Source organism: Cibotium barometz, chromosome 45, assembly GCF_041138505.1.
Source record: "Cibotium barometz isolate CiBa-2024 chromosome 45, ASM4113850v1, whole genome shotgun sequence".
Lineage (NCBI taxonomy): Eukaryota > Viridiplantae > Streptophyta > Polypodiopsida > Cyatheales > Cibotiaceae > Cibotium > Cibotium barometz.
In genome coordinates, this window is record NC_141090.1 from 29086021 (window position 1) to 29158109 (window position 72089).

At 39.9% G+C, this 72089-nt stretch overlaps 1 pseudogene; it reads right to left on the reverse strand.

Annotated features, from left to right (window-relative positions):
- Window positions 1–21396: 21396 nt before the first annotated feature.
- On the reverse strand, window positions 21397–32631 carry LOC147612615 (bifunctional pinoresinol-lariciresinol reductase 2-like; annotated as a pseudogene).
- Window positions 32632–72089: the final 39458 nt, after the last annotated feature.

A 72089-nucleotide genomic window follows, 5' to 3' on the forward strand; every position in this document is an offset into this window, starting at 1 on the left:
TGATGCCAATACCAAGAGGTAGCACATCCCAATAATAGGACTAATGGCCAAATAAACAAGAAAACAACAAGAATTAATGAAGAATAGAACCTAATCAAGCTACGCATAGGCATTGCTATGCATAGACATGGCTATGAGTAATCCATGGACATGCATAGGCCATTTTTACTCATGGACATGCATAGGCCATTGTAAAGGCCTATTGCATGGCCATGGATTATGCATAGCCATGTCTATGCATAGTTATGCCTATGTGTAGCCTACATGCATGCACCAACATGGCTTATAAATTTGGATGCCGTGGCATCCATCATGGCATACCCCCCCTGTGGTTCATTTTTGTTCTGTTGTAATCAAAACCTCCTCAATGCCATGATCCTCCCCCATCCTCCTCCACACACCCCCTCTTCTAATCCATGCCATCCTTCTCTCCATCCCATTTTCTCACATCAGGAGAAGGTAAGCTCTCTCCTCTCTTGTTAGGGATTCATGAAATCTTTCACATGCTCTTTCTTTCCCTCTCTTTTTCTCCCTCTTATTTTATCCATTTGTATTAATTTTTAGTAGCCCTAATGCATAGATTCTTAATGCTTAAAGTTAGGGTTTCTTGAGTATGAAGAGGGAATTAAAATTTTATTAGAGAGTATTTATGGCATAGATTTGCAGGCATAGATTTGCATAGCCCTCACAACATGAGTAGAAGCACTTTGTATGCGTAGACATACAAAGAATGGGTTTATGCATAGCTTCTTGTAGCAAAATACATCACATCATCTCATAGCTCTCTAGCATAGAATTATAGGCCAATCACTATATAGGCCCAATCAACAAGCATAACTTACTCTCTAATTTAGTGTAAAGTGTTTATATCTTGATACATGCTAGTCAACTAGCATCTATGCAAGTTATGTATACTTTACTCAATTGAAGAACACAACTGCATGTTGATTAGGCATAAAGTGCCATGGATGCTTTTTCATGAATAGAATTCTACCTTTGCACACCTATAAGCTGGCTTCTTTAAACTCTTAGCATTGGTTTTATAACATGCCCATGCTACCTACTTATAAATAATAGATCAAATAATAATGTCATGTAAACCATCAAGGAAAGCATGTTTTGGGTCTAGAAATAGACTCAAGAATGCATGTAGGATTTTGCATAAATTATGGAGCTTATAATGTTATATATATATATATATATATATATATTCTAATATTTGTTGAGTACTTATCAAATAATGTACATATTTATACATAGTGGTAGAATTTCTTCCAAGAAAGTCCATTAATAAAAGTGTCTTTTATTTATGAAATTTTTAAAATAAAATTAAATTTAAAAAATAGTGATATTTCTTTAAGTTATGTGGGGCCCATCTATGCCATTTGTAAGTTAAGTTTATTTTTATATCACAAAAAATACCAGTTTATAAACCTATAGAGGTCACATGCGTTATTACTCTTGAAAAAAGTGTCAAAATTCGTGTAGTTTGTAAATGTATAGATAGAATTCTAGATGTGCTTTCAAAAAACTAAGTTTCAAGCCATTTTTAAACTTTCATGCATTGTGTGAGGGAATATTTTTAGAGGTAACCCTTGTTAGTTACCTATTTTCCCTACAAAACAGTGTTCATGGATCACCATAATTCCTTACTTTAATGGGGGAAGTATCAGAGACATGATATGACACTTGCATTCAAACAATGTTCAAGCAAATTATATTGAAGTTGCAACGTGGATGTGAGTGAGCAGGGGTGGGTATACTCGACGTTGGTGGTGTAGGCTCACACAGCCATAATGTGATAGCCCTACACCACTTAGACTTGCACCACTCAGACTCCTCAATCAAGATTTCTTGCTCATGAAAAAATGTATTCCACCATCCAAGTGAGCAAGCTGGAAAATACACATGTGCTGATTGTATGGTCTCTTTAATTTCTATCAAACATTGTTGAAAATTGATGGCTCACTTTTCTTTTTGAGATTTTGCTACTTCAATGCTTGATGCCATAAGAATTTTTGCTGCCTGAAGAATTTATCGTTCTAGGACACTGAGTAAAAACAAGGAGATAGCAATAGATTAGGGCAGAGGCAGTGTATTGCGATTAAATTCAAGCCAAGCTATTGGACTATTGATGTGTCAATGTATCTCCAGGATTTTTTTACTATTGATGTGTCAATGTATCTCTTCAAACTGCACAGACTAGATGGTTTTAAGGCCAGAGGACTAGGTGCACCAAATTGTGGAAAATGCCTAGGGGCAAGTGTATAAAATGTACTCCAAGAGAGGCAAATTGGTGCATTTGATTAGCACCTCTACATAATGACCTGTGGCAAGTAGAACCCTCTAGGGAACTGTGGGCTCTACTGTGTGCATGTAAGAAGGAAAAATGTGTGTGTAGTTCATGCTACACAGGTTGGCTACATGGATACTCATCATGCCATCACCCGTGATTTCATGGAAACTAAAGCTCAGATCAGGTTTAGATATTCTGTTTTGGATCTTTGTGTGTTACTTGGTATCAGAGTCTACGGCGATACACTAGAATCCTTTGAACAGCTGAGATCTAGAACAATGATGATCAGATCAGATCAGATACATGTTGGGTTCATTCGTGCGTGAATTCTAGATCAAATTTACAAGGGCATTATACGAGTGTGAGAACCAGAAATTTACAAGAGCTGTGAGAAAGTTCATTTTCATAATATCTTGTGAAAGTTCATTTACATAGCTCACTAATTACAAGATTGACACCCCACCTTCATCTATGAGCACACCATTATTGCAGGATGTTGTAGAGATGTCTTCTTCTCTCATTTCTCCATCTTTTGAGGAAGGAACTCTTTACACATCCATGGATACCACATCAACACATTTGGAGATCTCAGCTCCATCTTTGGATCATCATTATACCTCATCAATCGACACCCTTCCACTTTTGAGCACCTCTACATTGGTTGATATTGGCAAGTCAATATCAACCAATGTAGAGGTGCTCAAAAGTCAAAGATTAAGTTATTAACAAGATTAGGATCACTTTAATAGTGCATCTCTCTTATTGCACATGACACGGCTGATTTAGACTATTTGATCTTCACATGAGCCCTCACTTGAATCTGCCTATACCACCACTAACAGAGTTGCTTCATGGGATTACTTTTCTTCACTCCTCCTCCATGTTGAGTGGCCCTTTGATAGGCACAATGTGCTTGCCCAATGAGATCTTTCCATGCCTTAGGTAGGCCAAATTCCAAGGCTTCCACACTCTTCTACAGTCCATGTGCATGCAAAATGTGCTACAAATGCTCAACAACAAGACATTTAGTATTGTACAATATATTTTGAACAACAATAAAAACTCAAAGCTGTAGGTAGTCAAGTAATAACCATGTATTGTGTCAAGTTTGTCGCACCCCATGCCTTTTCATTGCTAGCATAGAACTCTGTCATAACTGCCTCGAATTTCTTAACATCCCCATCTTCAAACCCTGCTTTTTGCAACAAAGGTGCTAGACGATCAAGTGCCAACCACACTTTGGCCTTTGCCACCCTTGCTTGTCCTAAAGAGCCTCGATCAGGTACAACTACATGAAGCTTTCTCCACACCTCAAAATCTGTACCCAGGTGACCTCTCTGGGTATGATTAGATAAGAACTTTTTGGCTTTTGCACCTCCAAATCATTGTTTGCTAGGAACATTTCCTGTCTTCCCTAATCTTTTTAAGTCCTTATCAATCTTCACTTGACCACAATGTAAACCTGCATCTAAAAAGCACTTTGCTCTATTTTTTAAATAGTTCTTTCACTCTTTGATGTTGGTTTTATAATCCATGCAAATTCGATGTACATGTAGACTAGTTTCTCAATTATTCTAACGAGCGCATGCAAAACACAAATATGAACTATGATCAAAGGGATAGCAAGAATTGGATCCCAATTAGGATCCACTCCTGGAGCAACACAATTTGGGGCTTGATGCCTATTATTGTTTGCATTTAAACATTTCCATTCTCTCTCTTTTCCTCCTTTGGAGACACCTCGTTCGGCCGTGCAATACAGACAAGGATACTTGGCCATTGCTCCTTGGGAAATACCAAACATGCATTTCAAGGTTTTAAGATCTGTAGCTAGGTGCCATTCAACCTCATATTCACCATATCCTTCTATATAAAGCTTTTCGCATTCGACTACTATTGGATAGTGGAATGAAGCTCAGTTTGGTTAAAGTACCACTTTAGAATTTCATGAGTCTTTGTTGGAACCTGTTCAAGAGGCCAGTTAAGTTGTCTATAACATGTACTGGATAGCAACATAATATACTTTTTTTTAAAAATGGATAGCATCTCACCTCAAATGCAGCCAACCACCAAATCTCATTTTTTGATTGTACACTAAAGTGTCTCTCATCACCATTACTAATACTTGCATCCAAAGCTCTATTCATTAAAGTCAAGCTAACCCTTTCCAGCTTCTATCCTTTGATCACCTCACTCTCATCAAGTTTTAAAACAAATTTCACCCTTCCATTGCACTCATGAACACTGATGTCATAAAATTTAACCATAGCCATTTGTAATTTCCAAACATTCATAATGAAATTGTTGAACTCTGTAAGCTCTTATATGATTTTCTATTCCCCACTCTTTTTAGTCACTGTCAATGTACTAGACACGTGACAAGGCTCTCTAACAAGTTAGACCATTCCTAAATTGAGAATATTTCGAGCTTTGTTCACGTGAAATGGTTTTGGAATGGAATTACTATTTTTTTTCCAAGCTTAGAATTCAAACCTTCTTTAACTTTATTAAACAACATCCTGTAAGACTTTGTGCTTATGCCAGCCATGTCACATATATTCAGGGCGCTGTATTAACTAGTCAATGCATCGGGTGTTGAAAACTCATCTCAAGAGAAGTGGTATACATGCACAAATGTGTTCAGTTAAGCATGTAGAAGAACACTCATAACTGTGTGGCATCACAATAGGCCACAAGTATATCAATATATGGCATGCTGCAATAACAGGTTAATGCATCAACCTATGTCAAAGTGGTCAAGTGAAGGACCAAGTATGGATTTTGAAGTAAGGGTCAAGGTCCAAAGAAGAGTAATTGACCACTGATCACTTGACACCATCAACAGGAAGCATTTTTTGGGGGGAGCTACAATAACAGGTTAATGCAACGTGCTGCATTAATTCTATATAAGCCAAAACAACCAGGCGCTACAGTATTAGTTTCAACTATATGCTGCTAAAAATTCTACTGAACACCAAACACCCTAAGAGAACCCCAGCTTACACAACCACCTAAAAACCAACTCTCCAACCATGTCTTCTGACACGGAAGACTCATCCGTCGACATTTCAACTCTCTTCGCGACGAGGAGACTGAATTCACTAGTGGCCAATCAGAGACACAATCGCACCTTCTTGGTCAGTCCGCTGATGAGGAGGCACTCAGAATCTCGGCCCAGGAGGCAATGGAGGCACATAAAAGAAAAGGTAAAGCCACGTAGAAAGTACCCCAGGAAATCGGAGAGCCTTCAACAGCAAGCGCGGTCCCACATAAGCACAAGGCAAGCTCAAATACTAGCGCTTCAAGCGCGATAATGGAAAGAGGTATCACTATCACCACACATTTGCCACTGGGGCAAGAATGGGTGGAGCAACTAGGAGGGATGGTGGTGCATTCCACCTATATGCTCAAGACCACTACGTGCTTCAAAGTTTCTTATCATACCTCGGAGTGTTATCAGGCTCTGCAGGACCCTGAAGTCATTCCACATCTTGATGCGGGCCTCAGCAAGATGAGATATAAGCTTCCATGCAACCTTAATACGGGCTATGCAGTGCAATTCGTAAAGAACTACAACAGAAACACCAAGCAGACAAAGATCATCTCAAACGATGGGCAGGAAAAAATTTTGACAATCAATCTCAACGCGGTGAGGAAGGCCTTCGGCCTTGAAGTGGTCGCCGAACCGTATGTGGACCTGAGAAAGCTAGGAAACAAACTGGAAGGTGCAACCAGATATGAAAGCCACAAACAAAGGGGCGTTGTGGATATAACACAACATTTGCAAAAGGAGGCAAGAGTCTTAACGTTACTCACAAGGGTTGAGCTGTCGGATCATCACAATATAATCCCGGCCAATCACTTGTTGAGATTGCACAAGCCACAACAACACAACACCAACTGGGCGGATTATTTCTACCAGAAACTGGACAAGGTGTGTGCACAGCACAACAATCAGATCCAACACCCCATGTTGCTAATGCCACTGTTGTGCCACTTAGCAGCTTGGAGGCTAGATGGGAAGAACTTTGGGTTTGTAGAAAGGAACAAAACGGAGCTCTAGGAGCTTGTACCGCAACCAGAGCCGAAGAAACAAAAGGTGGATCCTGCTGCTCGAATGACAACAAGAAGTCAGGGAAAGAAACCGCGAAAGAGGAAGATACGAGAAAACAAGAGGAGGAAGCCGCGGCAGAGAAATGGAGGGAGATTGCCGAGCAACACCGATGCGAGAAGACAGCAGAACAAAAGAGAAAGGAGAGGGAACAGGAAAAGGGCAAGGCCAAAGTATAAGAAGAAGAAATGTTGCAGGAACAACCAGATTTCAAAATTCCACAATCCCTGCTAACAGAACAGGAGCTGGATATGGCTAGATTGAATAGCCTATTGCTGGCATCAACATTGATGCAGACCATGAAAGCCAGAGCAGAAGAACTAAATCAAGAAGATAATGCCTTCAAGGCATTAGAGGCAGTCGCAACCACTTCATCAGAGAACTACAAAGATGGTGCGACGTACGAGCACTACAAAAATACGCACACTGATGTGCCAGAACGGGAAAGGAACTTCCTAAGGGCTCTCATCCACTTCCAGATGGTTGGACTACAAATCTTTGAAAGGAATCAAAGTCAGCTGAAGAAATTGGAAACCCAAATCAAGAACCAGAAGGAAGTGGAGAAGGCCTTGGAAGTATCCTTAGCCAACAAGAAGGTGCTGCAACAACAAGTACGAGACCTAGAGAGACAATTACAGGAGACCAGGGAGGCACACCAAACAGAAAAAGAAGCACACGAGGCAGCCACGCAAAAGTTACTGCAAGAAAAAGAAGATCTAATCAAGGAGAAAGATAGAATCGTGCAGCAGCACATCTAGGAGGCGTATCAAACAAACCTGCAGCAACATCGCAGAACCACGCAATTGGAGAGTGCATGCCAAAATGCAAAACGGTTGCTTCGAGAGCGAGAATAGCAAATCCGCGAGCTGGAAGAGATCCCAAAGATTCCAATCTCACCGGACGATCAGTTGTAAACCGAGCACCGGCTCATCATGGTGGCGTCTTCGAATATAGTTGGTTTAGCTCTGGAACACCGTACGGTGGACCAAATGCTATCCTACTACTTCAATTCCATCACAACATCTTCTGTACAATACTCTGTAGACTAAACCCAACCTCTCCCACCTCTCCAACTAACCACCCTCCTCGAGAAGTATACATATTTCACTCATCCAATTTTGGCAATGTCTTTTTTCTGAGGTGATTTATGCCTCGAGGACCAAACCAAAATATATCAGCTACCTCTTCACCCTATCGCCCTTTACTTCCGTTCATGGTGCCGGTGTATACAGGAGTCAACCGATTTTGCACCCTCTGAACCCCTAATGGAGATATCCAAGCCAACTGACTTGCCGGATTATCCCTATCCGCAAGCTCAGATTTTTGAGAGCCAATTTTGGATGCAGACGCAAGGTTGGATTGAAGCCCGGTCCTGTTATCAGTTTTTGGTAGACCGCGGAGTCACACTATATAATCCGATGGGCCTTATCATTTTGTATAATCGGGTATGAGTGCCTAAGCACCATGTATACTGAATATAGCAATACATATGACACATCGCATGTCACTTATCTCGAAGGCCAAACCTTCGAGGAGAAACAGGCGGAGTGGGCGATTTTTGCGGCTTTACAGCCACCACCGGAAGATATCACCGGTGCCGCCACCCGCAGACATTCTTCCACCTTAGCAGATCTACACACCTATCCTGTAAAATATATCCCTCACCTCCATACATACTCCCCTAAGTTCAAAAACTTGCATCCCCTACAATTTTGGATCAATGAAGCCACCCACGAAACGAACAGCTGATCCCACGGGAAACTCATGGCGAAGAGGATACTCATGATTTTGTACAACAAATGCTTAACCCTCTCGTCAGCAACAAGGATGCTGCTCCGGCCCCGACAACACTGTTTCCTGACATACAACGCGATATACCAAATGAGGCAGAAACAGATGATGCGCCACCAAAGCCACCCCCAGCGCTCCCAAGAGAATGGACTGAAGCTGTTTACACCTTCCAAGATGTGCAAACACAAGCAAATCTTTGCACCTGGACAGGCGAAATGAAGAAACAGGGGTTGAGAATGATAGATATTATGGATGTCCGAACTCTCACGAAGTTCATAAGCAATTCCATGTGGTGTTGGGCGGACGATCATCTTTGGAAGTCGCGCGGTGGATACGTACAAATACAGGCCAGTCATTTCCCGCCGACACAAGAGCAAATGGGGATTTAGCCCAAATGGAGAATCAGATTTTTGCAACGACATCTTCTCGCATGGAGCTTTTATTGTCATGCTCATAGTAGGGACAGGTGCATCGACCCAACATTCATGCCCAACATTCATGCCCATGACAAGAAGGTGGAGTTGGACCACCTTTAGGGACTTGCGAAAGCAAGATCCCAATGTTGTTTATAATTTTCCGAAGTTCAATTTTGCACCTACGGCCACATCAAGGGGATTGGCACAGCAATTACGAGATTGGAATTAGCAATATCAAGATGTACCCGACCTGGCCTTCGTCGCGGTGAGCCATTTTAATAGGCTCGCTGTATTACTACTTCATACTATGCCTCAGTAGTCGCCAATTTTGGAAGAACAATAGATGGCCTACATCACGAGATAAACTTCAATCCGGACATTGGACCAAATTTGAAGCAAATATGCCGCCTATATATTAGAGTCAGAAACTTGTATGCCTGCCATATCCGCACATTTGAGGATATGGTAGACACCCTTTTTTGGCCACCGCATCCATACTTCTCAGGACTGTCTAAAATATTGTTTACCAGACATGCCTTAATTAAACCATGTATGACAACCAACATTTTGAAGCCATCCTAATTTTGAAAATTCCAAGGATGGAATTCAATCCAGGAAGGGGCATGTTACACAAGCAACATCCTCCATTTTGGTAATCCATTGTATTCCATTCATTATAGGCCGTGGGCCAAGAAGGTTGAATAGGGCTAGAAGGCTAAGGCCAGTTAGGGTTAAACCTCCCTTCAAAAGGTCCATGTATAAAAGCCAAGGGATTTGACTTGGTCTTCATTCTTCCATTGTTGAGAGTTTGGAATAGAGAGCAGCCTTCTTTCCTCTTGTGTTGATGTCTTGCTTCCTTTCCATTTACTCTTGTTTTGTTGCTACGCTTACGATCGATTCCCCATTCACCATGCTCATGCTTCTCTCTACTCATTCTTTTCCCCCTTACGATCGCGTAGTAACTTGGATTGAATCCAAGGAGGGTATTCGTGACAACATTGTGCAACCGCACACGGATCAGCTCCCACAAGGAAGTTGCTTGGAGGACGAGCTCTCCGAAGCGGCTTGGCTGAAGATCCCCACAACACGTTAGTCTCCGTCGAAGGCTTAACAGCTTGCTACCTGAGCTCCTCACCACAAACCAAGCTCTGATACCATGTAAAGAAGGAGGGAGAGAGGTAGGAGACTCGAATGCAACTTTCTTCACAACTCACAGAAGAGAGAGGACACACGGTTGGAGGCTAAAACCTATCTTCACTTTAGCACAAAATAACAAATACAATGAAAGATGGGTATACACTGTATGTATAACCCTAGAATACACGGTTCATATGTGAATCCAATCCAAACATACGTGGCTATCTAACTACACTACAAGTATACCTAACACAAGACATGACAAATGATAGTCACCTAGGATATACATCAGGGGTGGAACTTGATATCTCAACATTAGCATGCCAGAATCATTGTTCCAAAAGTGACTTCGATTTGCCAATTCAGGCTCAACTTGCTTGACGTTAGTGGACTCGCATGATATTATTGGGCAATTTAGGAAGATGGCAAGGATAGAAGAGAATGCATTAAGGCTAAATGAACTTTGAGTTTTCCTCTCCAAGCCTAGAGAATGCTATGCATTTTTCCTAGGGCTTCAGCCACTCAACTAAAGGATGAGAGTAAACCAAAAGATATATAATCTTTTATTCCCTGAGAGAAGCTAGATGAGCAACCACCAATAAAGCTGAAGGTTAGTATCTAAGTCAGCTTTCAGCCATTCCTTTCCAATGAACCTTTCATGTACGTGCTTTGTGCCTCTTCTTCTTTTGAACCCTTGTTTGAAACGAACAAAGCTCAAAATGAACCCGCATAGCATTTTCTCTTGCAAACCTTTGTTCTAAAGCTTTGATCTCCTTCACTTTGTAGAGCCAATGAAGTGCTACACCCTCTTTATTGGCTCTACAAACAATTTCCCAATGCCCGAAGTGATGAATTTGGGCTCAAATGTTTGAAGTAGTACATAACTTAGCGCCTAAGTGAGGAGCGTAACTTGGGAAGCAATATGCACTACCACGTTCCAAGGATAAGGAAGCCCATGAGGGGGCCTTCACCCTTGATTTTTGGTTTCAAATATGACATGGTAGTAAGGATTTACCACCAACTTTGAATCATGGTATAGATGTCCCAAATGATTCTAGTAATTAGCTCTCAAGCATACTTCTCAAAGTCAAATTGCCGCAACCAAACCAAACCTCCTAACCCCTCAGCCCTAGCCATTGACTCAGGAGAGAAGAAACCATATGATTACTCACTAGTAGAGGCCCTAGTGATGGCATAACTTCAACATTCCAACCGCTATGGATAGAGGGACTCAAACCCCCACGATTATGTTATAGTCACTAGAACCTTAATCTGGCATGTCTACTGATTCCATCATATCTGTCAACAAAGTTGATTTGATTAGTTGTTCAACCACCACTGACCCCTTGTAGTTCAATTAAAAGGCTTCCTTGTCGACATGCTCTATTATCTGGGGCATGGAAAATGCTTTGCATCTCCTGTTGAACTCTCTTCAAGTGAATTCGATCTATTACATACAGAAATTCACATAGAATTTTTATGTAGCTTTGAGAGAGCGAACTGAAGATGGTTGTTCACTTGCTGCTTTGGCTGTGGGGTCACAACTGGTATCTCATCTCTAGGTGGGCAATAAATTTCTATTGGTCTTGGGTCAAATCGAAACAAACTTGATAAACCATAAATCAAGTTTGTGTTCATAAAATTGTCATAGTTGGACGATGCAATCTATTTTAACTCTTTGGTATGGTTGGAGCATTGTGCTTCCCAGTTGGTAAACAAATGAGTTTTAGCATACCACAAAATAAGTCACCCTTTCCATTTGAACTTGAATGATAGGGAAGGGATGCACTCCCTAGCTAGTGACGACGAGAAGTGGGCAATGAGGGGAAGACATATTGGTGAAACAGAAACTTTGTCAAATGCAACAAGGCATTTCAACTCAATTCCAAAAGCAGGAGTCAAGCGAAAAGTACCCACAAGGAAAGGTAAGGATAAAACTAAGAGAAGGTGGTAGGGCCAGAGAGCCACCTTTCTCACTTTCAATTGTGTTGCTTGAAAGTAGGCAAATGATTTGAAATCAATTCAAATCGATGATCTGAGAAAGAGCTATAATTCTAACCTTGCATCAAGATTGTAGGGCCAAGGGATAGTCTCAGATAGACAGTTTCTATGGGGCATAGGCTAGGATGGAGAAACAAAATAAACTAGGATCGAAACCTTCAGCAGTCAACATATCCCACTTGTCATCCTGTGGAGACTGGAAAAAAGATTAGAATAAAACAACCCATAAATTGATCTCTTCCAAGTACTCCCAAAGTTTTCGTGTTTTGCCTTACAAAGCTCCATCATCTGTGGTCCAAATCATTGATTTCAAACTCGGGAATACAATGATGTAGCGGGTCTAGTGGTACTGGCAAGAAGTCATAACAAAAGCTTGGGATGGCTATAGAAAAAGCCAAATTGAATGAAACATAGCACTTTGAATTCGTGCCAAACCCATAAGCAAGGGGCACATTTATAATGCTTCTTTCGAGTGGGGAGGGAGGGCGTTCATTGAATGCTTTATTCATCCTTAGGTACGTAGACAATGGATTTTCCAAAATCAAATTTTACCACAATAAAACCTCAAAGAATTAAATTGAATTGAGTTTTAATTCTAGAGCAGGTGGACTTGATGTTAATTGATTCTTACCCTACATTCCTTCTTCACTTTGGTGGACCCATTAACCTTTATCTACCTTTGTAGGTAGCTCGGTCTATTAGCTTTTTTTTGCTTGCCAGGTGGTCATTAGCCAAAGTCCCTCCAACCCCATCCTTGGCCACTAGCGCATTGTCCCACCTGGCAAGTAAGCCATTCCATGAATAAAATTTCCAAAAAGTAAGCAAATGTTTTGGTGTCTAGCTAAAGGTAACATAATGGCGATGTATCAGACTACAAATCTTGGAATGATGGTTTGACTCCATCTTAGTTGCCTATTGAAGTTTCTTCACAAGGTTCATTAGGGAAAATTTGAACTCAAAAAGGGGCCTTGGAACAGATCCCTTGGAGGGTAGATGCATTATTTTTGAGTTCTTTATTCCATTTATTACTGACATGTGGGGTGCTTTTAAATTCAAAACAATGCCTCTTACATATAGTTTTTTATTCCCACTATGGTGCCTTATTTTATTGAAAAAAGTCACCACTCTCTTTCTTCATTACACTTTTGAATGGAACCAAGCCAACTTTGCTTACCAAAATTCGTCCCTAGAACCCATCATCTTGCATTCTCTCACTCGTTGTCTTCCTAACTCCACAACCACTCCAAATCTGAATTGTTTTGAGCGGGAAGTTTTTGATTTTCTCTTCTTCTCATCCACATTCCTTCCATTTTGGAAGCTCATAGCCTCCCACATCTTTCTCACACCACAATCTTCCTCTCCATCTCATGAGTGCTTGCCTACCTCCAAGTTCATGGCATATTCAATGGAATAATGATTCATCATACATCAAGGTTAAGGAGAGACTCAAGTGGCAAGTTTTGAAAAAGGATGGAAAAGAATTTGTTCTTCATGCACCATACCTGCTTGTGCATGAATAACAATCCTATTTCTACCCTCTTTCAAGTGAGGGTTGTGCTTACAAGTATTGTGTACATTTTGGTGCATCCAGGATACCAACAAGTTTGTTTGATGGACACGGAGGTATTATTTAGTGATGTTGTCTTTTGGTTTTAATGAAGCAATGTTCTTCACGGGAGATGAGCGTATTATCTTTGGTTTCTTTTAGTAAAAGTGTGAGTTCATGATGCTTTTTGGTATTGTTAAAGCACAGAACAATGCAATGGAACCTATGAAACAAAAGAAGAAAAAGGTGGACATCCACTTTCAAGTAGAAGTCGACTATGCTCCCTGCTTTAAGAGAAATTGGTCTAGGCCAGCATGCAAAGCCCGCATTATTGAGCTTCCAAATGAAGGAAAGAAAAATATGGACCTACGGCTAGATGGTAGTATTTACCCACCAGATCCAACCTCCTCTCAATCTCCATCATTCGTTGGGTTGACAAGTTTCTTCAAGTTTTTGTGTGAGGGTGAAAATGGATTGCTTGGATATTGCAAAAGATTGTTTGGCCAACGTCAAAGTATCATTCAATGTAACTTTGAAAGACATTTGAGTGATAGAGATGCTAGAATAAAAATGCTTGAAGATGTGAATTTTTACTTGGCATTGATCACAATAGCTTTGCAAGCTTCATATGACGACAAAGCAAAAGTTTGTTCTGGGTTACAAAAAGAGATTGATCATTTGTAGTAGACTATTCATAAGATGCAGGCCACTAATGAAGAGAAGAATGAAATTTTGGTTGTTCAAGAAATCAATAATTTCACTTTGGAGAGTAAGAATGCACACTTTAGAAAACAACTTGAAAAGTTCAACAAAAAATAACAATATTTGAAAGACATGCCATTGGGTGCTCGATTATGTAAGAGATAGTTCAAACCATTGGAAGAACTCAATGTTGTAGGTGGCCAATGGAAGCATCATGTAAAAGCTTGGAAGTATTATGGGATCTATAATTTCTTTGAGCACTCACTTTTCATTTTCATCTGTAGTTTCTTTTTTGGAGATGGGGGATTGGGTTTGGAGGCGGTATAGTTAGATGAATGATGGACTACAATAGCTATTGTTGTTGCTTCAAGATGGTTACAGATGTTGTCGGTCCAAAAGAGCAAGGTTCTAATATATTTGGTAAAAACACTATATTCGTGAGTTTGGGAATTTCCCAACTCTCATTTTTTGAATACTTAAAAGGTGGGACCTGGATAACATGCCTATAAGTTTCTCAAAACCATATCATGTGACCTATTGTTGGAAAGCGCTTGGAAAATGGAATCTAGTGAGCTATAGAGCCCTCAATTTGGAGTAATGATGTTCAAGTTATGATTAATCCAAAGATTTGACCACGTGTCCCAAACTACTGGGAAATTCCCATATTCCCCAATATGGTGTTCAAAGTTCTGACAAAAGACATCATGGAGTCAAAAATACATCATTGTAAGTTTGCAAGACTTCGATCAGACATAGCAAAGCAATCCTTGCAGAAGGTGAGTGAAGCATTCACTCCTACGGATGCATAAGGTATGTTCAGGTTGGTGAGCCAAGTGAGAGAAGAACCGGGTGAGAGGAGAATACCTAGCTTGGTTTAGGGAGCACTTTACTATGCTATGCATTTAGGGTTTAGGAGGAAAACTCCTTTTTTGTTTTACTTAACCAATGTGTAGGCCTGAATGTTGAACTCTTGAATCTACCTATACAGATGGGTGTTTACCCCGAAGTGTTCCCAAAGTGTATGCATACTTCTATAAGTAACTTAGTGCAACATAGAAAAGTTTTTCAAATAAAGTCATTTTTGATCGATTCATATGGCCTCTAAACTATCTATAGTCATTCTAGTTCGGCAATGAGATAAAACAAAACATAAGTTTACCTCTCTATTATGTCTTTCATGTTTATCCAAATACAATGATTCTGTGTATTCTTTTCCCCTTCCCCGTAACCAAGGAGAAAAGGCTTGAAATGATTGGTCAATTTTCCCATTTCTCCCTTTAGGGCTTGGCTAGGTGGGAAAGCATGGCATGTGATTCCCTCGAGGGCAAGCACATGCTTAGCGATAGGCAATGGGGGATCCCATGCTGAGAGCGAATAAAAGGAGTGGGGTTCAAAAAGGGGCTATTTGTGAGGCTCCAATTTTGTATATGAAATATTTTGGAATATATAGCACAGATAGTGTTCAAAATGGACAGTTTTGATGTTTTGAAGGTTTTGGGAAAGTTATGCTAGTCGAAAATTTTTGGCTTTTGTCCATTATTGAGTCAGCTTGATTTTGCGGCTTGAATTTGAGTAGGTTAGAGGTATAATTTGAAGAAACTCTGTGTGAGAGAGTTTTAGATCTTGTTGAGTAGAAAAACTTTGTCCCAGTGAAAATTTTGTGGTTCATTCGTTTTCATGCCTGTATGGAGGTCAGAAGTTGCTAACATAGTGGTTTTGAGCTAAAAGTGCATCTAGATTTCCGTGTCAAGAGTTGCAGCATTAGACAGAGGTCCAAATGGAAGAGTTGGCCATGAAAGGTCAAATGCAAAGGGAAAGAAGAGGGTCCGATCTTTGGGATGAGCTATCGGGCTCGTCCATCGGAGCTACGAGGCAGGCGTGGCAACGCTCCGAACAGGGCCGTTTTTTATACCTTAAAAAAAGAAGAAGAAGAAAGCGTCGAGATTCTGTACGCGCACGCTAAAAGATGGTGAAAAGCACACGCATACTAAAGATGGTAAAAGCGCACGCTTTCCAAGAAAAGCTACTTTTTGGTTGATTTTGGGGGCTTTTTAGCCGCTTTTTGGGAGTCATGAAAGGCTATAAAAGAAGAGGAGATTGTGAGAAGGAGAACACAACACAATGCATGCAAATCGAGGCAGCGCGAAGAAGAAGATAAGGCACGCATATCGAGGCTATGCTAAAGTGAAGACACGGCACGCAAATCGAGGCAGTGCGAAGGAGAAGATAAGACCAAGATTTTTGAGAGTGAGAGTGAGAGTGTGATTGAGATTTGATCATCTTCATGCGAGTGAGAGTGAGAGTGAGAGTGAGAGTGAGATAGCTCAGGGGTGGACGGGCAGTTCGAGCTCCTTCACGGAGTGATTCTTCTCCAAACTTCTTGTAAAATCTCATTGATTTGATTCAAATTCGAGTCTCTCTTATTGTTCAACTTGTGAATATTGTCTTGCTACAATTTTGCTCGTGATTGTGAAAGTACGGTGCATGACACTATTCACTGAAGAAGGAAGGGTCTCCTTAAAGGGGAGGGAGGGTCTCCTTAAGGGGGGGAAGGTGGATGAGAGGCCCTGACGGGCCACCCATTGGAATAGTCAATTAATGGAAAACAAAAAACAGACATAAATGTTTAATAGTAACTAGCAAGAAGATTCTAGGGAGAATTAAGATCCAATTTCATGTGACTTCATGGTGGACATGATATGCCAGAATCTCTTCTATTCCTATATGGATATACCGGAATAATAGGAGATTGAACAAAATCAGAGTGGGAACATTGGTTTTAAGAAGAATTCGGACTAAACAAACTACAGTACTTCTTTGGGTAGGCCAATAATTATTGGTTCCTTTATGAGCTTTCATTGCTTCTATATTAGAAATATCTGTTCATTCACTTTCACTCGTTTCCCTGTTCTCTTTAGAAAAGAAAGTCTTCAAAATTTTTGATGCAGAGACTATAGCAATAAGTGACAATATAGAATTCTCTAGTAGAGAGTAGGTTCACATGAAAACAATAGAATGTGCCGGTGGTTTGGCCATCCCAAAATCTTTTCTCTAGGTTCCTTGACTTCAAAATACGAATGATATTAAAAAGGCCATCATCAAGGCAAACAAGGCAAAAAAAAAAGGGAGTGGAGGTATTGTACTCCGAAGCCTCGACTATATAGTCAATTCCTCACTTGTGGCTGGCCTCATCTTCTTGAGTGCAACACGCTCGGGCTAGTATCTGAACCCTCCCCTCTCTTTTGAATGAATTTTCAAGCACCTCAAGTAGCAAGTGGGTGTACATAGCTTCTATTCTCATGTGGGCTTCTCGTAGTATCATTGGCATGAATTACTAATCTAGATTCTATCTGGCTGAGAATAGGCGTGATGTCTTCTAAACAAACTTGACTCGAAATACGAATGATATTCATCATCAAGGCAAATAGGGCAATAGCTTCTATTAAAGCAAATCCTAAAATAACATAACCAAATAAATGTTTAGCTAATGAAGGATTTTGCAACATAGAAGTGATCAAAGGACTGAATGCATTTCCAGTACCTGTTGCGGCTCCCGCTGAGGCCATGGTAGCTACTCCCACTCCAATTAATTTGGCACCGTCTAGCGTAATGAACTTTTGGGTGTCTATCAAGGCCACGATACCATGATGTGCCATGGTTGGACTCTAAGTTGGGTTCAAAAGCGCCTAAGAATCTGAAGAGTTATCACCAGAATGGCCAGACCAATTGTGGATTCCACAACTGCCACTGTTAACACTAGTAAAGAGAGTGATTAATCCATCATATCATCCAAATGAATGGAAAATACCGAAAAGTTCAAATGGACAGCCAGTGGCATTAACTCAATTAACATCAACATGATAATAATATTTTTTCTATTCAAGGAAATTCTCCAAATACCTTAAAGAAAAGGAATCATGGGAGATGTCAAATATTTGACCAGATCTATAAGACAAAGTCTTTCTTTGTTTGGAGGGCGAAAATGCTAAGCATTAGAGGTACTTGTGTTGGTTGGTGCCAACACGAGTTTTGTTCTTGATATTCATGGTAGTGGGAGAAAAGGCAAAGCCGGCACCAAAGGGTAAGGCTAGGGGGAACTTGGCAAGTGATCTCGGTCTCCAATAGAAGAGAAGGGTTCAATAGAATTTGTTGCTACTACGAGGCCCTACCCAATACCTCCAATCATAAGTACCTTCGAATTCAAATTTTTGCAAGCAAGTCGATTCAACAGAAGCTATTTCACTCTGCCTTCTCCAGTAGAACCTATTTCACTCTGTTGTGGCCTATTTCACTCTGTTGTGGAAGGCGTGATAGTGCATCAATAGCTCAATTGGATAGAGTACCGGCCTAGTAACGCTACCACAAAGTCTCCACGGAAATGTGGAGATAAAAGTGTGTATACAAGCGTGTAACCCTTCTGGACAATTTTATAACAAAAGAACCCTTTTTCTTCAACCCCTATCTCTCCAAATCTTTTCGCTTTCTCCCTAACTCAAGATGGAGATTCCTTGATAAACTTTGCTAAGGCCATCTAGATATCTTCCTAGGAAGTAGCAAAGGTAGGCACCGGTTATACAACCCAACACTACAATTATCGAGGATGACAAATACCAGGGATGGGAGGAAACTACATTTGCTACTTGTTCTAACACATCCGCTACTGTTTCTGAAGGCCATGGTAATGAAGATTTAGTTGATTCTGCGGGTATTACTATTATCCAAGGGAACGAACCTAATTTTAATGGTGGCTTTCTTGAAGGGTAGCTGGGTGCCGTTTCTTTTGTACTAACATCAAAAACATGTTCATTAATTGTAAGTACTTCTGATTTGTTGTCTGAACTAGTTGATATAACGTTATTTTTTACTTGCGATTTTGAATGTTTGTTTGAACTAGTTGTTGATATCACGAACGTTTTTTAAGGCAATTCTTCACTTTTAAATCCTTGTTTTTCTTCACTCATTGAGATCATGTTAGTTTTGACAGGCTTTTCATCACTAGTTGAGAACACTTTAGTGGTTAAAGGTAATTCAATGTTAACCTCACTTGTTGAGTGGTTTAGTGGGATACGCACTTTGGTATTTGTGTGATATGATGCTCCCAAACTTCGCAAAGTTTTTGGAAGAAGTGAATGTTTGAACATATTTCATGGAAATTGGAGAAATATTATTACACATAAATATATCGCAAGTGTCCACCTTTCATGGATAGTAGTGGAGGGATATTATTAGATGGGAAGTTATGCAAAGAGTCCCCCAACTCTACAAATTTACATGGCAATGATCGCAATAACTTCATAGGAAGTAGACATGATGTGACTTCGCAATGTGATTGCTACTCTACATTTACAATAGCATTGCCATTTCTTGCATCTACATCTTCTCACTTTTGCTGGACCATGGCAAGATGTTTTGGGTGAAGTTTCTAGAGGCCTTGTCGAAAGCAAGGAACATAATCATTGATTGTGAGCCAAAGGTTTGAGATTTGGTGGCACTAGTACATGGATGGGGTGATGAACCGTGTGCCTTTACACAGAAATGGAGGACGGAAACTATCTGAGATGCAAGTTAGGTATTGTTTCTTGAACTGTTCATAGTTGATCAACTTTGATTGCCAACAATATCATAAACCATCTATGTCATATTTCTCTAATCATAATCTATGTTATGTTTCAACAGCTTCCTCCAACTTCCAGAAAGCTAGTGGTATTGGATTTAAACAGTGTGCTATTGTATAGGTGTTTGAAGAGTGTAGAAGACAAGCTTGTCCTAGCTCTTGATCTTGAACCTTATTGGGTGGTGCTGAGACCTATCTTGGAAGAGTTCATGCTACACATGGAAAAAATGTTTGATGTGACACTACAACACAATGCCTCCCTACATGTGATTAATGATGGGTGCATGTATTATCACGCACATGTTTAAGTAATATTGGGCACATGTAAGTTTGTAGTTATATACGTATATACTGACAAAAACAATGCATGTGAAAGCCAGTGTATACACATGTAAATACTATGTAATAGAAGCATATACGCACTCCTTTACACTTGAAAACATGGAAAAATATTTAAAAGAAAAGCACTATATTTTAAAAGCAAATTCATACAACATTAAAATTTCATTACACAATCTCACTACATGCATAAACACCATATTAGATAATTTGGGAAAAATCCCATTCCCATTTGAAAAATGGGAGCATGGTGAACTTGTCCAAAAGTTTGTCAAAACCCCTATGTGACATATCATCGGAAAGATCTTGAAGAGTAGAATCTAAATCTATGATCTCCGATAAATTTGGAGTTAGTATGTTTAAGATATGTCCAAAACTATATGGAGTAATTGATTTCCAAAATGTGAGATTTTTTCCAAATTACCTAATATTGACTTCATACATCATAATGCAATATTGTATAAATTTACAATAATGTGTGTTCAAAAACAAATCAATAGATGATGACTTTAAGACAACACATCCAATAGAATTGTCATCAATTTAGAATGATGCAATGATGGATTAGTTAGTATTTGATCTCATATTCAATAAGATCCATCCTTGTCAAACGATCAATGTCAATATCCATTGGATCAATGTCAATAAGATCCATCCTTGTCAAACGATCAATGTCAATATCCATTGGATCAATTTGTAAGGCTATGAATAAATTTAAGTTATCATAAGCGACCCTATTTGTATTAATTTTTTTAGCCGTTGGGGTCGCTTAAAAGACCTTTGTTCTGAACTTTTTTTTTTAGCCGATGCGCATTCTCTCTCTCTCTCTCTCTCATACACATTATCTCCACTTGTGTCTCTTGCACACACATTCTCTCTCTCTTTCTCCCTCTCTCTCTCTCTCTCACACACACACACTTCACATAAACATTAGTCTCTCTCTCTCTCTCTCTTTCTCCCTCTCTCTCTCTCTCACACACACACACACTTCACATAAACATTGGTCTCTCTCTCTCTCTCTCTCTCTCTCTCTCTCTCTCTCATATACACTTGCCTCTTTATCACACACACATCGTACGTATACAAACATCATAAAAAATCTCTCTTTCTCTCTCTCTCTCTCTCTCACACACACACATACGCACGCACATTCGTGTACGACAAAAGACCCAAGAATCGACATACATCGACTTTTGAAAAAGCAATGGCCGACATCGATTACGGTAAGTATAAATTAAATTTTACAATCAATTAACATTTAAATCTGTAGATTTGGGAGGTAGACACTTCAAGAAACTCTTGATAGATGTAACACATGTGCATCATGGCCAAAAACACACATACATAAAGAAAATGTTAATGAAAGAGCGCCATCATTCTGAATGAGCGACTATATGTATCAAAAAATTATGTCTACAAACTTAGCACCAAATGGCTCTATCATTAATCGGAGTCATCGGAGGAAGAGTCCTCCTCTTGTACATTCTTGGGTGGTTGCGATGATAACCCTGCTGCTACTTGTCGAGCAACCTCGTCCATGTCGTTCTCACCATGTTGCTCCTGCAATTAAAAATGTCTATTAGCTATTTGAGTATAAAAAAAACCACATAACATATAACACATGTAGATCTTGATTGGCATAAAATAATATTTGATAGAATTACTTACAAAAGCATCGGGTGTCGACATCTCCTTCTGTAGCGCTCTGTAGCCGTAAATTGTGGCTCTCCGTATCTCGTCTGCAGATGGTGCTCGACCATAATCCTTTCTCTGTCATTTAAACATTGCATATATATAAGTAAGAAGTGAATTGAATGCATATGAGATCATAGATACATGGATACATATATATAAGTAAGAAGTGAATTGAATGCATATGAGATCATAGATACATGGATACATATATATATATATATGTATATACAAATAGCTATAGATAGTCGAACAAAAAATTTGTGCACTTACACAGAGTGCTCGAAAGCCACCAGAGCCCATCCGGCCAAGCCGAGAGGTGTGCCCTGACTGGACACGAGCCTGTGCTGCCTCCTGCAAATTAAATGCACTTTTATATGAATATATAATTAATGCAAAGAGTGCTCGAAAGCCACTAGAGCCCATCCGGCCAAGCCGAGAGGTGTGCCCTGACTGGACACGAGCCTGTGCTGCCTCCTGCAAATTAAATGCGCTTTTATATGAATATATAATTAATGCTATTCGAGAAGTACCTATCATATGCATTGAGTGAATTAACTTTGTGTACCTTCTGTTGAGGCCATGTCACTCTCAACCAAGCGAATTCTTTCTTGAAGTGCCGCCAAGAATCTTTGCACATCGCAGGTGGGCGTGTATGCTCAGGGACAACCGCAAATTTCCTAAGCATTTAACAACAGTGTGTTATTACAAGGTTTCACAATTTACGATCAATAAACATATAGATGGATATATAAACACATATACATAGGTAAGTGGATAGATAAATAGATAAATGTAGCGGTCAGTATGCGCTATGGATGCTCAATTGGGTGCATTTGGAGAGCGTACTAGCTCTCCGAATGGACCAATTGCACACCATAGTGCATACGGACCGGCTGACGGTCCGTATATGCTATGCTAACACATTTGGGTGCATGTCAATTACACCTTGAAGAACTATTTTGTGCAAGGTTACTCTAAGCCTCTAATATGGACATAAGTACAGTAAGAAGGTATGATTACAAATTAACTAGTTTTTGCTGAGGGAAGAACATTATTCCTAACCTGGGGATAAGCAAATATGCATTGTGCGCTACCATAGCATTTACAAACACTTCTAGGATGATTTTGTATGTGTATTATTTTTGTTCAAGTTTTCTTTGATTTTTAATGATATTAATATGACATTAATATTTTATGAATGCAGATTCCGGATCATCCTCTGGGACACCGCCTCCTCCCACTCTTCCTGTGCGTCCATCTGTAGTTGCGAGAGGAGATGGTTCCTCTTCTTCCACATCATCTACGACACTAGGCAACTCACAAACATATTACGTTGAAAGAATCCCATGTTGGTGTGCAGCATGCCATGGCACTCATCGATGAATGCGACGCATATGTTTTGCCCATATGGAGCAGTATGGTCCATGTCCTGATATGCCACCACAAGAGGAACGGGAGCATCCCATGGTAAGTGATGTCATTTTAGAACTATGTATAAATTCATATCCAAGTTTACTCCGCACTATTAATCGTGTTCCATGTGTGTCTCACCCTTCATATAATCAACAATGATGCATTATTCAGCACGTACCAGTTCTACATCCTCGATTTCATGAGGATTGTGAAGACCATGGAATTGATCCTTCATTCCTTCCACGCACACGATATGGTCAAGCCGTTTTTTAGTTTTTGCAAATGGAGGCATCATCAACTTCTTTGCCCCTCGGTGCCCAATCAGAGACATTGGGTGATCATCCATTGCCTGATTGTCTTTTATCTCTCATTCAAACGTACGATCGTAGACGCTATGGAGGATGGTTGGGAGCAGCCCTTCCAGCAGACGGAGAGGTTTTCAGCTTTTGGGGTGCTCGATATGTGATTGCACCATCTACCATTCCCAATGGTGGACGAGGTCTCTTTATTGCACAGGATTTACGCGTGCCCGCAAACTCAGAGGTGACTCTTATGTCATTTTGTGGGCCCATTTATGGTTGGGGCGCATGGCATGCACTTGTTCGCTTTATCAGAAGTATGACAACATATGCGCTTTGTGCTAATGCGGCCTCACTCACCGAAAGAAACATTAGATATGATTGTGGATCGCGGCTTTATATTGATGGAAGACCCTATGCTCAAGGAAATATAGTAGGGCTAATCAATAGTAGTAGAGGGAGAAATGAGAGAACAAATTGTAACTTTATGGCATGTGAGAATAGTCACGAGCCATGTTATATGATTAGAGATGTACCCATATATATAGTAGTGTGTGCTACAAGATCATTACAAGCTGGCGAGGAATTATTTGTAAATTATGGATGGCGTCGGCCATCACCAGCCCCTCTTTGAGAATGAAATTTGAGATAAAGTGTCGGCCTCTTAAATTATGTATGTTTCAAATAATGTATCCAGCTTTGTAGCCCAATCAGCATTTAGTTTTGACAAATATTTGATGATATATTTCATTGTCTCGTTAGTAATACAACTAAGGGTATTTTAGTGTCTTGTCTAAGGTTATCTTGAGTATAGATTTTTGCTGCTAATATGCTTGAATTGTGTTGTAAAAAGGGTTTTAATGTTATGATTATATCACTTAATAATTCAATTGTTGTTACTTTAAATCATTTCTTCATGTAGACTATGTTTATACATGCAGTGTCCAGATGTTGAGGGTGTATCTAGCTCTCACCGAAGTCACCATATCTTGCCAGAGGAGTACATGAGGCTTTTACGTACACAAGATCCAAGTACATATCAACAACTTAGAGATGAGTACAATGCAAAATGCAGAGAAAAAGCGACCAATGAGGGACATGTTGATGATGACATCAATGAGTTCCAAGCAAGTAGTGAAGAAGAAACTTGTCCGCATGAAAAATTTCTACGAGAAGAAGCTTCAAGGCCCATCTACGATGGTGCATCCATATCAAGATTGAGTGTGACCTTACTCATCTTGAATCCCAAACACGCTACCAATGGAGTAATGCATCGGTTTCTGCATTACTATCGTAAGTTATATTTGTATTTTGTTTGCATAAAAATAATGGCTCTCAATCACTTTTGTGCTCATTAAATATTTACAATTGAGTGGTAGGCTTCTTTCGAACAAGATTCTACCATCAAACAATCTGATCCCAAAGTCGAGGGACGAGGCAAAGAAAATGATCGCATTCCTTGGACTCGAATACAACACAATTCATGCATGTGTCAATGATTGCATTTTGTATCGTGGAGAGTATGAAAATGCAACCACTTGTCCCAAATGCGGTATTGCTCGTTTCAAGGCAGGAATCTTGAATGTCCCTATGAAAGTTCTGCGACACTTTCCCTTGGCACCACGAGTTGAACACATCTTCCGTAGCCCCGAAATAGCCAAGCTTATGGATTAGAGTTCGAGAAATGCAAGTATAGACGGAGTCATGAGGATTCCAAGCGATAGCAAAGCATTTAAGCATATCGATGCTACATGGCCAGAGTTTCATTGGGAGCCTAGCCATATAAAATTTGGAGTTGGCTTGGATGGAATCAATCCCTTTTCCATGCGATCAAGTGGTCAACTTGGCCCGTAGTTCTTATCAACTACAACATCCCACCATTCATGTCAATTAAGAAAGAGCATTTAATATTGTCTTTGTTGATTCCTGGTATGTGACAAATATTCTCATTTCTAAATAGCACACTCATTTCTATTTGAAAAATGTCAAATTTAAACGATGCATCAATGTAGGGAAGCGGCAAGTTAAAAACATCAACGTATATCTTGCACCGCTCATTGATGACTTGCAACAAATATGGAAAGGAGTAAATGTTATTGATATGTCAAAACCTGTGGGTAATAGAAGTTTCAAGGTTCGTGGCATTTTAGCATGGACAATACATGACTATCCTTCCTATGGCTTTGCATTAGGTATAGCAGGGCTCTTTAGTTGTTTGTTTGTTTATACAATCAAAAAATTTGGATGTTGAAAACATAAAAATAGTTTTTGTTTCTCTCAAGCCTATCAACAAAGGGTTACAAAGCATGTCCACCATGCGGTGATTGGCTACGCTCCAAATATAGTCGAAGTTTGAGTAAAAATATATACCTTCGACATCGACGATTTCTGCCTCCAGATCATGTGCTACGTTCCAAAGCGAATGCGAGACATTTTAATGGCAAAGTGGAGAATGGACGTTGTCCAACGCGAATGACTCCAAGAGATTGGTACGTCAAGTGGACAAACGGACCTCTAATAGATCTGGAGGCAAGAAATTAATGACACAAAATTCCTCCATATGGTATACGTTGGCGTATTGGAAAGATCTAAAAATAACTCATTTGCTTGATCCCATGCACATATTTAAAAATGTTGCACACTCGCTTTGGAATCATCTTATGGGCTTCAAGGATACAGAGGCTGCAAGGGCAGACCTAAAGATTTGCAACTGCAAACGATCACTATGGCCTATAATCAATGAGGAGATAGGAAATATTACTTATTCACAGGCACCATGGGTACTCACAAAGCAAGAGATAAGCGTCATCAATGAGCGGATACGATGCATACGTACTCCTATGGGCTATGGTGCTTCATTGCAAAACACGTTTACCATGGATGATAACTCTCTTTCGGGCCTAAAGACACACGACTGGCATAACTTCATTAAGGTATGGTGCCTCTCTAACATGTATCGTCAATTTCTAATGAAGGTGCCATTACATTATCATTTGTTAACACTAGAGCTAATCTGTGTGCAGAACGTCTTGCCACTTGTTATCGACGGTTGTTTGACTGAGGGTATTAGGGATGTTATATATCGATTGGGATCATTGACAAGGTATTGACAGTGGAACATCATATTGTTCTTACTTCTTTGTCACAAAAATCTTATGCTAATCACATTGTTTCTCTTTATAGATGGATTACATCCAAAGAGATCGACTCACGTGATATCCCGCAACGAAAGCTAGAGTGTATTGAGCTCCTTTGTCTGATGGAGAAGGAGTTACCTACCTCCTTTTTTGACATTCAAGTCCATGTTATGATCCATCTCGTTGAAGAGATAGAGATTGCTGGGACCGTGAGTACACGATGGATGTTCTGGGTTGAAAGGTACATGGGGGTATTGAAAGGATTTGTGCGCCAGCGAGCAAGACCCAAGGGATCCATGGCAGAGGGATGGCTGCTTCACGAGTGCATGTATTATCTATCTGAGTACTTGCAACATGTGGATAACGAAGCTCCTCCTGGTTGGAGAGAAGAACAATCAGACAACGAAACCACAGAGATGTTATGTGGGCAAGGGGTCCCACTAAAGATAAGTGCTGAGGAGAGGGAAGCGCTTAGTAATTTTGTGGTGTATAACTCAGATTGCATGCAAAAATGGATTGACAAGCATGACAAAGAATGCAAAGAGAGAAACAGGAGAAGTAGGGCATCCAAAAAGGGTCGGAGTGCACCTCCAACGATGAGCCTAGAATGGTTGAATACACATATCAGAGAGATGCGAGGGTAGGGGTTTGAAATCTCACGAGAAGAGTTTGAGCTTAGCCTAGGATGCGACACCATGGTAAGTTACTCCAATGTTATATTTTAATTTGAATAATACTACATGTTTTTCTAGATTCTAACCATACATGTTCATGTGGTTCCCATGTGGTTTTAGGTCCGAGCTCACAGTAACATGTGGGTGTGTGGTCAGCATCTCCGCGTCAAGAGGATTGATGATCTTCGTGTTACTCAGGACTCTTGCATCGTTGCGTCCTTTCATCAACTCTCTCGTGCAAGTGCTTGTGACACAAATTTGATTGAGGATGAGCTCGGCTACGTAGGGGATCTGGAGGGCATATACGAAATTAACTATCGTGTTATGAAACAGGTACGCATGATTCGTTTCAAAATATTATGCAAACCAAATGATTGAAATATTCAGCATCTTTGAGTAACAAGTTTATATACATTATAATATTGCAGGTAATTTTGAAGGTGCGTTGGTTTCGAGCGGAGTACAAAGGAAAAAGGGCCTCGAGGCACGAACAAAGCGGCTTCTGGTCCGTTGACTCATCGAAGCTCCTACGAGCAACCAAAGAGCCCTATCTCTTCCCGATGCATGTGCAACAAGCTTTCTTTTACAAAAATCCAAATGGCAATCCATGGTGGCAAATTGTTCATGTGAACCCTAGAAGCCGAAGATTGTTTGATACCACCTTTTCTACTGAGCGTGAAAATACACCACACACAACAATGACCTCTACAGAGCCCGACAACACACCAGACACAACAATGACCTCTATATCACATGGGCAAGGAGATACAATTCTTCGCATTAGAGAAGCAAATTTGATTTCACAAACAAATGTCACACCACCCTCGGATGATGAAGGGGATGATCTGGGTAAAGATTTATCGGATGATCTAGGAGAAGATCTACTAGAGGCTGACATTGAGCAAATCTCAGAATCCACCTCGAACAATGCTCCACTCCCTGATGGACTCGGCATATGCCTAACAGAGATGGAACTTCAAGAGGCTATGGCTGACAACGACGAGGTGTTCTTAGAGATTGATATCTTTGGCAAGGCATAGTTTCCAATTGTTCATAAACAGCTTGGCTCATCAATTCAAAAGAAAATGGTAATGTGTTTCTATCTCGATATCCTTTTTTTTCATCGCTTGTTTTGATTGTACATGATACTAACTATAGGGTGGGGTGGTAGGGGGAGCCTCTTGGTCTTAGAGTGGCCTTATGCTGCTACTTAGGGGTTCGATTCCCCTTAGGCTCGTGTTCTATAGTCATGAGTCCATGTACTATGCGTGTGTGTGTTTTGTCTTACAGGCAAAAGTGTTGTGAAAAGAGCTGATCATGAAGCTAATGCGCAATGAGCAGCTGATGTGGCTGATGATGTAACTGACGATGCTGATGTGGCATCAAGAGCTGAGGTGGCAAATTAGCAACATCTAGTTAGGGTGTGCAAGCATCTAGTTAGCAAGGCTGGACTTGAAAGGTTTCCGAGACAAGTAGGGAAGAGAGGGTATAAAACTGCTCATACCATTTATACCTGCTTTATGCCAGAAAGAACTCGCTTCTACCAGAAGAAGCTGGCCTTTTTGACCAGTAAAGCTGCCCTTTTCCTCAGATGGCAAGGAAGAGCTATGCACAAAAAGAAGAATTGGTGGGCTGATTTGTGTGTGTGTAAGTGCGAGAGTATGTGAACTTTCTAGAGAACGTTTCAGGTGTTTGACGTTCCAAACTTTCTTTATTTAATTTAACAATAATTCAACCATATTACTCAAAGAAAGAAGTAGACTTGAATAACATAGCAAAGAAAATAATTGTACCGTGCATTGCTCCAATGATGCTTTAGAAGCGTTTGCATCTCATGCAATACAGCGGTCTCGTCCCAACCAATGCCGAACTCCTACGCGAGGATTGCCAACACATATTTCTTGTCATTATCATCTTGATCCCTACAATTTGAAAAAAAAAGTCACTTTAGTTAGATTTATCATTTGATATCAATGTATACATAGATTTTAAAAAATACATGAAAGAATTGGACTTACCGCCAGTGGATGTGTATCTTGGGCATGTATGTGTGCACGAGCTCTCTCAAGCGGCAACGAAAAAGTGCCCCACCGTCTACATACTGCACTCGCCCACTCTGATCCACCTGAATGCTAATGGGCATCGTGCCCGATAGCATGCGAAGCTCCGAGGTGGCATGTGGAGGTGCAGAAGGAGGCACACATGGTGAAGAGACTGGTGATGGTGATGGCTGCTTACTACTACTGCACAAAAAACACATATAATTTTTAAGATTCATTTTGGATGGTTTCATGAAAATTACACCTAGACACGGAGTAGATTAATGCATACCTCGAACGGCGGCACCTCTGTGCCAAGGGAGTGCCCTCGGCCTGTGTCAAAACACTGGGGCCTAGCATCTGCTGCACCTACGTCTGCACACCAAAAGCGTATGCACGGGTTGGGGTGTGCCGCCACCTTCGGGAATAGGATCCCTCGAAGAGCCCTCCCCAAAGGCTACTGGCCGTACTAGTGTCGCCCATGAGTGATCTCCCTACATCTAAAGTAAGGAATCCCTTCAATTGCATCTTTTTTCTCTTCTTTATAAACTCCATTACTATTTTCTTTTTTAGTTTTGATTGAAGTGACCAGGGCCTTTTGCCTTGGAAATCTTTAGATACCATGCACTTTACTCTTCTCTCCCTACATCTGAAGTAAGAAATCCCTTCAATTGCATCTTTTCTCTCTTCTTTATCCCAACCCACCAATGTTTAGGCCTCTCTTCTCAACAAATTGAAGGGATTTTCTCCTAATTCCATCAAATCAAATATCCATGTGGAGACTTGATGAATCAATGGTGGGATTTAATTTACATGGTCATTACTATAACAAGTTGTGGCATCTCTTGTTTTTCTTTAAAATGCAAAGTGTACTACAATTTACACTTTGAAAGACTTGATAAATTCAACCTTCATCCTTTGAGCACCAAACTAGCACACACATAAGCATATAGGAAAACCATAAACATGAGAAGCTTCATGTTAGCAAAGTTCTATTCACTCCAACCATAAAGCTCAAAATAGTGAAAATGCTCATACATCAAAAGCAATAAGAAATTTGCACAAATAATAAACATAAGAAACTCAAAACTGAGAGCTTATCATAGACAAATGGATTTGGGGTATACACAAATCCAGTAAAAATTTAGAAGTTCTTGAGATCATTAGCCACCTTGTCCACAAATGAATGTTTTCCCTAACACGTTCACAAATCACCACTTCATCTACTAGATGAGATCCAAACCACACAATGAAAAATTATCACATAGTTACACGCACCCTTAGGACTTATTTCTAGCCTTATAAGTGGGATGTTTAACTAGCTTTCCATGATTCAATTACTAAACCCATGTAATCACAAAATGCCTATCCCAAGGTCAATCTATCCCCTATCTATCCTAAGAGAGAAAGACCTAGGTTGGGGGGGTACACAATGTATTATGTTTGTCTTTGTGGTTATATATATATATATAGAGAGAGAGAGAGAGAGAGAGATAGAGAGAGGATTTGTGTCTTTGCCCTACCATGTAGAGGTAGATACTATGTTCATCGGTATGTTTTTTTAAGTCCAAGAAATCAAGGCAACTAAATTTGTTTAAATGCATACCCACATACCCCGTTTAATGTTAATGCATTTTGCAACTAGTTACAACTTCTCTCCACTAAGTTTCTCTCTATAAGGAAAGTTTAATGTTAGTGCATTTTGCAACTAGTTACAACATCTCTCCACTAAGTTTCTCTCTATAAGGAAAGTTATTATGAATATTATTTCACTAAATATTCATAATCTTTGTCGGACTAAACCAAAGGAAGGTTATTATGAGTACTTCATCTAATATTTATTATCTTTTGCATACTCAAACATTAACATAACTAAAGGTTATTACTAAAGTGAAAGAAGCTATCGCTTATCGTAACTCAAGAATATAGGTTTCCCTTGCTGTGTCTATTTCGTGAAGGAAGGAGAGAGAACAAGACCTTATCGTAAATACTAGTTGGGAACCCGTGCTTCGCACGTACCCAAACCTCTTCCCCTTCCCGAACCTCCGAATTCTTACCACGTGGCAGCTTTGTGAAACCCTTCCTTAAGATAATGTAGAGATGTAGAGATGCATCACAGATTTAGAAAATTCATATAAATCTATATCATGAAGAGAGAATGTATGCTTACCATGCATGTCCTTAAGCCATGTAGAATCAAGAATGTGGGTCTTTTGTAGTGCTGTTCCTGACTGCTCTTCCCAAATGGCCACCACCTCATTTTGAGAAAGGACATTTGCTGCAGGGCAAATGTAGACAGTCGTGTTTACTACACGAGGATCCTCTACAGTTTTGATCACATAAGCTGCAGCATCCTCCTCTCTCACCCAGATTACTGCAAAGCCTCAAATTATCTCGAAATTAATTCATAATCTAAGGTGTAAACCTTCGAAAAAAGTATGGCAAAAATGTTATACGTAGGATTTGACCTTTTTGATTGCCATCACCGTAGATGACCACGCTGTCCGTGGGTGGCAAGAACCGGCCATACTGAGCAAGGCCAGCCAGGAAGTAGCCGGCAAAGCAGTTGGCCGAGACGTAGGTGTAAGGGATCCCCGCCTTCTCCACAGCTCACCGGACTTGTCTCTTTTCCGCAAACAAATCACCCGCTGGCGACGGACAGTCCACCAGATGGTCCGGATCCATCCCATACTCCGAAGGCAAAAACCTCTACACCCACCATTAACATGCATGCAATGCTTCTGAATTAACCTTGATGCCCAATTAATTAATCATGCCTACTGCATTCATCATGTCACTGCTGATTGCAATAAACAAATCCAATCATGATTATCACCGTCTGCTTTCTATCAGTCATCTACCTATTCCTCGTCGCTATCTAGCTCATGATAAATTAGTTGTCCTAACTCTCATCATTAAATCCTGCATCTTTACAGCTGCTGATTTTACCTCGATGTTCCCAGCTTCTTTCATGGCCTCTATCAGCTTCAGTTGATCTAGAAGTTTGTGTTCACCCATGGCTGATATCACAATGTCTACTTGCTTCACTGCATCTACCAGGCTGCTATGATCTTCTACGCTGCCCTGCAATTAGGTACTGAAGCACAGAAATTAGTCTCAAAGGAATGGAATAATCATTGGAACATTTACTTTAATTCAAATAAGTAATTTCAAGTATTGCACTGTTCACAACTTTGATTCGAGACTGAGGGACGGTGCAGTTGGTTTTTTTTTTAACCTTCAAGAAGGTAGTGCCGGATCTCTTGAGGGACATCAAGAGCTGGGCCTTGTGAACATCAAAGGCTATGTCCGGGCGGATGAATAGAAACGTAGGGTGCCCAGCATCCAAGCTCGCCTGGGTGGTGTGCTTGCCAATGTAACCAGTAGCGCCAAATATCAGCACACGACCGGGCTATGACATTGCTTGTACAAGAGAGTGTGTAGGGAGGGAATGTTGTCTCTAATTACGCAGCCACACGTGCGTGCTCGCACACTCTCTCGCGCACGCTCTCTCTCTCTCTCTCTCTCTCTCTCACACACACACACACACACAGACGCACACACTCTCAAGTGGGAGAGCGTCCGACAAAGCGCAGTGCGCCTACACTCCCTAACACTGTGCCTTTCCTTTTGGTGAAATAGATACCCCAACAACACTCACCTTACCTGGCCGCCATGAGCTTGGATTGAGAGACGAACTGCGTGCCGCCGTGAGCGTGGAATCAAAGTTTGAAGCTGCTACAGTGCACACGAAACGGGCGAAAAAAATGAACACATTTTAGTTTTTTTAAAAATTCGCGATGCATAAACGACCCCAAAAAAAAAGGTGGCTTATGCATCGCAAGTTCGATGCATAAACCACTCATTTTCAGTTTGCAAGGGTCGCTACAATGGTGGCATAAACAACTGCAATTTAAAGGTCGCATAAGCATCCACGAAAGCAACCCCCGCTATTTTCTTCATATTTATATGAGGGTCGCTATGTATAGACCATTCTTGTAGTGTCTGTAAAAACTGTCTTTGGGGGGTTGCATTGGCCTAGCTCCACCACTTTGAAGAGGTAGCTAGCTCCACCAAAATGTAGACCTATTGAAATCTAGATCTACCACAGGGTAGGATTGAAGTAAATGAGAGGATCTCTAGCTCTTTCATCTTAGATTTATAAGCAAGATTTTCAGATTCACCAGCTGGCCATTGTGCGACCACTAAGTAGGCTTTCGAAATTCACCAATTGGTTATGTAAAAAGTGAATTTGTCAATGAACATGTTAGGATCCATAGCTTGGTGATTCTAGATTCCAAAGCCCAATTTGGAGAGAGCTACAAAAATAATAAAAGCATTGTATAAAATCAAAAGAACTAAATACTACTAAAAAATGAACCAAGGATATTACAAGTCAAAACATCACCAAATCAAAGTAATGAAGATACAAGGAAAGCCCATTAAGAAGTTACATATACTATCTTCAAAATCCAAAAAATCTCGAGCTGAACGAACTTCACCATGTCTCGATCTTTCCGTGGTATTCCTTGGATTGTTAGTAATAGGTGGAAGTGGTTGCTCATTTATTGACTTTGCAAAGTCAACAAGCCTTGTTCTCATCTTTCTTTGATCTTCAATACTCTCCACTAGGCAAATCACTTCCTTATTTAGTGCTAGCCCTAGCTCGATGATATTGCCATTACTGAAAAGATCAACAAGCTTGCAACCTTCTCTGCAATACTTTCGAATACGTTGCTTGATCAAAAGATTCTTCTTGATTCTTAGAAACTCAATGTCTAGGATAGTTTTAACATCTTTATTATCTATATCAAGAAGTCCAGTATCCAATATTGTCGCTTGTGTACCTGGATCAGGAACATCTGCTAGTCCTTGAAAGACATCTCCCTTGCTGAAAAACACTAAGGACGTGAAGAACTCTATTGCACCAATGCATCGGTTGTCACGTCAAAAATGCAATGCCCCATTATATTGTTCCTTTTCTTTGCCACTCAAATTTTTTAAAGCATTTTGCAAGTGAATAAAATCTTTAATATTTAGAAAGGTAAGCAACACATATTGGGATGGCAAAGATCTACCAGCTCTGCTGTAATGATCATAATGCCGTTCAAAAGATTACAAAATGATTCCACATCTCAATGCATATTTCTTCCCAAATCTTCAGTGTTATCCAAAACACATAACCCAATGGAAATTGGATTGTTGAGGTAGTGCTTCAAGTAGTAACTCCCGTCGAATGGAAGACTCACAGCATAAATACACCAAGGAAGATCCAAGGACAAGGACTTTCTTTGCTAAGGCTGATATTCGACTCCACATATTGCCTTGCTTCTATTGGAAAATCAATCTTCTTTGATCCAACTTGTAGCTTTGACTTTATATACACATCACATAACTTCAAAAGAACTGAGTATACAACCTCATTGATGCTATAGGTGATAGTCAATTCTGACCAATCTTGACATTGTTTGTCCTTGTTCAGAGTGTTGAACTCTACAAGCAATGCATCTTGAATAATTTTATCTTGCTTGAGCTGCTTGATACGCTTTGGCATGTCAATTACATCTACATCCTTAGCACCCTTTGAAAGAACAATTTTTCCAGACTTGATTTCTGATTGTATTTGTTTGACTTCTTATTCATCTAGCCCAATAAGACATCTGAAAACTGTGGCATTTGGTTTCTTGTTTTGCTTCTCCATGATTTCAAGCCAGCCTTTGAACACTTCATCAGAGTAAATAACCATGTGAGACTGCTTTGAAATGAAGGATGCTCCCACCGTAATTCTAGCCAGTCGCAAAAATTTCTGCAAAGAAATTTAAAAAAAAGAAGATGAAAATCAAGTATTTTTTTCAAAACATATAATTATAAGAGAGCAAGGGATATGGACATACATCCCAGCCTACACGAGATGATGAGCCCTCTGATACTCCAGATGCTGGCCTTGGCAGAGAATTATTGAAGATCCACTGACTCCTCAAGTGCTGCAAGACATCATAGTATGGTTGTTTGACATCATATAATGATTGGGCCTCTTCATTAGCTATAACAGATATGGCTGTTGCAACTTGTGGCTTTGGATCTACAACAATTCGAGCCTTCCTTTTTTCATACACTTATATCAGGTCTTGAGTACGACCATCTTTTTCCATTTCTTGATACCGTAAGAATTTTGCAGCATAGACGGAATGTTGGCCATCAATAATCCAATATGAATACTCAGTGAGTTTCTCCTCTGTTACCTCACTTAGTTTCATTGGAATTGCTTTCTTTTTGCTAGCATTCTTTACAGGCATCAAGTATGCACACGCTCCTGGCCTGTTTGCACTTGCACCAAAAAATAACATGCATTCATCCACAATGTGAGGTTCTATTTGAGAGGAGTTATAGTGATCAGGAGAGCTAGCCAGCATTGATTTATAGGGATCTCATACTCTTTGTACTTGAATGGAAAATACTTAGAGTATTTTTCCATACCCCCCTGTATCACTCTTTAGTGCCTTTTGCACCTCATTTTCCAAAACTTTGGGATCCACAAATCTTATTTTTGTTGAATTTTCCAAGCCTGTTTTATCTAATGTAGATTTAAGAACTGCTTCATCTACATCCATAATACATGTACTACTTTTTGCCTTTTTTTGAACTGGATTTTTAGAGGGCATTTTCTCTTTTTTTTGTTTGCCTTCCACACAATAAGCAATGGAAGCTTGCAACTCTTCAAGAGTTATTTCTTGACTTGCACAATCTAACTTCCACCCTCGAGAGAACATAGTATCTTGTTTATCTCTTACTATTCTTTCAATAATGAATGCCTTGGGATCTAATTGATACTCATGGATCCTAGGTATCCCAATATTTATGCATTCAATATCAGGATGAGAATCAACTACAAAAATATAAGATAGAGTGATTGGTCCTAGATCCTCAAAAGTATCCACGCCCACATCACTAGCAACAAATAGATGAATTTTGTTAGATTGTGAACCCTGAAGACCCCAAATATCTAAGTACCACTATCGTTGTTGAGATCAGTAGAGACAAAGTTAACACTATCCAGAACTTCCACCACTTTTCTTTTCTGAGACATCTTTCACTTGCAACAAAAACCACAATTGTTAATTATAGTTATTGTATAATTACACTTTAAAAAAAACTTAAAATATCATATTCAAAAATCACAATATATATCCATGAAAACACTATGGAGGAGATGAAGAGTATTTCCATCTTGGAGATCTCAATACATTTGTTAGTCTTGCTCTACCACATGGTAGAGCTAGATAAATGCATTCTAGCTGGACTTCAAAGTATTCTAGTGCTGGTTTTTCAATGGATATTATCTCTACCAGGTGGTAGAGCAAGATTAATAAATGTATTGACCAAAATGCTTTGAAATCTAGCTCTACCATGTGGTGGAGCTAGAATGCATTCTTCTAGCTCTACCATGTGGTAGAGCTAGACTTCAATGAATGTAACCGGTTGAGGTTGAATGTAACTATGGTAGAGCTGCATTCTACCCTAACCACATTGAAGAGATAGAATGCTTTGAGGTCTAGCTCTACCATGTGGTGGAGCTAGAATTGCATTTGAGGTCTAGCTCTACCATATGGTGGAGCAAGAATCGTAGAGGTAGAAAGCTTTGAGGTCTAGCTCTACCATGTGGTAGAGCAAGAATGCATCGATCTAGCTGTGTTCCATACACATCAACAAAACCAAATACTCCAATAAGAGACCTACTTCTCATGACAAGAATCAAGGAGCTAGAATTGCATTTGATCTAGCTCTACCACGTGGTAGAGCTGTATTCTACCTAGACCACATCGTAGAGCTAGAATGCTTTGAGATCGAGCTCCACCATGTGGTGGAGCTAGAATGCATTCTTCTAGCTCTACCATGTGGTAGAGCTAGTCTTCAATGAATGTAATCGGTTGACATTGAATGTAACTGTGGTAGAGTTGTATTCTAGCTAAACCACATTGTAGAGATAGAATGCTTTGAGGTCTAGCTCTACCATGTGGTGGAGCTAGAACTGCATTTGAGGTCTAGCTCTACCATGTGGAGGAGCTAGAATCGTAGAGGTAGAAAGCTTTGAGGTCTACCTCTACCATGTGGTGGAGCTAGAATCATAGAGGTAGAAAGCTTTGAGGTCTAGCTCTACCACGTGGTAGAGCAAGAATGCATCGATCTACCTGTGTTCCATACACATCAACAAAACCAATTACTCCAAGAAGAGACCTACTTCATATGACAAGAACCAAGAAGCTAGAATTACATTTGAGGTCCAGCTCTACCACGTGGTAGAGCTGTATTCTACCTAGACCACGTCGTAGAGCTAGAATGCTTTGAGGTCCAGCTCTACCATGTGGTGGAGCTAGAATTGCATTTGAGGTCTAGCTCTACCATGTGGTAGAGCTGTATTGTATCTAGACTACGTCGTAGAGCTAGAATGCTTTGAGGTCCAGCTCTACCATGTGGTGGAGCTAGAATACATTCTTCTAACTCTACCATGTGGTAGATCTAGACTTCAATGAATGTAACCGGCTGAGGTTGAATGTGACTGTGGTAGAGCTAGACCTCAAAGCTTTCTACCTCTACGATTCTAGCTCTACCACATGGTAGAGCTGGACCTCAAATGCAATTCTAGCTCCACCCCACATGGTAGAGTTAGACCTCAAAGCATTCTATCTTAATTACTCCATCTTGTAGATCTCAATACATTTATTAGTCTTGCTCTACCACATGGTAGAGCTAGTTTAATGCATTCTAGCTGGACTTCAAAGTACTCTAGTGCTGGTTTTTCAATGGATATTATCTCTACCAGGTGGCAGAGCAAGATTAATAAATGTATTGACCAGAATGCTTTGAAATCTAGCTCTACCATGTGGTGGAGCTAGAATGCATTCTTCTAGCTCTACCATGTGATAGAGCTAGAATGCATTCTTCTATCTCTACCATGTGATAGAGCTAGACTTCAATGAATGTAACCGGCTGAGGTTGAATGTAACTGTGGAAGAGCTGTATTCTACCTAAACCACATTGTAGAGATAGAATGCTTTGAGGTCTAGCTCTACCATGTGGTGGAGCTAGAATTGCATTTCAGGTCTAGCTCTACCATGTGGTGGAGCTAGAATGCATTCTTCTAGCTCTACCATGTGGTAGATCTAGACTTCAATGAATGTAACCGGCTGAGGTTGAATGTAACTGTGGTAGAGCTAGACAAATGCATTCTTCTAGCTCTACCATGTGGTAGATCTAGACTTCAATGAATGTAACCGGCTGAGGTTGAATGTAACCGTGGTAGCATTCTATCTTAATTACTCCGTCTTGTAGCTCTCAATACATTTATTAGTCTTGCTCTACCACATGATAGAGCTAGATAAATGCATTCTAGCTCGACTTCAAAGTACTCTAGTGCTGGTTTTTCAATGGATATTATCTCTACCAGGTGGCAGAGCAAGATTAATAAATGTATTAACAAGAATGCTTTAAAATCTAGCTCTACCATGTGGTGGAGCTAGAATGCATTCTTCTAGCTCTACCATGTGATAGAGCTAGAATGCATTCTTCTAGCTCTACCATGTGATAGAGCTAGACTTCAATGAATGTAGCCGCCTGAGGTTGAATGTAACTGTGGAAGAGCTGTATTCTACCTAAACCACATTGTAGAGATAGAATGCTTTGAGGTCTAGCTCTACCATGTGGTGGAGCTAGAATTGCATTTCAGGTCTAGCTCTACCATGTGGTGGAGCTAGAGTCTTAGAGGTAGAAAGCTTTGAGGTCTAGCTCTACCATGTGGTAGAGAAAAAATGCATCGATCTAGCTGTGTTCCATACATATCAACAAAACCAATTACTCCAAGAAGAGGCCTAACTCACATGACAATAACCAAGGAGCTAGAATTGCATTTGATCTAGCTCTACCACGTGGTAGAGCTGTATTCTTCCTAGACCACATCGTAGGGCTAGAATGCTTTGAGGTCGACCTCTACCATGTGGTGGAGCTAGAATTGTATTCTTCTAGCTCTACCACGTGGTAGAGCTAGACTTCAACAAATGTAATGGGCTGAGGTTGAATGTAACTGTGGTAGAGCTGTATTCTACCTAAACCACATTGTAGAGATAGAATGCTTTGAGGTCTAGCTCTACCATGTGGTGGAGCTAGAATTGCATTTGAGGTCTAGCTCTACCATGTGGTGGAGCTAGAGTCGTAGAGGTAGAAAGCTTTGAGGTCTAGCTCTACCATGTGGTAGAGCAAGAATGCATCAATCTAGCTGTGTTCCATACACATCAAGAAAAACCAATTACTCCAAGAAGAGACCTACTTCACATGACAAGATCCAAGGAGCTAGAATTGCATTTGATCTAGCTCTACCACGAGGTAGAGTTGTATTCTACCTAGGCCACATCATAGAGCTAGAATGCGTTGAGGTCCAGCTCTACCATGTGGTGGAGCTAGAATTGCATTTGAGGTCTAGCTCTACAATGTGGTAGAGCTAGACTTCAACAAATGTAATCGGCTGAGGTTGAATGTAATTGTGATAGAGCTGTATTCTACCTAAACCACATTGTAGAGATAGAATGCTTTGAGGTCTAGCTCTACAATGTGGTGGAGTTAGAATTGCATTTGAAGTCTAGCTCTACCATGTGGTGGAGCTAGAATCATAGAGGTAGAAAGCTTTGAGGTCTAGCTCTACCATGTGCTAGAGCAAGAATGCATCGATCTAGCTGTGTTCCATACACATCAACAAAACCAATTATTCCAAGAAGAGACCTACTTCAACCAACAAGAACCAAGCCTAGGAGCTAGAATTGCATTTGATCTAGCTCTACCACGTGGCAGAAATGTATTCTACCTAGACCACATCGTAGAGCTAGAATGCTTTGAGGTCTAGCTCCACCATGTGGTGGAGCTAGAATGCGCTCTTCTAGCTCTACCATTTGGTGGAGCTAGACTTCAACGAATGTAACTGACTGAGGTTGAATGTAACTGTGGTGGTAGAGCTGTATTCTACCTAAACCACATTGTAGAGATAGAATGCGTTGAGGTCTAGCTCTACCATATGGTGGAGCTAGAATTGCATTTGAGGTCTAGCTCTACCATGTGGTGGAACTAGAAGTGCATTTGAGGTCTAAAGCTTTAAGGTCTAGCTCTACCATGTGGTAGAGCAAGAATGCATCGATCTAGCTGTGTTCCATACACATCAATAAAACCAATTACTCCAAGAAGAGACCTACTTCACATGACAAGAACCAAGGAGCTAGAATTGCATTTGATCTAGCTCTACCATGTGGTAGAGTTGTATTCTACCTAGACCACATCGTAGAGCTAGAATACTTTGAGGTCCACCTCCACCATGTGGTGGAGCTAGAATGCTTTGAGGTCCACCTCCACCATGTGGTGGAGCTAGAATGCATTCTTCTAGCTCTACTGTGTGGTGGAGCTAGAATTGCATTTGATCTAGCTCTACCATGTGGTAGAGTTGAATTCTACCCAGACCACATCGTATAGCTAGAATGCTTTGAGGTCCAGCTCCACCATGTGGTGGAGCTAGAATGCATTCTTCTAGCTGTACAATGTGGTAGAGCTAGACTTCAATGAATGTAACCGGCTGATGTTGAATGTGAGTGACGGACTGTGGTAGAGCTGTATTCTACCTAAATCACATTGTAGAGATAGAATGCTTTGAGGTCTAGCTCTACCATGTGGTGGAGCTAGAATTGCATTTGAGGTCTAGCTCTACCATGTGGTGGAGCTAGAATCGTAGAGGTATAAAGCTTTGAGGTCTAGCTCTACCATGTGGTAGAGCAAGAATGCATCAATCTAGCTGTGTTCCATACACATCAACAAAACCAATTACTCCAAGAAGAGACCTACTTCACATGACAAGAACCAAGGAGCTAGAATTGCATTTGATCTAGCTCTACCACGTGGTAGAGCTGTATTCTACCTAGACCACATCGTAGAACTGAATGCTTTGAGGTCCAGCTCTACCATGTGGTGGAGCTAGAATTGCATTTGAGGTCTAGCTCTACCATGTGGTAGAGCTGTATTCTATCTAGACTACATCGTAGAGCTAGAATGCTTTGAGGTCCAGCTCTACCATGTGGTGGAGCTAGAATGCATTCTTCTAGCACTACCATGTGGTAGAGCTAGAATTCAATGAATGTAACCGACTGAGGTTGAATGTAACTGTGGTAGAGCTAGACCTCAAAGCTTTCTACCTCTACGATTCTAGCTCCACCACATGGTAGATCTAGACCTCAAATGCAATTCTAGCTCCACCACATGGTAAAGCTAGACCTCAAAGCATTCTATCTCCATTACTCCATCTTGGAGCTCTCAATACATTTATTAGTCTTGCTCTACCACATATGGTAGAGCTAGATAAATGCATTCTAGCTGGACTTCAAAGTATTCTAGTGCTGGTTTTTTAATGGATATTATCTCTACCAGAGATTAATAAATGTATTGACCAAAATGCTTTGAAATCTAGCTCTACCATGTGGTGGAGCTAGAATGCATTCTTCTAGCTCTACCATGTGGTAGAGCTAGACTTCAATGAATGTAACCGGCTGAGGTTGAATGTAACTGTGGTAGAGTTATATTCTACCTAAACCACATCGTAGAGATAGAATGCTTTGAGGTCTAGCTCTACCATGTAGTGGAGCTAGAATTGCATTTCATGTCTAGCTCTACCATACGGTGGAGCTAGAGTCGTAGAGGTAGAAAGCTTTGAGGTCTAGCTCTACCATGTGGTAGAGCAAGAATGCATCGATCTTGCTGTGTTCCATACACATCAACAAAACCAATTACTCCAAGAAGAGACCTACTTCACATGACAATAACCAAGGAGCTAGAATTGCATTTGATCTAGCTCTACCACGTGCTAGAGCTGTATCCGTGGCCCAAACGGCGCCGAAGAGGCATGAAATTTGAATCATGCATGGACAAATGTATGCCAAGCAACCCGGATCTTTCTTGTTGTGTTCAGATGCGATTCGGACTCATTTTGGATCCGAAACTTTGGTATGGTGATTTTGCACTATCTTTGCGGGACCCAAGTTGGACGCACTAGGAGAAGTGATTGCGATGCCCAAATCCATGCACGGAGTGATGTGGACATAGAGCAACTTCCCTAGCACAAGTCCGTGTGGTCCGTTCTCTGATGGGATCGCGGATCCTCAACTTCTAACTGTCCGAATCCGGGTTCTCGAAAAAGATGCACAAGCGTGCCAAATGGCAGAAATTTCCAACCATGGCCCAAACGGTGCCGAAGAGGCATGAAAATTGAAGCATACATGGATAAATGTATGCCAAGCAACCCGGATCTTTCTTGTTGTGTTCAGATGTGATTCGGACTCATTTTGGATCCAAAACTCTGTTATGGCGATTTTGCACTATCTTTGCCGCCGCCGAGACCCAAATTTGATGCGCTGGGAGAACTAATTGCGATTCCCAAATCCATGCACGAAGTGATGTGGACATAGAGCAACTTCCCTAGCACAAGTCCGTGTGGTCCGTTCTCTCATGGGGTCCCAGATCCTCAACTTCTAACTGTCCAAAGATGCACGAGCATGCCAAATGGCAGAAATTTTTAACTTCTAACTGCCCGAAGATGCACGAGCATGCCAACTTCTAATTGTTCGAATCCGGGTTCTCGAAAAAAATGCACAAGCGTGCCAAATGGCGAAAATTTCTAACCGTGGCCCAAACGACGCCGAAGAGGCATGAAAATTGAATCATGCATGGACAAATGTATGGCAAGCAACCCGGATCTTTCTTGTTGTGTTCAGATGCGATTCGGACTCATTTCGAATCTGAAACTCTGTTATGGTGATTTTGCACTATCTTTGCGAGGACCCAACTTTGACGCACTGGGAGAAGTGATTGCGATGCCCAAATCCATGCACAGAGTGATGTGGACATAGTGCAACTTCCCTAGCACAAGTCCGTGTGGTCCGTTCTCTCATGGCGTCTCGGATCCTCAACTTCTAACTGTCCGAATCCGGGTTCTCAAAAAAGATGCACAATCGTGCCGAATGGCAGAAATTTCCAACCGTAGCCCAAACGGCACCAGAGAGGCTTGAAAATTGAATCATGCATGGACAAATGTATGGCAAGCAACCCCGATCTTTCTTGTTGTGTTCAGATGCGATTCGGACTCATTTCGGATGCGAAACTCTGTTATGGTGATTTTGCACTATCTTTGCCAGGAACCAACTTTGGCACGCTGGGAGACCTGATTGTGATGCATAAATCCATGCACGGAGTGATGTGGACATAGAGCAACTTCCCTAGCACAAGTCCGTGTGGTCCGTTCTCTGATGGGGTCCCGGATCCTCAACTTTCAACTGTCCGAATCCGGGTTCTCGAAACAAGCGTGCCAAATGGCAGAAATTTCCAACAGTGGCCCAAACGGCACCGAAGAGGCATGAAAATTGAATCATGCATGGACAAATATGTGGCAAGTAACCTGGATCTTTCTTGTTGTGTTCAGATGCGATTCGGACTCATTTCGGATCCGAAACTCTGTTATAGTGATTTTGCACTATCTTTGCCGGGACCCAACTTTGACGTGCTGGGAGAAGTGATTGCGATGCCCAACTCCATGCACAGAGTGATGTGGACATAGAGCAACTTCCCTAGCACAAGTCCGTGTGGTCCATTCTCTGATGGGGTCCCGGATCCGCAACTTCTAACTGTCCGAATCCGGGTTCTCGAAAAAGATGCACGAGCGTGCCAAATGGCAGAAATTTCCAACCGTGGCCCAAACGGCGCCGAAGAGGCATGAAAATTGAATCATGCATGGACAAATGTATGGCAAGCAACTTGGATCTTTCTTGTTGTGTTCAGATGCGATTCGGACTCATTTCGGATCCGAAACTCTGTTATGGTGATTTTGCACTATTGTGAGATCCCGGTCTCCACTGCGCAACGGATTCGGGGTACTAGCAGCGGAAGTAGCACATCATGCGTGGGTAGGGGTCTCACACTCGGGGCCTCGCCCACGGATATCCGGACAAGAGACTAATCCGTCGGTTTGTCCAAAACCGAAACCGGAAAAACTTCCTTTACCCGGAAAGCATGGGCGATTCCACCAGGATAACTCTTTACTCTAACGTAGTCAAGATCATTACGGATCAACTGATCTGACTGCACCCACTACAAGGGATTGGGCTCATACCCGCGCTCTTAGCCGCTAAAAATGACTTGTGAAGAAAAGTAGCGGGCCCGTGTATCAGCGCGTGTATAATCGCGGCCAGAGACATGCGTGTAAAACCCCGTCTAAAGTACCTCTCAGACGCGCGTATACACGGGTGTATAGCCGCGTTTTCTTACACAGACGCGTTAATACACGCCCCTATATACGCTTCTTATTATATTAGACGCGCTTATACACGAGTGTATAGCCGCATCCTGTTCAGTTCCCATGTCCCAGACGCGTTTTTACTTGCGTGTATACACGCGTTTCTATAATTTAGATGCGCTTATACACGCGTGATTGCCAGTTTATACGCGTTAATACACGCATAATTTCCAGGGTATCCGCGTCGATACACGCGAATTTTAGCAGTTTTGACGCGTTTATACACGCGAACAGAGAGCAAAAAAAAAATCTAGAGAGTGCTATTTGGTGCCTGAATACTGTTCCAGCATTCCAGCACCCAATAGCACTCTCTGGTTTAGGGTTTTTGGTGCATTAGACCATCCCATTAGACCATCCACGAAGAACATATGCACGAGGGAGATTAAGACAAGAACGACATGAATGCATACATTGTCATTACTATCGATCAATCAATTCAATATTACTATCAAAATTTCATACATGTATACAAGGGAGTCCATATCTCGAAGTAGCCCATGGCTTGAGTTTACAAAAAAATATATACAATCACATCCTAAATATGGAATGTGATACTACAAGTCTGAGTACTACTCAGACCCAGATGATGACTCGGTGCTCCCCCCATGCTCAGATGAGCTCGCATCGGTCGGAATGTCCGAGGAGTAGTGCTCACGTCCACCCTCTGCAGCGGCGGCCGGTGGATCATCAGCAGCTTGTGCCTGTTCAAGTAATATATAGTATATAAGTATATATATATGCAATTCAATAAACCAAAACCATTCGTTACGAATTTTCAAGTACCTCTCGACCGTATGGTCTCATAGCCAACTCAAACTGCGCATCCGTAATACGTCCCTCGGCTCTGAAGATGGCCCACGTGTCACGTCTGCTATGCCGGCGAGCATACGCAGTATCGTGGGTTGTGGGCTTCCTCCCCGTAACCCGTCGCTGTATCATAATCAACACAATTTGTAAGATTAAAACAATTCATAGAATCAATGAATTAAGTAAACAATCAAATAAAGTGACAGGATACTTACGAACTCTGCCTCCCATGACTCGACGCCGCCAGATCTGAAATGCGAAGATCCAACGGTCTCCATCTAGATCCGTCGTGCCTCCACATGCTGCCTGCTCTTCACGCCACCCTCTGCTCGTTTCTTTGCCTCCTTCCACTCGCGTTTGTGCGCAGTGGCAGGTTTCTCGGCAGGATAGCCACCCGCAGCTACATTTAGCCGGTCATCGTACGCGAGTTTTTTAAGGTGAGATCTTTTATTACTTAAGATCTCCCTTATTCGCGTCCTTCCCCATACATCCGAGAATGTAGCATGTGGGGGATTGGGGTACCGACTGTGTACAGCCTCTATCACCTCCCCAACTAATCGGCTATTTTGATCTTTAAATTTAATAAAACAATTTCTATATGAGTTTGATACTACCCCACGCATGTACTCCATTACCTCCCTCCCCCTCGCATCCATCACTATCCCGCCCCTATCCGTCACATCATAGCAAACCACTCTCTCCATCTCTCTCATCTCCTCCTCTTCCGAACTGTCTCCTCTAACTCTTCTCCCTCTATCTCCTCTCTCACCCCGTGCCCTACTACCTCCCCCACCTCCCCCACCTCCCCCACCAAAGCACCCGCCGCATCCTCCACTCCCACTCTTCCTACTGCTGCGGGTGGAGTCACGACTGGGGGATTGTCTACGTGACGGTGGCTGTGAGCCCTGACGTGACGGTGGCTCTGAGGGAGCACGTGATGGTGGCTGTGAGGGTGTACGTGAGTGTGTCTGGGACGAGGTATGTCTCCTCGGTGGACGTGGAAGAGGAGAAGCTGCATGCCGTCTCGTCGGACTCGGAGGAATAGACGGCACTGGAGTGCCCTGGATACTCGCGGTAGGGGTATAGACACCAGGCAGGGAAGGAGGGGGATGGGCATACATATACTCTGTAAGCTCAACCGGACCAGGTTGGCGCCCAAAGTGATTCATCATCTCCATCAACCAATTGCTGTACGCAAATGGATCGGATGAAGAACCTGGAATATCCATAACGAACCTGCAACAAACATCATCATGTACATCATGGGCTGTCTCTTGACTCACACATTGTCATTACACAAGTCAATTGCCTGCAAACCATGAAATCTGAAACGCCGCAGTTTTCTGTCTGCAGAAACGCGTGTATACACCCGTCAAAAAACGCGTGTATACACCCGGCCAAAAACGCGTGTATATGCGCGTGAAAAAACTCTGCAGACAGGTTACACGCGCTTCTACACGCGTTTGTACACGCGACCTGCGAAAAAATTTTCTCGAAAAGACTGACCCCCCGACAAAGATAGAATGTCCTTATAAAAGGACCAGCCATTGTCGCCCCTGTCAGGATGCAGCAACCCAATCGTGTGCAAAAAGACAAACCCAAAGAGCAAAGAGCAAAGTAAACAAATCTGACAAAAGAGACAAGGCACAGGACAAAGTGACTCACCTCTGAAAAAGTGAGTCCTCTCTGCTCCTTCTCTGCTCCCTCCTTCTCCCGTGTGTGTGCTCCTTTCTCTGCTCCCTCTTTGCTGTTGGAAGAGGCGAAAACAGGCGAAAACGCATGCACTGTTGATTTCTAAGTTCAAAATCTATATTTGGGGAAGGCGGGCTATTTTTAGTTTAAATATGCCGTCGCGTTTATGTTCGCGTTTACGAACGCAGGTATATTCGCGTGTATAGGATTTTAGCTACGTTTATACACGCGTTTTGCAGAAATTAGCCGCGTGAATACACGCGTTTTTAAGGAAGTAGCCGCGTTTATACACGCAAGTTTTAGGAGATAGCCGCGTGAATACACGCGATATTGTGCTTTCATTAAAAATATATAATGAGTTTGTGTTTTCTGGTTTGTACACAGGATGTCATCAACCTCTTCAAGCAGTTCTGGGGAAGATGAGACAATGCGTCATCGTAATCGCGATGTGTGGTTGGGACAACGGATCAAATGTATGTGCAATCGATGTCAAGGATGCATTGTACGAGCACGTCGAATTACCTTGAATCACATCTCCATGTATGGAGAATGGAATCAAACAGGTTTAGAGGTGAGTAGATGTAAATTGATGGTATTCAAATGACTCATGGTATCCAAATTAAATTAATAGAGTTGTAACATATAATTTGATAAATTGAAGCAGGATGCAGTACCACACCCTAACATGGTACCCTACGCGCGACGAGAGCACGTAAAGCGTCGACGAGATGATGCTGGAGCTTCGGGATCTATTGTCAGAGATGAGTGGGAAAGGGACGACAATAGCCCTGCACCCCACGAAGTTGTGGAAGAGGAGGTGCTTGATGATATGGTGCGGAATCTTTTTAAGGATGATCCCAAAGGTATGGACGACGATGATATGGAACAAGAGCATCTTTATAAAGCTTCATCGACACCGGTGTTTGAAGGGTGCACATTCTCAGTTTTACGTGCTTCCCTTGAACTACTTAATATACAAACAGTTTATGGATGGAGCAATGCAAGTCTTGACGCATTGTTGAAGTAAGCATTCTAACTTATAAATTTGAATTAGTGGTTTAAGGTTTAGGATTTAAGACTAATTATAATTGATGATATTGGATGCAGGCTATTGTCAAACATGCTTCCAAAGGAAAATAGACTACCCACCTCAAGAGACATAGCGAGGCGCTATGTGACATCTCTTGGAGGACTGGATTATGATAAAATACATGCATGCGTCAATGATTGCATTCTCTTTCGTGGGACGCATAAGGAGGCTCTGACATGTCCCACTTGTGGTGAAGCAAGGTACAGAACAGATATGAAGAGTTTTGATGTACCTCGTAAAGTCTTGCGACACTTTCCTATAATTCCTCGCATCAAACACATGTTCAAGTGCAAATCCATAGCAGAGCTCATGTCATGGCATTCCTCACATCGATCGGATGATGGCATGTGGAGAATTCCCGCAGACACTCCTGCTTGGAAGCATATTGAAGATGAGTGGCCCAGCTTTAAAACAGAGCCCAGAAACTTGAGACTTGGCCTGGGTATGGATGGAGTGAATCCATTTGGTTTCAAAAGCACCGCATACAGCGTGTGGCCAGTTGTGCTGGTGAATTACAACCTTCCACCATCAATGGCGATCAAGAAGGGACATCTTATGTTATCCCTTCTAATTCCAGGGAAACATAAAGTCAAGCATATGGATGTTTATCTTGAACCACTGATTGATGAGTTGGAGGAACTATGGAGAGGTGTTGCGGTGGTGGACATTAGTAGGCCTCCCTCCTCTCGACACTTCGACTTAAAAGCAGTGTTGATGTGGACAATGCATGACTTTCCAGGATACAGCGATTGTTCTGGTAAGAATTCTAATTACCTCCCTACTCTATTACTATTGGCTATATATATTAATTAGACGGTTTGACTTTATTATTCTAACTTTTATTTATATTTTAACAGGTTTGAAAACATCGGGTAAACATGCATGTCCTGTTTGTGGTCCTTCGTTAGTACATGAGTATGCTGATGGTTTGTGTAAGACTATATTCGATAATCATCATCGATTTCTCCCCTCAGATCATCCTAAATATGTTGCTAGTAAGAGTAACATTCCTCCACAAACACTTCGTGCAAAAGATTGGAAGCGTATTTGGGAGTCTACAACTATTCTTCCTCCAGATGGCATGAACAGGTATAGTGATGTTTTTTCAATCTTGTTTTGTGTAGTCTCTAATTGGATTAAAGGTCACATAGAGCAATCCCTTGTGCAGGTACTCCATTTTTTTTCGGCTGCCATATTGGACCCATCTTAAGATCAACCATCTTCTTGATCCCATGCACATCTTCAAGAATGTGGGATCTGGTATTTGGGAACATATTACTGGTAAACGAGACAATGTTAGCGTACGTGAGGACTTGCGGGTCGCAGGACGTATGCGTCAAGCTTGGCCACGAGAGGTGGGTGGGCACGTTCGTCTTCCGCCTGCACCATGGATTATATCAAAGAAAGAGGAGAAGCAGGTAAAGCAAGCCATCACCACTTTGCGTACTCCCACTGGATGCATGAGATCATTGAAGGGAGCCTTTACAACCACTAAGAAAAGAGGCGTTGAGCAACTATATGGGTTGAAGTCCCACGATTGGCACAAGATGCTTCAAGTAAGTGTTTTCCAAGTCTTGTACGTACGTTGAAATTAAATTTTGTAATGCCATAAACCATAAATGTGCTCTTATGTGCGCAGTTCATACTACCTACTAGCATCGACCATTGTGCGAATAAGAGTTTGAAAAAATGTATTTATAAGATGGGCGAGCTTGTGAGGTATGTAAAACCCATGCTCAGATCACCCTTCATTATACCTTGCAAAATGAACGTGCATGAGGTATAACATACTATTTATTTATTTTTCAGAGATGTTAGTTCCAAAGCAATTGATCCAGCCACGTTGGATGATGCGCGTGTTATGGCAGTGGAGGTGGTTTGTTTGGTAGAGGAGACTTTTCCGCGAACCATTCTCACAAGTCAACTACATCTCATTGTGCATTTAGTGGACGAAATTGCTTTATGTGGTACTGTGCATGCACGTTGGATGTTCTTTCTAGAGCGCTTCATGAAGACCTTAAAAGACTTTGTGAGGCAAAGTGCAAGGCCTGAAGGAAGCATGGCCGAGGGTTGGTTGATACAAGAGTCTCTTGTATATATTTCAGAATTTCTTGGTCAGGTGGACAGCTCTTTGCCACGACTATGGAGCAATGAAGAGGACTTGAGGATGACCTCTATTGTGCCTCAAGAAAAAGGACAGAGTAAAGTAATTGACAGAACATTGATTGATGATCTCAATTTCACTTGTATCCTTAATAGTGATGTGATGAGCAGATGGGTTACAAGATATGAGGATGCAAAGACAAAAAGGCAAGCAGAAAGAGCTCTCTTTCGGAGGCAACATGGCTCTCGGAAGGCGTACCCTAAGCATCTAGCAACACTTCCGAATGATATCCATGTTGATTGGTTGCATGAGGAAATGGAGAGAGCAGAGAGTGACGAGGGGCTGCATATCACGGCGGAAGAATGGGAGTATGCACGAGGATGCATGTCAAAGGTACATAGAACTAATGTTTTGCATTAGTTGTAAGTGATTTGCTTTTAATATTTATTCACATTGCTTACACAATATTAATATTGCTTCTATTTTGGTCCAGTGCACTATGTTCAATGCTATATGGTGTGAAGGCAAGCATTTTCGAACACAAAGAATTGATGAAAAGAGAAATACACAAGATTGCGGTGTCATTAGTAGCTTTGAGGGAGCTAATGGAAAAATGGATGATTATTGTGGCATAATCCAAGACATATTTAGGCTTGACTTTCGTCGCTTCTTTGTGTATGTTTTGGATGTCAAATGGCAAATGAACGTGGTGGAAAAAGGGCCTGATGCAACGATAAAACGCCATGCAAGTGGATATGTAACTATTGACTCTACAAAGTTCTGGCAAACAAAGAAAGATAGGCTCGTATTGCCACAACAATGTGAGCAGGTATGCATTTTTTTACTAATGTGTTTCATGTACATATATATCTAAGCTCGCGTACCCCTTGACTTTTGATATGCTAATTAATTACTGTACTGTGTGTATTTGAGTAGGTTATCTATCTACCAATGGTGCATGACATCAAATGGTGGTACGTCATCCCTATTGCACCACGTTCCAAAGTGATGTATAATACATTCACTGATATGGAGCATATGGAGGATGTAACAAGCCGCAATGAAGATGACGTCGAACATGCCATTGAAGATGTTGTGATCGATGATCAAGAAATAAGAGATGATCGTGATAATGAGGATGAGCATGCCATTTCTCATGATCATGAGAATGACCCTACCATTGAGGATGATGGTGATGTTGATGAGGATGATCAGGACATCGATACCATTATCAATGGAGTACAGAATATCGATAGTGGAATAAATTTAATCGTAGCCTTACCAATTGATCAAATGGATATTGATGTTGATCGTTTGACAAGGATGGATCTTATTGAAGATGAGATCGAACCCTAACCAATCCGTCACTGTATGTTCTAAATTGATGACATTTCTATCATCTCATATGCATGATTTATTTTTGAATATATTTCATTGTTGTAAATGCATGTAGTGGGATTGTGTAATGATGTATACTGTAATGTACTATGAGATGGTTTAAGGAAAATAGTTTTTAATTTTGTTAAGGAATTCAATTTTTTTTCAGTTTTTCTCTGCCATGCGTGTATTAATCCGTGTACAGTGGCGTGTATTTATCCGTGTATAATAGCGAGTATTACCCCGTAAATATTATCGTGTATTTATGCGTGTATTACTGCGTGTATATAAACGCGTTTATACACGCGTTGATAAATGCAAATATACACGCGAACTTAAATGCTAAAATACACGCGCCCGATTCTATTCAAATACAAGCGCGACCATACACGCGTTCGTAATTTATCGCGTGTATGAAACGCGTGTATGGCAGCATTGTCTTGTAGTGACCTTTAACGGTACTTGGTCAAATCAAGGAAGAAACTTGCACTTTGATCATTGGGATCAACGCTTTTTTCCCCATCAAGAGGCACAGCCGTTGATTCCTATCCATAGAACAATTTCTATCCGGGATTTACTTCATCTATCGTAATAATAGAAATTAAATCTTGATTTACGGATCCATCAGTCCAGCCTAACCCCATCCAGTCCCATGGGTTAGCCAACCGCCCAACCACTGTAGTGATGGGATCCAATTAAGAATTTGGTTAGGTTTTATCCCGGGTACCAAGGAAAAGAGTTCCAAGGCCCCCTAGCTGGAAGTTCATGCAAACATAAAACTAGTCACACCACTTACACACCCAATATGAGAACGCTCACCACCTGTTCGCTCAGGGCCTTTTCCATAGTTCCTAGCTCATAGTAACCGGCAATATATTCATATAATAGAATGGAATCTCCGTGGAAGATCAGCTAGATCAACCCATAGATCCATATAAAAGAGCCATGGACTCATCCGTTGAGGACCAGCAAGGTCAATCAACTAGATCCATGCCCGGTTTTAGAAAATAACTCTTACTCCTTGTTCCAATATCTTCCACGACGCACGTGTGGGTATCTTCGGCGACCCAGAGCCCGAGCACCGTATGGTCAGCACCCTCTAGGATCCTTCGCAGGTGACCTAGCGCTTCACTCATAGGCTGCTTCCTTGGTCCCTCATCCACCGTACCGGAAGCTCACCATTTAAATCGAACCGAGGCTGGTCAAGACCTCGATCGACCTTGCTACGCGAGACGTCCTCCATTGACTCTCCATCAGCAGTTGCAACTTTAACAGTTCGGTTTTCATGACCTTAATCCTCAAGACGATCAAAATGCTTCTCCAGCATTCTTGACATAAAACAGTCATTTACAAACAGTCACAAAATACAGTCTCTATAACAAACTCTTGTCTTTACATATTATCCACTCTCGGACCACATTACTTATTCCACATTCCATTCAATGTGTACTCGTTCTCATCCATTCACTCATATAGACTACACATTATCTCACATACACCTTCATATTCATTATTCTACATACATATCCATGTTCGTACGTCCAGATCATACATCCAATTTCACATTCATACATACGCATCTACATGCATACATCCACATCCACATTCATACATCCATACCTCCATTTCCACATCCACACATCCACATTCATATTCATACATCCACATTCACATGCATACATCCATTTTCACATCCTCATTCATACATCCACATTCACATACATACATCCACACCCGTATCTACATCCATACATCCACATCCACCTCTTCATTCACATTCACATCCATACATCCACATCTACATACATACATCCACATCTACATACATACATCCATACATCCACATCTACATACATACATCCATTTTCACATCCTCATTCATACATACACATCCACATACATACATACACATCCGTATCTACATCCATACATCCACATCCACATCAACATTCACATTCATACATATACATCTACATGTATACATCCACATCACATTCATACAACCATATTACATCCATTCTCGTCCTAACACATCCCATATACATCTTAACACATCCTAACTCATCTTAACACATTCTATCACATCTCATACATCTCATACGCCTCTTATCACATCTTATCACATTTCATATCTTTTTTAAGAGAATTCTTATATTTGATATAAGATTTCTCTACATATTTATTTATGCATAAATTTCATTTAAGGAGACTAACACTTTCGAAATTAAAATCAATCTTTTATGCATCTTCTTATACATAAATTCAATTTGGTAGGAATTACACTTTTAGAATAAAAGAATTTCTCTTATGCATCTAAGTTATGCATAAAATCCATTTATGAGAAAAATCACACTTTTAGTATAAAAAGAATATCTTTTATGCATACCTCTATGCATGAAATCCAATATGATAAAAGTAACACTCTTACAATAAAATAATCAACTTTTATGCATACCTCTATGCATGAAATTCAATTATGATAAAAGTCACACTTTTATAATAAAATAATCAACCTTTATGCATACCTCTATGCATGAAATTCAATATAATAAAAGACACACTTTTATAATAAAATAATCAACTTTTATGCATACCTTTATGCATGAAATTCAAATATGATAAAAGTAACACTTTTGATATAAAAATTTATCCATTATGCATACTTCTATGCATGAAAATAAAATAATAAAAGTAATACTTTTGATATAAAAATTTATCCATTATGCATACTTCTATGCATGAAAATAAAAATGGTAAAAGTAACACTTTTGATATAAAAACTTATCCTTTATGCATACTTCTATGCATGAAAATAAAAATTGATAAAAATAACACTTTTGATATAAAAATTTATCCATTATGCATACTTCTATGCATGAAAATAAAAATGATAAAAATAACACTTTTGATATAAAAATTTATCCATTATGCATACTTCTATGCATGAAATAAAAATGGTAAAAATAATACTTTTGATATAAAAATTTATCCATTTTGCATACTTCTATGCATGAAATAAAAATGGTAAAAATAACACTTTTGATATAAAAATTTATCCATTATGCATACTTCTATGCATGAAAAAAAAAGGGTAAAAATAACACTTTTGATATAAAAACTTATTCTTTATGCATGATATTAAAATTCAATTTCTCCATGATTATAATGAAATTCTTTCAATTAATCTAGGATGATAATTCCTAGAATATGGTAGGAAGTCCTCTTTTTATGCTTTGAATGAAATTATTTTATGCATAATTTTTATAAAAATTTTGCCATAGCTCTGCTGCTATGACTGATAAATCTCAATTTTTCTAAGGGATAAAGCTTATCATTAAGGAAATAATTAAAATGATCTCTAATTAGATCATTAATCCATAATGGATTGAATCATCAATATACATAAACTAAAAGCATAGAAAAAAGCCATTAATTTGGCCTCAAGCATAGCTTAATCTTGGGTTAAGGAAAAGCTTTATGAAAAGCTTGATTTGGATTGGGAATGGGTCATGAGTATGACCATTTCTTGAGTGAGAGAGAGAAATTACATAAAAACCATTAGAATTTAAACATAAATGGAAATTAACTTCAATAGCATTTATTAAATTATGTAACTCTTCACTACTATTCACCAATTAATTTCAATAGCATTTAAAAAACCATACCAATTAAGCTTCTCAAGCTTGAGAGGGGTTGAGAAGAGAGAAACATTGAGAAATTATAGAAAAGATCAATATTCACTAATTACCTTACAAATTGTTTGATTCTTTGTTCACGGTAGAGGCCCCCAACCAATCAATTGGTTAAGTATGTTGATGGAGCCACCAATGGTGATTGAAGAAAGAGGGAAGTTCCAAAAACTAGTGAATTATTAATGAATTCATAGTTCTTGGCTTAGGTGGAGTAGAGTAACGATGCATAAACACTATATATTTTTCAACAAGGAGGAGGCTTCTATTTATAGGAAAAATTGAGCTCCTAACCAAACAAACTGATTCTAGAATTTTCTAAATCAGTTTGGTCAATATTTGACCATTTTTAGGTCAGTTAAGCTAACTTTTTGGAACTAGACTTGAATGAGGAGAGAGGAGAGATGAAATATCTCAATTTTTATGAGTTTAAAACTCATTCAAGCATGTGAAATATGTACCTCCTTTAAAGAACTCCCCTTCCTTACATATGTGTCATAATGGAATCATTTTAATATTGATCATAGTTTTTTTTACTAATAAACCTTGTACATTTTCAACTCTTCATCTTATGTGAAATATGCACCTCCTTTAAAGAACTCCCCTTCCTTACATATGTGTCATAATGGAATCATTTTAATATTGCTCATAGTTTTTTACTAATAAACCTTGTACATTTTCAACTCTTCATCTTATGTGAAATATGCACCTCCTTTAAAGAACTCCCCTTCCTTACATATGTGTCATAATGGAATCATTTTAGTATTGCTCATAGTTTTTTACTAATAAACCTTGTACATTTTCAACTCTTCATCTTATGTGAGCATTTACTCATTTTTGGATACCCAAAATATCTCATATTTTTAATATTGCTCATAGTTTTTTACTAATAAACCTTGTACATTTTCAACTCTTCATCTTATGTGAGCATTTACTCATTTTTGGGTATTTTCTTTTACAAATTGGATTTATCTTCTCCCTACACATCGATTGATGCTATTGGCCCATAGGAACCTTAATTGGACCATAATCCAAAAATTTCTGAAAATCTAGACCCTTAGGCTAAGGTCCTTTATACCCATTTCCAATTAATTCCAATTGCACATTGGAAAGTTCTTTTTTGAATTTTTATTTCAGGGGAGCTTATTTTAATAAGATGAGATAATTTTCTATCCAAAAATATTAAAAATTTGAATATTCTCTCTCTAGAATATTTTCTCTCTCTAGGTTAAAACAGTTAGAAACAAGTCTTTTATATTTCTGAAGAGGGATTGATTACAGGGGAAGATGCTGGACATTTTGAGAGGCTGGGGAGGAATCTTACATTCTCTCCCACTTGAAAAACGCGAGATGCCCTCATCTCGCAAACTGGGAGTAATTTCGCAAGATGCACAAGTATGAGATTGAGAGAAATTTTTTAATTAAGATTAATCACCAATTAAAAAGTCTCAAAGAGAGTAAGGGTCAAGACAAGAACAAGATTTAAATTTATTCATTCTTGGAACATATACAGTAAAGATAGAAGAACTCTTTACACTTCCGTAAGCCCGTCCATCATATGATCACAAAAGCAGCACTCACAAGCTGCGCATGTATAAGGTAACTCATCTATGGGAATGATTCTATTGGTTATTGCCGCGCCTATCTCAGTGGTATGAGGTGTTCTAACAAAAGGACCTCTGAGAGGCAAACCAAAAACGGGGTAAAGGCATATCTTCTGATGAGGAAGAAAACACACCAGTAAGAAGACCCGCTCAGAAAACCCAGGATGTCTTGATCTCATGACGCAGTAGTATCGGGGACCCAAACCCAAGGCTTCGATAACCATGGCCAAGCAGACATTGTTATGAAAGTGCTGCTGACCCCAGGGTGTTACCCTAGTTATGTCTTGATAGGTCCGCCATTTGGTCTGAGCTAAAGACGTTCCCAAGTGAGGAAAAAGTGAGCGCTCATACTGTTCTATAAAATCCTTCTTCACAGACTCGCTTGCGTCTTGAAGGTGAGAAATCATCATGGATAAAACTAATTCCTGTTGCCAAGCCATGAATGAGTTTAAGAAGAAGGGAGATCGATGGAAGTAAGATTACTGTGAGCGATAAGTAAAGTTACGACTTATATAAAGGAAGGAGTTAGCGTAACCTAGAAGCCAACGGTATCTTGCCACTGAAGTTTTACCGTCTTTTCATGATTTGGGTTTGGCACATATTTCTATAGAAGGCATTAAGAACTTTGAGATGAGGAGATAAAAGAAGTTCGTAGGCTAAGTCACTTACTTTCTTTGGTCCACAATATCTGGGGGATAACTACTTATACTCCCCTAGAGATAAAGAAATTCTTTTGGTCCGTATTCAAATGAAGACTATAACTGCTTCTTTGAATTCTCTGACTATCCTCTTCTTATCTGTATATTGTCTCTGTCAATCCTGGGCAGCGTTTATATCTTTATGAATTGCCTGCATCTGTTGCTCTAAGTCGCCAAGCATTTGACTGGTCATCTCGACCCTAATGAGTGGGTCGGACCTAGTTAATGGAGTTAAGCAATCTTGTTCGAGACGGATCCTGATTAGATTGGTATGAAGGAATTGGTCTCTAAATTTGGGTTCTAAACTTCCCCGTGCCCTTTTCATGGTAGGAGTCGGGCAGTCTTTTAACTGATGGTCAAAACCTTGGCATCCAAAACACTGGTTCTCACTTCTGAACTCATCGTTCTGAATCTTTAAAATAGGTGAGCCCCTGAGAAGGTATTCTGGGTAAAGTGTCTTCCCTTTTTAAACAGAATCTTTCTTTTATTTAGAGAGGGAATAATTATAAGATCAGAAAGGAGATTCTTACTCCTGTATACCTCGAAGGTTGGGGGAGGAATCTTACAAACTTTTACCCCACTTAAAAAGGTGCGAGATGTCCTCATCTCGCAAAGTAAAGGACAACTCTTTTTCTTAAGATCCAATTTATTCTGGGTTCCTTATATTCTAGTCAACCCAACAGAATATTGGGATAAATATTCCTTATATAGAACTCATCATTAAATAATAATTCATTTAGATCATATTATTCCTACGATAATGGTCCATTAGACCGAAAAATTTCCTTCTGAACATTCCTCCACGAGAATTTCAGTTAAGCAAGTTCTCAATTTGTCATCCCTTAACTTGATCTACCGTCTCAAGTATTAACAGTAGCAATTTGACAGCACAATCCACTAATCTCATAGTGATTTGCTGAAATCATTATCATCATTTATCATTACAGGGACTCGTCCCATTCATCCTCATTGTGGTTTTGCTCAGGTTATTATATTTCAACTAAATTTCAAAAATCATCATTTTTCAATCAGAATCCCAATCAATTCATCAGTTCCCAAATAGAATTAAAAATCATATCAACCACATTCGAATTCATCAACTCGATAGCATTAATGCTTATAATTTCAAGTCTTAGATTTACTCGTATATACTGCCGGTAAAGAGCTGCAGTTATACCCTCGGTATATACGGATAGTCATGAAACTCGAAACTATAAGGTAAATACCATCATGTCTAGGCCTCAAGCAAGTCAGGGTTCCATACAATTGCGGTACTTCTAATTGAAGACCCAATTACTAATTTACGAATTTCAATTTGAATTAACAATTTGTATTATATCACGCAATTACAACCTTTTTGTGCGTCTTGATAACTTTTGACATAATTGGCTCCTCAGTTGATCTTATTGGAGATCTATGACATAAATCTGATAAACAAATTTTTCTTTATCCGATCGTCCGTAAACAATCACTTTAAAAAACATTTTTCTTTATCCGATCGTCCGTAAACAATCACTTAAAAAAAACATTTTTATATTTATATACAAGTTGCAATAAGTACATAGAGCAACTTGGTTCTGAGTTCAAAATCTCCTCGAAAGACATATAAGAGGACCGTACTGGGCCATAGTCATGCCCTGTTACATAAGTTCTCTAACTGCAAAGGTGTAAGATTCCTCTCCAGCCTTCGAGGTATATAGGAGTAAGAATCTTCCTTTCGAATCTTATAATTATTCCCTCTCTAAAATAAAAGAAAGTTTCTGTTTAAAAAAAGGAATACCCTTTTCCTAAAATACTTCTCAGGAGTCACGCCTATTTTAAGGATTTAGAACAATGAGTTTAGAAGTGAGAATCGGTGTTTTGGATACCAAGGTTTTGGTTTTCATTCGAGTATGGCCCAAAAGAAGTTCTTTATCTCTTGGGGAGTATAAGAAGTTATCCCCCAGATATTGTGACCTTTATATCTGAATTCAATGAAAGTAGGTGACTTAGCCTACAAGCTTCTTTTATCTCCTCATCTCAAAATTCTTAATGCCTTCTATAGAAAAATGTGTCAAACACAAATTATGGAAAGACGATAAAACTTCAGTGGCAAGTTACCGTTGGCTTCTAGGTTACGCTAGCTCCTTCCTCTATATAAGTCGTAACTTTTACTTGTCGCTCACAGTAATCTTACTCCCATCAATCTCCTTTCTTTCTTAATCTCCTTCATGGCTTGGCAACAGGAATTAGTTTTATCCCTGATGATTTCTCACCTTCAAGACGCAAGAGAGTCTGTGAAGAAAGACTTTATAGAACAGTATGAGCGCTCACTTTTTCCTCACCTAGGAACTTCTGTAGCACAGACCAAATGGCGGACCTATCAAAACATAACTAGGGTAACACCCTGGGGTCAGCAGCACTTTCGTAACAATGTCCGCTTGGCCATGGTTATTGAAGCTTTGGGTTTGGGTCCTCGATACTACTGCGTCATGAGATCAAGGCATCTTGGGTTTTCTGAGCGGGTCTTCTTACTGGCGTGTTTTCTTCCTCATGAGAAGATATGCCTTTATCCCGTTTTTGGCTTGCCTCTCAGAGGTCCTTTTGTTAGATCACCTCATACCACTGAGATAGGTGCGGCAATAACCAGCAGAATCATTCCCATAGATGAGTTACCCTATACTTGTGCAGCTTGTGAGGACTGCTTTTGTGACCATATGATGGACGGGCTTATGGAAGTGTAAAGAGTTCTTCTATCTTTACTGTATAAGTCCCGTGAATGAATAAAGTTTAAATCTTGTTCTTATTTTGAATCTTGCTCTCTTTAAGACTTTTCTTGGTGGTTAATCGTGATTAAAATTTTTCTCTAAGTCTCATATTCGTGCATCTTGCGAAATTATTCCAAGTTGCGAGATGAGGACATCTCGCGTTTTTTAAGTGGGGTAGAATGTAAGATTCCTCTCCCAACCCCTTTTTGATGTCTAGTATATTCCCCTGTAATCAATTCCTTTTCTAAAATATAAGAGATCTTGTTTGTGGCTGTTTTAACCTAGAGAGAGAAAATATTCTAGAGAGAGAATATTCAGATTTTGAATATTTTTGGATAGAAAAATATCTCTTATAATTCAGATGAGTTCCCCTGAAACAGAAATTTAAAAAGAATTTTCCAATGTGCAATTGGAATTAATTGGAAATTGGTATAAAGAACCTTAGCCTAAGGGTCTAGATTTTCATAAATCTTTAGACTATGGTCCAATTAAGGTTCCTATGGGCCAATAGCATCAATCCATGTGTAGGGAGGAGATAAATCCAATTTGTAAAAGAAGATACCCAAAAATGAGTAAATGCTCACATAAGATGAAGAGTTGAAAATGTACAAGGTTTATTAGTAAATAAACACATATGTAAGGAAGGGGAGTTCTTTAAAGGAGGTGCATATTTCACATAAGATGAAGAGTTGAAAATGTACAAGGTTTATTAGTAAATAAACACATATGTAAGGAAGGGGAGTTCTTTAAAGGAGGTGCATATTTCACATAAGATGAAGAGTTGAAAATGTACAAGGTTTATTAGTAAAAAAACTATGACACATATGTAAGGAAGAGGAGTTCTTTAAAGGAGGTGCATATTTCACATAAGATGAAGAGTTGAAAATGTACAAGGTTTATTAGTAAAAAACTATGAGCAATAAAATTTTGACACATATGTAAGGAAGGGGAATTCTTTAAAGGAGGTGCATATTTCACATGCTTGAATGAGTTTTAAACTCAAAAATAATGTGATATTTTTGTCTCTCATCTCTCTTGAACCAAACCAAATCAAAATGGAACCAAACCGAATCAAAAAGTAACCAAACTAGGTCCAAATCTAGTCCAAATTCAACCAAACTGACTTGGAAAATTCTAGAATCAGTTTGTTTGGTTAGGAGCTCAAATTTTCCTATAAATAGAAGCCTCCCCTTGTTGAAAAATATATAATGTCTTATGCATTGTTACTCTACTCCACCTAAGCCAAAATATAGTCTCTTATGCTTTGTTACTCTACTCCACCTAAGCCAAAATATATAGTCTCTTATGCTTGTTACTCTACTCCACCTAAGCCAAATTAGATAGAGTCTTATGCTTTGTTACTCTACTCCACCTAAGCTAAAATATATAGTGTCTTATGCCTTGTTACTCTACTCTACCTAAGCCAAGAACTGTGAATTCTTTAATATTTCACTAGTTTTTGATACTTCCCTCTTTCTTCAATCCCCATTGGTGGCTCCATCAACATACTAAACCAATTGATTGGTTGGGGGCCTCTACCGTGAATAAAGAATCAAGCAAATCATAAGGTAAGTATATTGAATTTTGATCTTTTCTATGATTTCTCAATGATTCTCTCTTCTCAACCCCTCTCAAGCTTGAGAAGTTTAATTGGTATGGTTTTTTAAATGCTATTGAAGTTAATTGGTGAATAGTAGTGAAGAGTTACATAATTTAATAAATGCTATAGAAGTTAATTTCCATTTATGTTTAAATTCTAATGGTTTTTATGTAATTTCTCTCTCTCACTCAAGAAATGGTCATACTCATGAACCATTCTCAATCCAAATGAAGTTTTTCATAAAGCCTTTCCTTAATCCAAGATTAAGCTATGTTTGAGGCCAAATTAATGGCTTTTTGCTATGCTTTTAGTTTATGCACATTGATGATTCAATCCATTATGGATTGATGACCCAATTAGAGACCATTCTAATTGTTTTCTTAATGATCTAATTAGAGACCATTATGGATTGATGATCCAATTAGAGACCATTCTAATTATTTCTTTAATAATGAGCTTTATCCCTTAGAAAAAAATTGAGATTTATCAGTCATAGTAGCAGAGCTATGGCAAAATTTTTATAGAAATTACGCATAAAATAAATTCATTCAAAGTATAAAAAGAGGAATTCCTACCATATTCTAGGAACTATCATCCTAGATTAATTAAAAGAATTTTATTATGCATGGAGATGTGGATGTTGCATGTAGATGTAGATGTATGGATGTGAGTGTGAATGTGGAGGTGGATGTATGCATGGGACGTGGATGTATGCATGTAGAAATAGATGTGTAGATGAGGATGTAAATGGAGATGTGGATGGATGCATGTAGATGTAGAGGTATAGATGTAGATGTGAATGGAGATGTGGATGTATACATGTAGATGTAGATGTATAGATGTAGATGTGGATGTGGAGGTGGATGGATGCATGTAGATGTAGATATATAGATGTAGATGGGAATGGAGATATGGATGTATGCATGTAGATGTAGTTGTGAATGGAGATGTATATGTATGCATGTAGATGTAGATGTATAGATGTAGATGTGGATGTGGATGGGGATGTATGCATGTAGATGTAGGTGTATAGACGTAGATGTGGATGTAGAGGTGGATGTATGCATGTAGATGTAGATGTATAGATGTGGATGTGAATGTGGAGTGGATGTATGCATGTAGATGTAGATGTATGGAGGTGAATGTGAATGTGGATGTGGATGTATGCATAGGGATGTAGATGTATGCATGTAGATGTGAATGTACGCATATAGTTGTGGATGTATGGATGTGAATATACAATTGTGATGTGAGGGAATCTGAAGTGATGAGATGGAAATGATGTGATGGGATGAGTATACATATAAATGGAATATGGAATAAGTAATGTAGATTGAGGAGGGATAATGTGAAAAAATGAAAGTTAAAATAGAAATTGTATTGTAAACTGTTTGTAAATGCTGTTTGTAAATGCTGTCTGTAAAAGATTGTTTTATGTCAAGAATGCTGGGGGGGAGCATTTTGACCGTCTTGTGATTAAGGTCGTGATGAGAAAGTTGCAACTGCTGACGGGGAGTCAATGAAGGACGTCTCGCGTAGCAAGATCGGCCGAGGTCTTGACCAGCCTCGGTGCGATTAAAATGGTGAGCTTCCGGTACGGTGGATGAGGGGCCAAGGAAGCGGCCTATGCGTGAAGCGCTAGGTTACCTGCGAAGGATCCTAGAGGGTGCTGACCATACGGTGCTCGGGCTCTGGGTTGCCTAGGATACCCACGCGTGCGTCGAGGAAGATATTGGAACAGAGTTGGAGTTGTTTTCTGAAATCGAGCATGGATCTGGTTGATTGACCTTGCTGGTCTTCAATGGATGAGTCCATGGCTCCTTATATGGATCTGTTGGTTGATCTTGCTGATCTTCAACGAGAGTCCATCTTGTTAAGTGATTATATTGCCAAGTATTATGGGCTAGGAACTATCGAAACGGCTCCTGAGCGTTCTAGTTGCCAATGATGCCATAGATACTCTGATGAAGGAATGATGGGAAATTAAGAATCAATTGGATAAATTGGAAGATGGTGATCAATGATACTATGGTTTTATTAAAGGATTGTTTTAAATTGGTTGAATCTGGTTGAAAAAGGCAATTTCATATTGGGTGTGTGAGTGGTGTGACTAGTTTTATTTTGCATGAACATCCGGCTAGGGGGCCTTGGAACTCTTTTCCTTGGTACCCGGGACAAAACCTAACCAAATTTTTAATTGGATCCCATCACTACAGTGGTTGGGCGGTTGGCTAACCCATGGGATTGGATGGGGTTAGGCTGGACTGATGGATCCGTAAATCGAGACTCAAACTTTTGTTTTTACGATAGAAAAAAAAAATAAATCCCGGACAGAAACTGTTCTATGGATAGGAATCAACGGCTGTGCCTCTTGAATGGGGAAAAAAGCGTTGATCCCAATGATCTAAGTGCAAGTTTCTTCCTTGAACTGACTAAGTATCTTATAGATGTAATCGGATCATCTCGATCAGAAATGATCTTGACTACGTTAGAGTAAAAAGTTATCCTGGTGGAATCGCCCGTGCTTTCCGGTAAAGGAAGTTTTTCCGGGTTCGGTTTTGGAACAACCGACGGATTAGTCTCTTATCCGGATATCCGTGGGCGAGGCCCCGAGTGTGGGACCCCTGTCCCGCGCGAGAAGTGCTACTTCCGCTGCCAGTACCCCGAATCCATTGCTCGGTGGGAACAGGGATCTTACAGTTGGTATCAAAGCATTTGGTTAATAAAGATCACCTGAGAAGACAAATATGTCAAAAATTTATCAAGAAACACAAAAAGGTTATAATTGTGTGATATAATTCATACAATTTGATATTCAAACTGAAACTCGTAATTTGGTAATTGGGTCTTCAGATGGAAGTACCGCAATTATATAGAATCCCCGACTTGCTTGAGGCCTAGACATGATAGTATTTACCTTATAATTCCAAGGGCCGTGACTACCCGTATATACCGAGAGTATACTGCAGCTCTTTACTGACAGTATATACGAGTAAATCTAAGACTTGAAATTATAAGCGTTAATGCTATCCAGATGATGATTTTGCATGTGATTGATATGATTTTTAACTCTGTTTGAGAATGGATGAATTGATTTGGATTCTGATTGAAAATGCTGATTGAAAAATGTTGATTTTTAAAAAAATTAGTTGAAATATAATGAAACCACAATGAGGGGGAATGGGACGAATCCTTGTGATGATATTTATAACTAGAATGATGATAATGAATTCAGCAAATCACTATGAGGTTAATGGGTGTGCTGTTAGATTGCTACTGTTAATATTTGACCGGTAGATCAAGTTAAGGGATGTCAAATTGAGAACTTGCTTGACTGAAATTTCCGTGGAGGAATGTTTCGAAGGAAACTTTTCGGTCTAATGGACCATTATCATGTTAAAGATATGAATGATATGATCTGAATGAATTGTTATTTAATAATGAGTTCTATATAAGGGATATTTATCCCAGTGTTCTGTTGGGTTGACCAGAATATAAGGAACCCCAGAATAAATTGGATCTTAAGAAAAAGAGTTGTCCTCTACTTGGCGAGATGAGGACATCTCGCATTTTTTTAAGTGGGGTAGAATGTAAGATTCCTCTCCAGCCTTCGAGGTATATAGGAGTAAGAATCTTCCTTTCGGATCTTATAATTATTCCCTCTCTAAAATAAAAGAAAGTTTCTGTTTAAAAAAAGGAATACCCTTTTCCTAAAATACTTCTCAGGAGTCACGCCTATTTTAAGGATTTAGAACAATGAGTTTAGAAGTGAGAATCGGTGTTTTGGATACCAAGGTTTTGGTTTTCATTCGAGTATGGCCCAAAAGAAGTTCTTTATCTCTTGGGGAGTATAAGAAGTTATCCCCCAGATATTGTGACCTTTATATCTGAATTCAATGAAAGTAGGTGACTTAGCCTACAAGCTTCTTTTATCTCCTCATCTCAAAATTCTTAATGCCTTCTATAGAAAAATGTGTCAAACACAAATTATGGAAAGACGATAAAACTTCAGTGGCAAGTTACCGTTGGCTTCTAGGTTACGCTAGCTCCTTCCTCTATATAAGTCGTAACTTTTACTTGTCGCTCACAGTAATCTTACTCCCATCAATCTCCTTTCTTTCTTAATCTCCTTCATGGCTTGGCAACAGGAATTAGTTTTATCCCTGATGATTTCTCACCTTCAAGACGCAAGAGAGTCTGTGAAGAAAGACTTTATAGAACAGTATGAGCGCTCACTTTTTCCTCACCTAGGAACTTCTGTAGCACAGACCAAATGGCGGACCTATCAAAACATAACTAGGGTAACACCCTGGGGTCAGCAGCACTTTCGTAACAATGTCCGCTTGGCCATGGTTATTGAAGCTTTGGGTTTGGGTCCTCGATACTACTGCGTCATGAGATCAAGGCATCTTGGGTTTTCTGAGCGGGTCTTCTTACTGGCGTGTTTTCTTCCTCATGAGAAGATATGCCTTTATCCCGTTTTTGGCTTGCCTCTCAGAGGTCCTTTTGTTAGATCACCTCATACCACTGAGATAGGTGCGGCAATAACCAGCAGAATCATTCCCATAGATGAGTTACCCTATACTTGTGCAGCTTGTGAGGACTGCTTTTGTGACCATATGATGGACGGGCTTATGGAAGTGTAAAGAGTTCTTCTATCTTTACTGTATAAGTCCCGTGAATGAATAAAGTTTAAATCTTGTTCTTATTTTGAATCTTGCTCTCTTTAAGACTTTTCTTGGTGGTTAATCGTGATTAAAATTTTTCTCTAAGTCTCATATTCGTGCATCTTGCGAAATTATTCCAAGTTGCGAGATGAGGACATCTCGCGTTTTTTAAGTGGGGTAGAATGTAAGATTCCTCTCCCAACCCCTTTTTGATGTCTAGTATATTCCCCTGTAATCAATTCCTTTTCTAAAATATAAGAGATCTTGTTTGTGGCTGTTTTAACCTAGAGAGAGAAAATATTCTAGAGAGAGAATATTCAGATTTTGAATATTTTTGGATAGAAAAATATCTCTTATAATTCAGATGAGTTCCCCTGAAACAGAAATTTAAAAAGAATTTTCCAATGTGCAATTGGAATTAATTGGAAATTGGTATAAAGAACCTTAGCCTAAGGGTCTAGATTTTCATAAATCTTTAGACTATGGTCCAATTAAGGTTCCTATGGGCCAATAGCATCAATCCATGTGTAGGGAGGAGATAAATCCAATTTGTAAAAGAAGATACCCAAAAATGAGTAAATGCTCACATAAGATGAAGAGTTGAAAATGTACAAGGTTTATTAGTAAATAAACACATATGTAAGGAAGGGGAGTTCTTTAAAGGAGGTGCATATTTCACATAAGATGAAGAGTTGAAAATGTACAAGGTTTATTAGTAAATAAACACATATGTAAGGAAGGGGAGTTCTTTAAAGGAGGTGCATATTTCACATAAGATGAAGAGTTGAAAATGTACAAGGTTTATTAGTAAAAAAACTATGACACATATGTAAGGAAGAGGAGTTCTTTAAAGGAGGTGCATATTTCACATAAGATGAAGAGTTGAAAATGTACAAGGTTTATTAGTAAAAAACTATGAGCAATAAAATTTTGACACATATGTAAGGAAGGGGAATTCTTTAAAGGAGGTGCATATTTCACATGCTTGAATGAGTTTTAAACTCAAAAATAATGTGATATTTTTATCTCTCATCTCTCTTGAACCAAACCAAATCAAAATGGAACCAAACCGAATCAAAAAGTAACCAAACTAGGTCCAAATCTAGTCCAAATTCAACCAAACTGACTTGGAAAATTCTAGAATCAGTTTGTTTGGTTAGGAGCTCAAATTTTCCTATAAATAGAAGCCTCCCCTTGTTGAAAAATATATAATGTCTTATGCATTGTTACTCTACTCCACCTAAGCCAAAATATAGTCTCTTATGCTTTGTTACTCTACTCCACCTAAGCCAAAATATATAGTCTCTTATGCTTGTTACTCTACTCCACCTAAGCCAAATTAGATAGAGTCTTATGCTTTGTTACTCTACTCCACCTAAGCTAAAATATATAGTGTCTTATGCCTTGTTACTCTACTCTACCTAAGCCAAGAACTGTGAATTCTTTAATATTTCACTAGTTTTTGATACTTCCCTCTTTCTTCAATCCCCATTGGTGGCTCCATCAACATACTAAACCAATTGATTGGTTGGGGGCCTCTACCGTGAATAAAGAATCAAGCAAATCATAAGGTGAGTATATTGAATTTTGATCTTTTCTATGATTTCTCAATGATTCTCTCTTCTCAACCCCTCTCAAGCTTGAGAAGTTTAATTGGTATGGTTTTTTAAATGCTATTGAAGTTAATTGGTGAATAGTAGTGAAGAGTTACATAATTTAATAAATGCTATAGAAGTTAATTTCCATTTATGTTTAAATTCTAATGGTTTTTATGTAATTTCTCTCTCTCACTCAAGAAATGGTCATACTCATGAACCATTCTCAATCCAAATGAAGTTTTTCATAAAGCCTTTCCTTAATCCAAGATTAAGCTATGTTTGAGGCCAAATTAATGGCTTTTTGCTATGCTTTTAGTTTATGCACATTGATGATTCAATCCATTATGGATTGATGACCCAATTAGAGACCATTCTAATTGTTTTCTTAATGATCTAATTAGAGACCATTATGGATTGATGATCCAATTAGAGACCATTCTAATTATTTCTTTAATAATGAGCTTTATCCCTTAGAAAAAAATTGAGATTTATCAGTCATAGTAGCGGAGCTATGGCAAAATTTTTATAGAAATTACGCATAAAATAAATTCATTCAAAGTATAAAAAGAGGAATTCCTACCATATTCTAGGAACTATCATCCTAGATTAATTAAAAGAATTTTATTATGCATGGAGATGTGGATGTTGCATGTAGATGTAGATGTATGGATGTGAGTGTGAATGTGGAGGTGGATGTATGCATGGGACGTGGATGTATGCATGTAGAAATAGATGTGTAGATGAGGATGTAAATGGAGATGTGGATGGATGCATGTAGATGTAGAGGTATAGATGTAGATGTGAATGGAGATCTGGATGTATACATGTAGATGTAGATGTATAGATGTAGATGTGGATGTGGAGGTGGATGGATGCATGTAGATGTAGATATATAGATGTAGATGGGAATGGAGATATGGATGTATGCATGTAGATGTAGTTGTGAATGGAGATGTATATGTATGCATGTAGATGTAGATGTATAGATGTAGATGTGGATGTGGATGGGGATGTATGCATGTAGATGTAGGTGTATAGACGTAGATGTGGATGTAGAGGTGGATGTATGCATGTAGATGTAGATGTATAGATGTGGATGTGAATGTGGAGTGGATGTATGCATGTAGATGTAGATGTATGGAGGTGAATGTGAATGTGGATGTGGATGTATGCATAGGGATGTAGATGTATGCATGTAGATGTGAATGTACGCATATAGTTGTGGATGTATGGATGTGAATATACAATTGTGATGTGAGGGAATCTGAAGTGATGAGATGGAAATGATGTGATGGGATGAGTATACATATAAATGGAATATGGAATAAGTAATGTAGATTGAGGAGGGATAATGTGAAAAAATGAAAGTTAAAATAGAAATTGTATTGTAAACTGTTTGTAAATGCTGTTTGTAAATGCTGTCTGTAAAAGATTGTTTTATGTCAAGAATGCTGGGGGGGAGCATTTTGACCGTCTTGTGATTAAGGTCGTGATGAGAAAGTTGCAACTGCTGACGGGGAGTCAATGAAGGACGTCTCGCGTAGCAAGATCGGCCGAGGTCTTGACCAGCCTCGGTGCGATTAAAATGGTGAGCTTCCGGTACGGTGGATGAGGGGCCAAGGAAGCGGCCTATGCGTGAAGCGCTAGGTTACCTGCGAAGGATCCTAGAGGGTGCTGACCATACGGTGCTCGGGCTCTGGGTTGCCTAGGATACCCACGCGTGCGTCGAGGAAGATATTGGAACAGAGTTGGAGTTGTTTTCTGAAATCGAGCATGGATCTGGTTGATTGACCTTGCTGGTCTTCAATGGATGAGTCCATGGCTCCTTATATGGATCTGTTGGTTGATCTTGCTGATCTTCAACGAGAGTCCATCTTGTTAAGTGATTATATTGCCAAGTATTATGGGCTAGGAACTATCGAAACGGCTCCTGAGCGTTCTAGTTGCCAATGATGCCATAGATACTCTGATGAAGGAATGATGGGAAATTAAGAATCAATTGGATAAATTGGAAGATGGTGATCAATGATACTATGGTTTTATTAAAGGATTGTTTTAAATTGGTTGAATCTGGTTGAAAAAGGCAATTTCATATTGGGTGTGTGAGTGGTGTGACTAGTTTTATTTTGCATGAACATCCGGCTAGGGGGCCTTGGAACTCTTTTCCTTGGTACCCGGGACAAAACCTAACCAAATTTTTAATTGGATCCCATCACTACAGTGGTTGGGCGGTTGGCTAACCCATGGGATTGGATGGGGTTAGGCTGGACTGATGGATCCGTAAATCGAGACTCAAACTTTTGTTTTTACGATAGAAAAAAAAAATAAATCCCGGACAGAAACTGTTCTATGGATAGGAATCAACGGCTGTGCCTCTTGAATGGGGAAAAAAGCGTTGATCCCAATGATCTAAGTGCAAGTTTCTTCCTTGAACTGACTAAGTATCTTATAGATGTAATCGGATCATCTCGATCAGAAATGATCTTGACTACGTTAGAGTAAAAAGTTATCCTGGTGGAATCGCCCGTGCTTTCCGGTAAAGGAAGTTTTTCCGGGTTCGGTTTTGGAACAACCGACGGATTAGTCTCTTATCCGGATATCCGTGGGCGAGGCCCCGAGTGTGGGACCCCTGTCCCGCGCGAGAAGTGCTACTTCCGCTGCCAGTACCCCGAATCCATTGCTCGGTGGGAACAGGGATCTTACAAAAGGGGGCTATTATTTTCTCCTTACGGATAAATCGACTAAGAAGTCTATAAATTCGACATGAAAGTCTGAAATTTCGAGGTGTCGAATGCTATAGAATGACACCACGCACCATTTTCAGCTTTAACAGGATCATAGTCAATGAGAGATTCTGCCCCACAGCATTGTACGACGGTCGCAAGGGGCGTGGACATATTGCCCTGCAAACCACTTATGTCGTATTCTCTCCGCTGGGGTAGGAAAATATAAATCCGTGAAATGGCGTGCGAGTCTTGCTCGGCTTGTTTGAGTTGAAGCGGAAGAGATGAGATGCTCGAAGGCAAATGCAATCATATCTTGAGACTGGGTGAGGTCGGGAATACCAGATAAATGGAAAACTTCCATCTATAAAAATAATTTCTTTGATTAAAATTTCTTCATTAAAGAAGCTTACGGAATTAAAATACATTATGAAAATGCTGTTTCTGAATTCTTATTACTAATTTCCGATAAGAATTTAATTATCTTTATTAGCTTTCAATTTCGCTCTTATACCAACTGTGAGATCCCGGTCTCCACTACGCAACGGATTCGGGGTAGTAGCAGCGGAAGTAGCACATCATGCATGGGTAGGGGTCTCACACTCGGGGCCTCGCCCACGGATATCCAGACAAGAGACTAATCCGTCGGTTTGTCCAAAACCGAAACCGGAAAAACTTCCTTTACCCGGAAAGCATGGGCGATTCCACCAGGATAACTCTTTACTCTAACGTAGTCAAGATCATTACGGATCAACTGATCTGACTGCACCTTTAACGGTACTTGGTCAAATCAAGGAAGAAACTTGCACTTGGATCATTGGGATCAACGCTTTTTTCCCCATCAAGAGGCACAGCCGTTGATTCCTATCCATAGAACAATTTCTATCCGGGATTTACTTCATCTATCGTAATAATAGAAATTAAATCTTGATTTACGGATCCATCAGTCCAGCCTAACCCCATCCAGTCCCATGGGTTAGCCAACCGCCCAACCATTGTAGTGATGGGATCCAATAATGAATTTGGTTAGGTTTTGTCCCGGGTACCAAGGAAAAGAGTTCCAAGGCCCCCTAGCCGGAAGTTCATGCAAACATAAAACTAGTCACACCACTTACA